The 71,157-nt window shown below is 49.0% G+C and overlaps 1 protein-coding gene and 1 long non-coding RNA gene across 11 annotated transcripts; both read left to right on the top strand.

Moving 5' to 3' along the window:
* The first annotated feature begins 21,397 nt into the window (after nt 1-21,397).
* On the top strand, nt 21,398-57,780 carry LOC123623416. 10 transcript variants are annotated; one of them, XR_006729850.1, is made up of 8 exons: nt 21,398-21,723; nt 23,761-23,827; nt 25,246-25,946; nt 37,138-37,587; nt 38,044-38,257; nt 39,019-39,199; nt 42,810-42,970; nt 57,761-57,780. XR_006729850.1 is itself a non-coding variant. In XM_045530484.1 (3 exons), the coding sequence occupies exons 1-3, from the start codon at nt 21,529-21,531 to the stop codon at nt 25,614-25,616; spliced, it is 633 nt and encodes a 210-aa protein (XP_045386440.1). In that variant the 5' UTR covers nt 21,398-21,528; the 3' UTR covers nt 25,617-26,534. The 10 variants fall into 10 exon arrangements, 1 of the variants encoding a protein (XP_045386440.1); XR_006729845.1 differs by lacking the exon at nt 57,761-57,780 and adding an exon at nt 43,176-45,848; XR_006729849.1 differs by lacking the exon at nt 57,761-57,780 and adding an exon at nt 44,389-45,848 and having other exon boundaries at nt 42,810-43,662.
* Nucleotides 57,781-60,525: 2,745 nt separating this feature from the next.
* On the top strand, nt 60,526-66,632 carry LOC123623339. Its single transcript, XR_006729835.1, has 3 exons — nt 60,526-60,716; nt 61,602-61,754; nt 66,194-66,632. It is a non-coding gene; the product is annotated as an uncharacterized LOC123623339 (long non-coding RNA).
* Nucleotides 66,633-71,157: the final 4,525 nt, after the last annotated feature.

The raw sequence follows: 71,157 nt of genomic DNA, 5'->3' as shown, positions 1-71,157 counted from the left end.
TCAGTCACGAACTGGGTGTTTTTAACTCCCGTTTTGGGCTTGCCAACCCTAATCATAGACTCTCAGAACTGGAGAAATTACTTATATTACCAGCTCCTATGTGAATGGGGATTTATATGTAGGACTTTTCTATTCAACCTGGCAACTGGAATGAAGTAAAAAAGAGAAAGGAAACGGAGTCGTTTTCTACTTTAATCAATTTTTTACCAGAATTTTGTCAAGATTAATTCCGGAATTTCTCAGCGGTGGCTCGCAGAGCCTTGAGAGAGGCTGTCACTATAGAGACGCGCTGTTGGTGCGTTCAGACCACACTGGTGTCTTTGATCATTATGCTGTCATTAGCTCCGGAGGCTGCCTCTCTGCATCCTCAGATATGTACTCACTTATCTCGCTGCCGTTTGCGTTGCAGAAGATCCTCTGCCCTGAGCACGTGCCATCCTCCCCACAGACCGGCCTGCGGATGGCCCGCTGCCTTCTCTGCGCCAGCCCTGCCCGTGCCCGCCCTGGCCCTGGCCCACGCGGGCTCCACACGGAGAGGATCACAGACGGACGTGCACCAGGACGGGCCCAGCCTCGCATCTCATTCTACGTCGCGTTTGACCCACCGTCATCTTTATTCTTGGTATTTTTTCCAGTTTTTACCATATCACAAGTCTATTGTGGCTAGAGATTTGGGATACAAAGATACAAAGAGAAGTACACGCAAGACGCGGAGGACAAAGGAAATGTATATGAATGATAAAGACCACGAGAGCAGACGCACCACGCGCTACGTGATCAGAACAGAATGTAGGTGCCAAGGGGGTTTGAGGAGACAGCGCCGTGGCTCCTCCCTTGCCAGTGGTCCCCGAGGTGCTGTGGGCTGCAGCCAGGCTTAAAGGAAGTGGGTAACCCCTGAACCTGCACAGATCCTGCCTCCAAGCCTTATCCTGAATACTTCTTTTTGAGGGGCCTTGGGGAGAGGCTACACAAAAATTACCTTGGAAATTTATTTTCAGTAGAGCTTCCTTGAGTCCACATTCCCGGAGGAACTTTAGGAGAAACAGCCCCTGCGGAGGTTGGGGTGCAGGCAGGTCTAGAGGTTCACACACCCAGAGGACGCCTGGCACTGGCTGTCTTCATGAAGTGGGCTTTAAATCCATCTTACGGACCTCGTGCTCATGGCAAAATGAAATAAATAAATGCAGAAAAGGACATGAAGTCTGCTTATGTTCCCGTGCCCCAGAGAAAGCCACTCTCACTGTTCATGTCTTGCAAACATTTCTTACAAGAAACATGATAGATGTGAGATATATATTTTTTCCACTCCAAGATGGACCACGCTCCACATACCAACATGTTTGTCACTGAACAGCCGTGACATTAGTGGGCCACGGAGGAGTCTCCTTTCAAAGATCCCGTCTCCCTCATGCGAGCACCAAACAAATAGGTCCTGAACAGCCCTTGGGGGACTCCTTGGGATGTGGCAGTGAAGGAAGCAGACGGACCCCCATGTCAGTGCAATAAGGAAACCTACGGCCTGTCAATGCCAATCGAGCTAAAGAAAAAAGAGAGAGTAGAGCAAGGGGAGAGGATGGGGGTGCAGGGCAGAGGGCAGGTGCCATCCACACAGGACTGCAGGGCATCCCTGCTGAGAACAGGACACCTGCCCAGACCAGGTGGGCACCTGGGGAAGAGCTTCCCATTGGCCAGCGTGAAGAGTGAGGAAGGGCAGTGAGGGAGACACAAGGGTCTGAGTGTGGGGGCGGATCCTGCAATGATTTAAGCCCCGTAATGTGAGGACTTGGGGTTCTACTGGCAGGAGGCAGGAAGACAGTGCAAGGTTCTGAGCAGAGCAGTGGTCTAGGTTTTATAGGATCACCTTAACTATGCCTCTCTCTGCGCAGGTTCCAAGGAGAGAATTAAGCCCTGAGGCTCCAAGACACCCATTGAATTAACTCTCTCCTTTGGATCAGAAATGGCGCCAGCTGCGTATCATGTTCCAGATGGTTGGAAACAGTGCTGTCGAATCATTTTCTGTGCCCGTAGCTCAGAGGCAGAATACTGGGCCGGGTGCTCTGCCCCCATCTTGGGGCCAGGGTGGAAGCAAGGAGGAGATTGGGATGGAGGGGCCAGAGATTTGTGTTGATAACTGACCGTGGAATCCAAGCCCAGGAGGGGAAGACAGCTCGGAGCGTGGCGGGAAGTGAACATGCCGTGGGCTCCATGGGCTGAAATGCCTCCCAGGGGAGGGGGCTGGCCCGGCAGATCTCAACAGAGTGAGCTGGACAGACAGGGGCCGCCTGTCACACAGGTCGTGTGATGGGACAGAAGGGGGCAGGCAGTGGAGGAGGAGTAGCGGACAAGCCCTTGGGAGGAGCCCAGGGACCCAGGGGTGACCGTGGGTTCCAGATCTCCTCCACGTCCCCTGAAACTGCGAGACTGAAAGAGCAGTGGTCACGGAAGGAGTCCAGTGAGCACCCAAGCTGTTGAGAAATGAGAGGATTGCAAAACTCAGGAGGGACAGTACAGACGATCAAAGTTGGAGGTCGAGAAAGGAAAGAGGAAGAAAGGCCTTCAAAGGTCAACTAAGGAACAAAAAGACAGCAGCCATTCCCCCACCCACGGGAGAAGAGTGACTGTCACGGTGGAAAACGCTAGAAAGAGTGTGTGCAGCGAAGAGCCAGAGTCCACAAAAGCCAGGTTAAGGCACCTTCCGAGGATGTCGCTGACTGAATGGCTGCTGGAGGACGTTTCGTCTCTGTCCCCGTCCCACTGCTTGGCCTATTCCTTGCCTTCCAGACACTGTGAATTGATTTTCTCCATAACAGATTTTCCTGAAGCAAAAACTACAATCCAACAGTCACTGTCACGTAAACAAGTTGTGATTTATTAGGGTTAATCAGGAGGATGCCTGTGACAAACGCCACAGGAATTAGCCCGAGATGCTCGGCCCTTCCTGCAAAGCCCCTTTTCCAAAAGCCCTGCTTAGCAACCGAGGACTCGGACCAGCCGGAGCTGGTGAGGAAGGGAATGGCCGATGGCCCCCCGGTGGTGTGGCATCTGCGACATATACCGCATGGTGCACATATACCACATTTTGTTAATCCACTCATGTATTGATGGGTACTTGGGTTATTTCCACATCTTTGCAATTGTGAATTGTGCTGCTATAAACATTTGAGTGCAGGTGTCTTTTTTTTATAGAATGTCTTTTTTTCCTTTGGGTAAATACCCAGTAGTGAGATCTCTGAATCAAATGGTAGGTCTACTTTTAGTTCTTTGAGGTATCTCTGTACTACTCTCCATAGAGCGTGTACTAGTTTGCAGTCCCACCAGCAGTGTATGAGTGTTCCTGTCTGTCTGCATCCACGCCAATATTTGTTGTTTTGGGACTTTTTGAGCAAAGCCATTCTCACTGGAGTTAACTGATATCTCATGTGGTTTGATTTGCATTTCCCTGATGATTAGAGATGTTGAGCATTTTTTTCATATGTTTGTTGGCCACTAGTCTATCTTCTTTTGAAAAGTTTCTGCTCATGTCCTTGGCCCATTTTTTAATGGGGGTGTTTGATTTTTTCTTGCCGATTTGCCTGAGTTCTTTATAGATTCTAGTTATCAGCCCTTCGTGACATGTATAGCATGCGAATATTTTCTCCTATCCTGTGGGTGGTCAGCTCGCTCTAATGATTGTTTCCTGGGCTGTGCGGAAGCTCTCACCTCTCACCTCTCACAAAAATCACCTCACAGTGGATAACGACTTAAACCTGAGGCATGAAACCATAATAATTCTAGAATAAAATGTTGGAAAAACTCTTACAGACATTGGCCTAGGCAAAGAATTTATGAATAAGACCCCAAAAGCAATCACAGCAACAACAAAACTAAACCAACGGGACCTGATCAAATCAGAAAGCTTCTACTCAGGATTTAAATGAGCTTGTGTTGGTCAGAGCTGCAGCTGCCGGTACTGTGGAGACCAAGCCCTTAGGTAGCTCCTTTAACCCAGGTGGCCTCTAGTCAACAAATGTCCATTGAGCGTCCTCCATGTGCCGGGCTCTGGGAATTCCCTGCTGAGCCCTGAGCTGAGCTTTTCCTCTTCCCCAGTGTTGCCGCAGCACTGGGAATGTTTCTGGGCACTCGGCCTCTTGCTAACAAACGGAATTGCCTTGCTAGGAACCCACCTCAACAAAGCTCTCTACTCCGTGTCGACACGGCATGAATCCCAGGGGTGAATTTCAGTCACTCTCCATGCAAGGGGCTGGCAGAGCTTTCAGAAACCTTCAGTGGATTCTTGGCTCCCTGATCTGGGCCCTGGAATCTTCTCCAACTTGCAGCATTGAGATCATACAGGCTTGTGTGAAAGGCCCAGCTGTATCCAGCGGGTGGAAAACCAGAGGGATTACCAGGAAGACTGAGCATGAACATGATCCCCTGGACTAGGCCCGTCCAGATTGCCCCCTCCATGTCAGATATCACCCAAGGCGAGGTGGGCTCCCTGTCCCTCCCTGAGCCCCACAGCCAGGCTGCTGCGCTGCACAGTCGCTGTGGCTCAGCCGTGTCTGGTGAGATTGGTCAGGAGCCGCAGCCTCCGCATGTGCAGAGGTGAGCGCTTCTTCCTGCCTTACTGCTCCCCCCGCAGCCCTGAGCGTGGAGGGGGTAGGTCCCAGGGTTCCTCCAGGAAACTCCACTTGTCACACATCTTGGTGGACCCTCCTCGCCCGGGTGGCCGTTCCTGGCCTTTCTCACCACCTGCTCTCACTTGTCTCATATTCTCCAGACACGTTTAAGGCATCTGGCTTTTTGATAACACTCTAGTTTCCAGGAATTTTGGAGATTTTTAAAAATATTTTTATATTTTAGAGTCATTTTTTTAAGATAGAGGGGGAAAAGAGCTCAAAATATCATCTTAAAACTTAGAATCTCTTCTTAGGCCTGACACTGTGCCCCTTTCCCCGAGAGCCCCAGCGAGTTCGGGATGGATGAGTAGATACCAGACTTTTCCCTGACGCACACACGTTAGTTCCCACAGATCGCTGCAGTCGGCCAGCCCGATGTTCTATTGATATTGTTTTAACCATCCCAAAGGATAGCTTTGAAAGGCACTGGTGAGTAGCCTCCAGGGCTTTCCACGTTTAGTGGACTTTTTCTTGCTAGTGAATATAGACACTGTGTAGTTACCTCACTTAACAATTTCTCTCTTGTAGTGAGGTCTTAGCGATGGAATGTCTAGTCCCTTCCCAACATGTACGAATGTTCTCAGTAAAATAGGAAGATTCATTGTCCTTTAATTTTCTCTCTCTCCCTCCCCCCACTTCTTCCCCTCATCAGCCTGTGCAATTAGCCGTAATTCTGGCCTTCCCACAGGCCCAGGAAATAGCAGAGGGTCTTGGTTTTCAGGGGAAGAGTTACGTTTTGAGGGAGCTGCTGATGAAATGCCATGTGAAGTGCTGAGCAGATGAGGTGACTGGTAATTCTGACCAAGCAGGGCATGAGATGAACATCCGAGGAAAAAAAGGGATTTAGCAAAATACTTGTTGAAGTCGTCAAAATAGAGTTGCCAGACCCGACACATCCGTGGAGTTAGGGGCAATGGGACTGACGGCTTATAAACCAAACCCAAGCTGATCACAGCACCAGGAAAGTGACAAGGAAGGGCCACTCAAGAGAAGGGACCAGAGGTCAAGACTCAAGGTGCCAAGGTGACGTGAGGAAGGCAGCATCGGGCCACGTCCCCTTCTTTGAAAAGTCCATGTTCCAACCTTTCCCGAGGCCGGTCCCTGTGCGTGTCACCTGACATTCCCGGTGCAGCCGCAGAGAGCTGGCTGCCTGCCCTCCCACGCAGGCCCCTTCATTAGGAAATCCGCAAGTCAACGACATTGTCACTTGTTCAAACAGCAGCCTGCACCCCTGGTCTCCCAGCAGGGCCAACTCGCATACAAGATGGCAGAAAAGCATTTGTTTGATGACTACATCTTTTATGTCCTATTAAATTCCCGTTTGCATTTTTTAGCAATTCCTCTTTGTAATTCAATGTATTGATCAAAAAAGTGGTTTCTGTCTGTTGAGAGAAATGGAACTACACGTCTGGCTTCTGTTTGTTTCTGTTTCTTAATGTTTTGTACTTTTGCATTATTCATGCACCCAGAGGCTCTGCATGACGGCCACATTTTTATAAATCCCCCAAATAAATAAGTAATAGCCTATTTAGAAAAGCTACTTTGGTTTACCTAGGACTTTGGCTGTTGGTGTCTGATAAGTCACATCTAGCAACTCGAGCCAAAGGACAGCAATTGCAGTATCTCTTGTCGCGCTTCAAACATTAAAAAAAAAAATTATAGGCACCCCGCTAGTGCGTGTGTTTGATGTGAAGACCACAGTGCGACATTTCTGCCAGGGCTGCCTCCTTTGCTTCCCTCGCAAATCTGGCTCTCACGCATTGATTCCAGACAACATGCAGAACGTTGAACGATACATGACTTTATGAAGGCTCTTTTAAGAACAACTAAATAATTTTGGTTAAAAAGCACTTTTTTTGCAAGCATTTTCCTGTGACGCCTGAGGTTAATAGATGCTCCAAGGAGATTTGGCAAGGGTTGCTTTATTCTGGTGAACTGAAGTAGAAAAGGAAGATAATGTTTCTTATTTTGCTTGTACCAAGTTTCTGGTATTGGAGAAAAGAAGAGAGAATCCGAATTTCCCACCGCTGCAATCTGCACTCATCTGATTGTTTGGACTCTTGCTCAACTCTCCACGAGCCACGACACGCCCAAGAGTGTCCTGGCAAACTCTGCCACGCCTAAGCCCTACACCGCGGCCTCTCCCCAGAGAGACACTGCGTGGACGCCGGCACTATTACATTATGTGATTTGCAAAGCAGTAAAACTCATTTAACATGATTCACACAACATTAAGATAGGTCCCTTCTTTGCAATCTATTTTATGTCCTTTAATTGCAAGGGCATGTCTCCATGACAACTTGCTGGGCAAGCAGAGGCACTGTAGACAGTTCTGCAGCGTCTCCTTAACAGGGCAATGTCAGAAAGTCTTCAGGCTTCTGGAATGTTCCCTTCCTCCCCTTCCAGGATGCTTCACTTTATAACGCATGTTTTATGCACAGACCTCTCATCCCTCTCTTTTGTGGTAAAAAACATTAAACTTTCTCTTAGTTTCACTTTGGCTTAAGATCAATATTTCGACTAAATTCATATCTTTGATATATAGCATTTCACCAGGAGAGTGCACGAAGTCATATATTATTTTGCTCTTAAGAAAAATGGGAATCTGATCTGGAGATTACCTGCTAAGCGGTGGTGAGGATTTATTTGAATTCCCCTAAGAACCTGTTAGTGTATAATTTGTTGCACAGGATTTATGAGCCTCCCAGGAGATTTCATTCACCACCTAAGAACATTTCCCTGACATGTCAAAGACGCGCCACCGTGCCGGGATTTTGCATATTCACAATGGGGCTGCCTCGAGCACCGAGTGGATGTTTGGCAAAGACCTGCCTGGGAGCTGTCCCAACATGAGAACAGTGGCACGTTCTTTGCCTCGGAGCCCACTCTCATATTTAAATTTGTCACGTTTCATAATAGTGCCCAGGCCAGCCCTCCACTCCTCATTCTCTCAAATCTCTAAAATGGGTATTTATTACAACAGAAAGTCCTCTGTTTTTTTTTAATTGATCTTAATATGTTGAGGCATATGCAATTTCATAAAATATTTGTCATTCTAAATATATTATTTAAAACAGAATGAGAATGTATATTTTTCAAATGTACGTGTTAGGTGTAAAAATAAGTAAAACTGTTTTGTTTTGCTTTTCCCCCACACATGTAGAGTGTGTCTTGCTTCCCAGCAGTTTGGATGCACCTACACAATGACAAAAGACACCACAGTAAAAAAAAATATATATATATATATATATAAAAAAAATTTAAAAGCACCAACTTTCATTATAATGAGTTCTATTTACACATCTAAGGAGACCTTCAGAAATTTATTTTGACCAATGTCACTAAAGCTCCCTTCCCTGTCGTGTTTTCAGTTATGGCCTTTAGCATTTCCATCCTGTGGCTTGGAGAAAAGAAATTGCAATTCTTTTGCAATTCTTCTGAGTACACTAAATTTAATTGTAGATTGAATATATTATTTTTTAAAATTAACCCTTTAACCTTCACTAGAGCTCGCTGGAACTGTTTTGTCCGTGCAGAGTTGGAAATCTCCAGTCTCCTCCCGTGTCTGTCCGGAGGCTCTTCGGTAGCGTGAACAGCTCTCTCTAGGTGGGCAGCAAAGTTGGCACTGGCGCTGGCCTCTGTCCTTGTTTCCCTGTGGAGGTGTCAGCAGGGCCCCCCAGACCTCTCTCCTCTCTTCCCCCTTCCTCTGAGAGGGGACGGAATTTGATGGGGAGGGAGAGGGTGGGTAAGGGAGGAGCTCAGCTTGTTCAGCTCCCGGACAGTGCCTCAGTTTCCTAACCTGCCAGTCATGCGGAACAAGCGTCCAGGTCTGTGTCTGGCCAAATCCCTACTGCCTGGGCACCAGCTCTGCCCCTGCAGGGGTTTGGGTTGAGGTGGTGCTGGGGGCTCTCAGAACAGAGATGATGTATCTAGGTGTCCCCTGTGCTGCACGTCTAAGCCAGGTTCCCCAGGACGGGCTCATAAAGCAATAACGCCGGCCTGTCAGCTTCCCCCTTTCAGACGTTGTCCTTAGCTCCAAATTCATTCCAAACTTGGGTGGAAGAGAGGTGTGTCGTGTGCTGGCCCCAGATGCCAGCGTCTTGGTGGATCCCTTGGGAACTCTGAGGCCACTAGACAACAGACTGCAGCAGTGGTTGTAGGGACACTCCCAGGGCCTGGGGACGTCTCGGCAGGTGCAGGCCTTTTCCAGGGCTCCTGCGGGAAGCTTGTCTGGCCTCTGCAGCTGCCCATGGCCTCGCTCAGGTGCAGCCAGTTTCCACTGTTCCGTCGCAGATGAAACACACGAGGTAGAGAATCACGCCAAAAACGGAAAGAAAAGGAAAGTATCAAATGTGGCCTCCTTTTGTACAGAGTTGAAATAAGGGTCCTTGCTGCCTCGATGATTAGATCAGTGGGATGAGAGCGAAGTGGTGAAAGTCAGAGTGTGAGGGAGCGAGGGCTCCTTCCTCCGTGGGGCTCGCGTCAGGCTGGGGACACAGGGAGGGGAGCAGCCGCGGTGACTGGAGACGCCTGCTGGGCCCCGACTGCCACTGCGGGAGCTTCGGTTGAAGCCCCAGCTGCTCTGGCCAGAGGGACTCTTGCTAACACCCCTGGCATTGCACGGGAAGTCGGAACTGTGCTGCTGAGCACAAGGGGAAATCCCGGGTCTCAGCTAACAATTTGCAAGTGACATTCCACCACAATAACCTGACTTCAAAACCCACTGAGACCAAGACCCGGGGCAGAGGGAGCTGCAGAAAACCCCCAGGCCGTGCAGGAAGAATTAACCTTCCTCGGAATTGGAATTGATGAGCCTCGTCATTTAAAATGTGACCTTTGAACGACTATAGCCAAAGAATTAAGCTGCAATTAACATTAAAATTGCTGATTTTGTAAGTTGAATTTCCTGGGAAAAGCTTGGAATACAAACAACATGAAACACACAGAGACATACACACAGACACATATGTGCACACGTACACACACAAACATATATACACACAGAGACACATGCAAACACATATGCACACACACATACACGCACAGAGACACAGTGACACACACACACACACACACACACACACGGCAGTGCTTGAGCCACAGCCACAGGCCGTGTAGATCCGTGAGGAAGGAGGACCACAGTGGGGCCGTGGGAAACACAGTGGAGCTGACTATTACAGGTTCCGTGTTTGTGAACCTCCGTGTGTCAGAGAGACTTAGTTGCTCATTTTATCTGATTAAGATGCCAGAAGCTGTTCACCTTTGTTCCCAGATAGGACGGCGGCTTTGTGCTTGAGTCCACCATGCGACCCCAAGAGACTGTCTGGGGGGTCTGTCTGGGGGGCCCCTCTAGGAGTCCTGTTACCTTTGAGGGTGCGGGTCTGTAGCTCACCCTGCTGGGGAGCCAAGAGCCACTCTGACCCCCCGGGGGGCAGCGTTAGGCCGCCCTCTGCTCCTCAGCAGCTGGTACTTGATACCCAGCCTGTGCGGGCGTCAGGGAGTCGGGAGCCGTCACCATGCGAAGCTCATGTAGACCAACACGTACTTAAGTACATGCAGGTTCAGATCCTCTCGCTGTCCTCTTCACAGTGGCGTTTGAGGACTTCCTCTGGGTGTTGCGACACTGTCCCGCCAGGGGGACAAATGCCCATGGAGCTTCCTGCACTCCAGTGGCCCCAAGTACGTGGCATCCTTCATGATATTTTGCGTTTCCCCGACTTTGCGTTAACCCCCATGCTAATGAGGCGTCAATCCAGTGTGGTTTGCGAAGTGACTGTGATTGGAATAAGGCTGGCACCGCCGAGCACAGCGGCCCAGGGAGCACAGTGGGAGGTGAGAGCCGGGGGCCTCACCCGGGAAAAGGCCTTGCGTGGCGGATCCACAGTGGGCACTGGCAGCCTGGAGGTCTAAGAGCCAGCAGCTTCCCAGGCCACCGACAGGCACTCTGCTGAAAGTGCTGGTGCCTTTGGGTTTCTCCTGCCCACTGTCTCCCAGCAGGGAGGACTGCCCGGGACTCGCCTCCCAGCCAGGTTGTTGTGCAGGAACGAGGGTCTCCTGCAGCAGCAGGGAGGGGCGCCGGGCTCCAGCCGGCCTCAGGGGCAGCAAGCCTCGCCTTCCACCTGGGAGCTGCGGCCCTGCGGTCTCAGTCCCAGAGCCTTCGGGGGCCACAGAGATGGTGCTCCCTCTGCCATGCAAGGATGTCCCCAGCAGGACTGAAGGCAGACAGGGACTGCAGCAGGAGCAGCAGGGCCCAGGATGCTGGGACGGGCAGGGGTGACCTGGGCAGAGCTCGTGGGCACTGCACCTGCCTCCCTCAGCCCCAGGGCAGCTGGCATCTCTCTGCTCCTGGGGCTTCCTGGGCTCTGGGCTGAGCACACGCTGGATTTCATTCCTTCTCCTAACAGTCACAGACACGGCGGCCTAAGGAACTCCTCTCCCAGCGACAGGGAGAAGAGGGAGCCAGGCCACAGCCCGCCACTCTGCTGGCGAGAAATGGATTGAAAAACTACTCTTCAAAGGCAAACTCGGTTTGCTTAAAAAAAGAAAAGAAAAGAAATGTGGCTTTAACTAAAGCAAAGCAGTTTTGTCTCTGGAACAGAGTTGTGTGGAACCCAGATCAGTTGCTTACAGCTGCCGGGTGACATGTCCCCGTGGGCCCTCCTGCCCAGGATCTCTGCCTAGGGGCTAACTTTTAATTTTATGGTTCTGTGATTGTGTCAGATGAGATAAGCCTTTCCGAGGAGAGTGCAGCCGGGAGGCAGCGGGTCCCTCTCCTCATCTCCAGGCCCAGGGAAGCCTGGGGAAAGATGTCAGCTCTACCTCCTGTGTGTGCATGTGTGTGTGCATGTGTGTGTGTTTCTGGGTATACATGTATGTGTGCACGTGCATGCGTGTGTTTGTGGGTGCACATGTGTGTTGGTGTGCAGCTGTGTTTACCAATTGTTCGTACACAGGAAGGAAATAAGCGCTTTTCCAGAACAGGGAAATCATCACAAATGTGCTTGCGTGTGTGTTAAACGCTGGCCATCTGACCTGGAAACGAGAGCGTGAAGTAAGATGTCTTTGTTTCATGAGGGAAGACAGTTGGGCCCCGGCTGCTCTGCAAGCAGGTGGCAGAGCGGGAGCCCCCAACCTGCGCTCGAAACCCAAGGGCTCTGCGTTCGGGGGAGCCCCGGGCGGCTTCGCTCGGGACCCGCTGGGCACTGAGAGGGGCGAAAGCCAGGTTTGGGCCCGGGACCAACTCACTGGAAACCTTGCGCCGCAGAGCCCTGTAGTGTGACGTGGCACAAAGCAAAATTCCAACAAGTAAATACATGAGTTTAAAAGCTAGACACCTCCTACAACCTTTAATTGGCATGCTCATTTGCATAGAGCCCACATCAAATTAAGTAACCTGTTAGTTGCAAAATATCTGGGTGATTTTAGTGAAATAGTAGAAAAACCAGCCAGATTTCCTGGACGTAATCATGAACACCCTCCAAGGCTGATATCCATTCCGCTTCTGAAACCACAGAAACCGGGGAGCGCTGGGCTGCTGACAGGTGACCCCACATGTTTCAGCGCATGCTCTGTCTGTATTTCACCCGAGAAACCTCTCCTGCACCGCTCTGAGCGGGATGGCCCGGCCCAGCCCTCTCAGCACTGCGGGAGCTCTCCCACGGGAGGAGTGTCCCGCAGTTCAGAGAAAAGCCACTCGGACCAAGAAGAACAGAAGGGTGAGGTGGAACGATGGTGACAGTAAAATGCCCAGCGGTGACCGCCTCACGTGCCGGGGCATGGCCGTGTAGAACACTCACCTCCACTTCCGCCCCTTGCCACCTTCAGCCCCAGAAGCAAACAGGACATGACAGAGGAAGTCACCACATGAGCATAAAATAGGGACATCTGGTGGCAATTAAGGTGTGGGACTGGGAAGGCCCGTGTCAACCTCTGAGAACACGACAGACCCAGGTCACAGCCAGACCATGGCGATAGGGCTGGCTGAACCCAGCAGGGGACAAAAGGGACCTGGTTTTCCTAAAAACATCTCGTGCTTTGAGAGAGCGACCCCCGTATAGTCACGACCATAAGAAGAGCACCCTGGCCCCAAAGGCCACCTACTCCCACGTGGACAGAGCGCCACCCCCAGCTGCCAGCTCTCCAAGCTGCATCAGCCACCAGGCCCCAGGACGAGCCGAGTCTGGACGTTTGGAACCGTCCTCCTCACACACCCCCGGCCGCCCGCCGAGACGCTGGGAAACCGAGGCACTTGCTCAAGAGAGCAGCGTGGGCTCTGTGTCCCTCCGTGACTACAGCGCGGGGCAGAGCCTGCTGCCGGCGGCTGAGGGACAGCTCCGTGGGCCAGCCGTGCCGAGTGCTATTTCCCGGCTGTCTGTCAGGGTGACTGATCACAGCTCCTGCTCTCTCTCCACCTCATTTTCAAATGACTTCTTTTTTTCTGTAATTCATAAATCCTCACTTTCATGGGAGGCTTCTATAGGATACTTTATCAAAAGCCTTTTGAAAGCCTCTGCAGAAAATATAACCTGTGTCCTGGACTTCTCTCTCTCTGCTCTTTCCTCAGTAATGGAATCAATTTTTTAAAGAGGGAGCCTCACAGTGGGGTAGGGGTAGCACCTGGATATGCTCAGCCTCCCCGGAGGATCTCAAAGCACTTGATGCAAACTGTGTAATTAACCGTCCTCGTGAGCTTTCTGCAAAAAGAGAGGATAAATTCTAGATTCTTCCTGCAGTGCAAACCTCTACTCTTTGGAAACCCTTTAATCATCTTTCCAGAATAATCCACTTTCCAGAATAATCCTGTATTGCAATGGGTGGGAAGCCTGCACTGTCTCCACGTAACGAAAACAGTGAGGCTTCAGGAAACACCCACGTGAGACGAGGCCACAGGCCCTCCCTCCACGCCAAGCTCCCAGATCTTCCACTGCCTGCCCCAAGGGACATGGGGCTTCTCTCTGGCAGCTGTGACCCGAAGACCACAGCCTGGACCTTCTCTGTCCCCCACCTTCTGGGCCTCAGTCATAGGCACAGGTGGGAATTTAAAATCCGGAGCTGCCTGAAGGCAGGAACAATGCTGCCGGGGAGTTTTAAAACAAACAGCCATAGAACCCTCTTGGTCTGGAGTAATAGGATCCTCCAGCCACAGGGCTGTAAGGCGTCGTTTTCTGAGCATGTCACCGTGTACCTGCACTGCCCACGGACAGGGGCACCCACGGAGCTCTGGGTGGGCACTGAGCATGCGCCGAGGAACAGGGACAACAGCTCCTGCTCTGGAGGTGCCAGAAAAGGGCAAGGAGGTGGTGCGTCCCACGGGGGTGGCAGGAGGGTCTCTCGGGAGTGCTGGGGGCAGGGCCACACCTGGAAAATGCATCCTGCTCTTGCCAGCAATCACGATGAGCAGAGGTCACCTGTCTGCATGAGGAAGCCCCTCTCGCTCCCATTTCCTCCCTTTTTCTCCCCATTTCAAAGTGCAGCCCAAGCCCTTCCCCGATGACATCCACGCTCGAGGGGATGTGCACGTCCAAGCCGGTCCCCACCTTTGTCCTGTGCTGTCCTCGAGCTGGGGGGACAAGCAGGATGACAGAACTCGCCTCTGCGTCCTAAGACAAAGGCCAAGTTCACATCTAACTCACCCACGTCATCTCCCACTGAAACACAAACAGCGATATTCCCCTCCCGATGGAGAAACTTAAGAAAGGAATTTTTTTTAATATCCTTTAAAAATAGCTTCTACTTTAGCCTTTAAATGAACTGAAGAAGAACATATGACAATAGCCCAGTGATTTGGGGGCCAATTTTCTCTAAATACCTCTTCCACGAGATACTGAACCCTTTTGATATTTGGAAGCTTCAGGACTCTCTCCTCTGAAAAAGCCGCATAAATTGAGGGATCCTTACAATTCGCCGCGGTCTAATGTCCCCTGATCAAGGCTCCTCGGCGGCACCTGGCTCTGATGATTGGGTCTTCGCAGCCAGACCTGCCATCGCACTTCCTTTATTAGGCTCCTTTGTCGGAGCTTTATTATTTAGCTGTAAAAATCAGTGTGAGCTAAAGCTCAAGCTACAAGCTGCAGAGAACTTAAAAAAAAAAAGTCATTTAGGCTGCATTTTCAGGCATTGGGGGATTTGGAGCGTCAGGGGTCCGGCAACAATAGAAAAATAATACTCCATCCCTTGTCTCAATTTTCTGCTTAACCCCAGCATCCAGGGGGAAAAGCTTATCTTTTTCCAAAGTATTTTCAGCCTATGAAAAATATTTTCCTTCTAAACCCTTGCCTGTGTCTCTAGATGATGAACTGGTTGTTTAGAATATTGAATATGCATATCTGGGAATAAATTAGTTTCTCTGGTGTATCGGTCCTGCGTTCAGCTGAGTGAAGTGGGCGTGAGCCCGGACAAAATTAAGATCCACACTGGTGTTCTCCACAGCGCGGACCGAGGTACGTGGCCCTCCGACACCTTCCAGGCCACCTTGCCTTCAGGACCACGGGCCCTGGGGCAGAGCGGAGTTTGCGGGCTGCCCAGAGGCCTGCGTGCACTCGGGCTGGAGCTTCCATCTGCCCGCCGGCCTCGGGCTTGTGGAGAAACTGGGTCAGGCCGGGTCTTGCCCAGAGTCCAGAAGAGGAAGGGGAAGGTGTGGTGTGAGCAAAGACTGAGGCTTGACACAACATTTGGGAAGTGTCCTTAGGACAAAGAATATTTGTCTAGAAGCTCTTCACCCCGCCTTTGCCTTCGAGCAGTGCCTAGTGTATTTACCGTAATTATATCCCATTTTAGCTATCAAGAAAAAAATCACTAAAGCCTGTGGAGATGATATGCAAATGTTTATTTTTAAGATGCAAACATTTAAGGAGACTTGATTGGCAAGTAGCTCAAGGTGGCAGAGGGGATGAGGGGAGTCCACAGGAGCGGGAGGTGGAGTCTGGGGGGCCAATCATCCCAAGGGCTGCAGAGCAGGCCGGTTATGCCGCATCCAGCCTGGAACTCGCCCAGGCCTGCAGGTACGCTTGTCCCTCGGTCAGACGGACCCCAGAAGGAAGCGCTTGAGAGGTGACGAGTGAGCTCAGATGGCACCAGACGGCACATGGGAGAACACGGTTCCCCCTGAGAACAGGGGGTTCATGCCCGACTCTAGATTCTGCAGAAATGGCCCTCGAGCAAGGCTGACCTGGGGGGCTCTGCAGAATGGACTGGGGGTGATCACAGAGGGCCCCAGCCCGTGGCAGTGGAGGGAAGTGAGGAGTGGGAGGCACGTGTGGACATGAACAGCTTCCTAAGGGGTCAGAGGTCGCAGGTTTGATGGGGAGAGGGCAGGAAAGACAGACGAGACATCATGAACGCCAGGGTTTTGCATCTGCGTGTTTGGATAAGAAGGTACCTTAAGAGAACTAGGATGTATAAATTTGTAATAGCTTGAGGTCTGTAAATTGTGAGGTCGTATCTAAATGAGTGGAATCTGAGGGGTTGGTGGACACCAGGGTGTAAATTAAAAGTAGGAAAAATAAAATAGGAAGTTCAACGTGTGCCCTCCAAGCTCTCTCAGTCAAACGCCCGACTCTTCCGGCCACGTTGTTCACCGCATACAAAGGTGGGCTCGGGGGTAGCCTGCGCGGCAAGGCAGCAGAGACCGTGGGCTCAGCAGCAGGTGAACACAGGAAAAGAAAACAAACAGACGCCAGAACGAGGCTGCGGCCAAGGGCCCAGTTACTTCCTGCCCTTACGGACACTCTTGCTTCAGGGACACCCACTGATGATCCCTCACGATTTGCTGATACCTGCACGTGAACAACACTCCCCAGGGCAGAGCGTGAGGAGGGAAGGAGAGTGAGGACACACCCCAGCTCTGAGACACTGTCCGTAGGCAGCGGGGCCAGACAGCAGAGCCACGTAGAGGGCTAACCCTTTCACAGGCACCCGGAGAGACCCGGAAGAACACAGGCAGTGCAAATTTAGTGCACAGCAGGGCCTCAGTACGTGGAGTTGACGCGGTAAAGCACGCTTCCTTCACATCAGCTGCTCTGCAGCCCGCTGGGCTCTGACTTCCCGGGTCACAGAACAAATCTCCCAAACGCCTCCTGTCTGCGTCTCCCTCTCCACCCTCCGTGCTGCTTCGGAATGAGGTTCCTGGAACTCACGTCTGGTCCAGCTTCCCCATGGCCTGAGGCCCTTCACCGCCCCCTGTGCTGGCGTCTGGCAGGCTGGGTGGACGCTGGGGGGCTGCTGTGCGTGAGCAAAACCTCAGCCCCGCCTGGTCCCAGCCAGCAGTCGGCACCAGGCCCGCGTGTCCCGGCCAAGGAGGAGGCAGCTGCTCCACCCCTGGGGACCATCATCCAGGGAGCGCCTGGACCTATGATGGCCACAGCTTTTGATGTCTCAAGAAACACCAGGATCTGAATTTCTTTAGTTAAAATAGCTCTAGTTTTTAAATGTTGAAAATCAATCCAATAAGCTTAAATTACTAGGAGTTGGCTTCACCCACACCAAACACGGCACACCTGTGGGCCAGGGGCCTGTTTGGTTACCTCTAGCCCATAAGATGGAGTTAAACCACCTTAGCGCAGAGCTCAAGTTCCTTAGGGCCTTTAATGGTTCTTCTTAATCTTATGCCAGCCTGACATGCACACACATGCACACACGTGCACACACGTGCACACACACACCACGAGGTGACCATGAGTCCACGCTGCTCCTGCCTCTCTACTTTTTGCTTCGAGGCCCACTGTTCCCTCCCACTAAGAAACAGGAAAGTGAGTGAACAGCAATCTAAGAGTCAAGACCATGATTTATAGCTCCAAGTCCTGTGTCCATTCGCGCATTTCTGCATCTGTAGTATTAAAAACTGTATCCAAACTCAATGTTCACCACCCAGTGCAAACTGCTCTGACTGAAACTAAAGATAATTGTTCATGGAATTTGTAACATGCCCAAGTGCACCAAGGATGTGTCACCATCTGCTACACTTAGATACAATGTCCTCCTCAAGATGCAAGTTCAAGAAAACCATACTCTCCAGTATAGAGTAACAAGTAAGAATAAAACAAAGACTGGTGTGCTGGTGCGTGGTTAACAACCAGCTCTCCAGGAAAAAATAAAAATAAAACACCTCTGATCTGAGGCATTTGCCCATTTCTGCAGTGTAAATATCCCCACGGTGACCAACATCAAGCTACTGATTTCTTCCAGCTGAGGAAGAGGTGGGAAAGAAAAAGGGGAACAAAGAGACAAAATAATCAGTACGTGTGAAATGGGAGGGGGAAAGAAATCACCAAAACTGTCAGATCTGTCAGAAAGAGCTTTCCAAGAGAGGGTAATTGGCATGATCATGTCTCAAATATCAGAGAGTTTTCCGATCTTTCTGCAGTTAGTATTTTTCAAAGAAACATTTGGCACAATTCTGACTTTTTAAATATATGTTTTTTTTTCATTATAGCATAAAATAGTGATTACAGACACGGGCCGTAGAAACCAACTGCCTGGGGCCAAAATCTCCCCGTGGAGACCTGGGCGCTGAAGCTCTCTGTGCCGCAGCTCCTCGTGTGGGGCCTGGTGGGGACCGAGGCGTCTGCCGTGCAGAGCGAAGGCTCCACGGCGATGCCCACACCCTCATCCCTGGAACCCGGGAACCCGTCACCCTCCGTGACACAAGGGATGCCGCAGACGGGATTAAGTTAAGGACCTTGAGAGGGGGAGGTCCCCTTGGCTTACCAGGGTGGCTGCAATCCGATTATTTGACTCCTTAATTTGGAAATATTGACAAATGCATCCATTAGACTCAAAGAAACCAAGCTAATGAAAGCCGAAAAACACCAGGAAGTATAAGCTTAGTAGAGAAAATGGTAACTTGAAGATATGTAAGTGATCCACTGCTAGGAAGGGTTTGCCCTGAAATGTGAATATTCAGTTTCACGAGGAGTAAAACCAGTGAGTAGATCAGCAGTGGGGAGGAGAGATTCTAATTTGTAGTATATTCTTCACTTGCTTTTTGCCCCAAATATCCTTCTGTTCAATAATATCAATAAAAGAAGCCTGTCAAAGCCTCAAAGATAGTACCTGTGTGCTCTGGGAGAGAAACTCCGTGTAAACTTAACGTGCTATTCTGGTGCCAGGGAAAGGTTGCCCAGTCAGCACAAAAAGGCTGAACAAGGGGAAACAGTGGGTTTGCAGAATCCATTACACCTGTCTGGGTAACGGCTGCATTGTTGCCAGAACTGGCCTGGGTGACAGCTCTGAAAACAGTGCCAGCAGGAGTGGACAACACGCTGGACACAGGTTCCCAGATGCCTGGGAACGTGTTTCTCTGTGAACATGAAACTGGATCTCCAGAAAGGCCGTAAGAACGTGCTTACTTGGGAACTTTTGCTCCCTGCCATGTTTTTATCTGTCTCCACGACTGTCCTTGGCGTCAGCCCAAATCGTCCCACACACTGCTAAGCACCAGCAGGGCTAGCAGTGCCACCGGGTCCCAACCAGCAGCCGCCCCGCGGGCGAACACTGGATAGGGGCCGGGGACGCGCTCACTGGTCTAGACAGTGTGGCTGTCACTCCTGCTTCACAGGACACACCGTCAGACTGTCTCCCTGGGTGCCGAGCCTAAGAGACGATCAGAATCTGCCAAGGAACGGTTTATCTGTCCTGCACAGACGGACAAAGGCTTTGTCAACCTCCCCGGGATGGTTTAATCAGATGCCTTTGAATGTGCGAGAGAGAATAAGTCTGCTTAATAAGCATGTCTTGCTTAAAAACTCTTTGTAATGGCTCTGTATTTGTTTCCTTTTCTTCCCTTCACTTTTCTAAATGCCTTTGAAAGTCTCCATTTGAAGCGTGGATGGCTGAACTTGCCCAGCCCAGTGTGCGCGGCAGCTGAGAAGGCTGCGACTCTGTGGGCCCACTCTTCCTCTCGGCCCGAGATAAGGCTGTGCAGAAAGCTGTGCCGTCCTCACATGCAGGAAGACGTGCAGCCCAGAAGCACCTGCTGGGAGGCTCCAAGGAAGCCTCTGACAGTATTGATAGGAAGGCACAGAGATGCTCTTACAGGGGACAAGCAGGGCGCGTCAACACCGAGAACAGACCGGTCAACTCCCAGGACCGAGTGAAGGACAGTGGACGTGAGCTCTTTCTAAGGGATAAAACTCTCTGGGCGCTGACTATTGTGACAGCCAGAAAATAACATTTGTGTGGTTCGCTTTGTTCTTATCTCAAGAACTTTCACTCCAAGTCCTTTAAGAGGAAGGTCACTGTTTTAGGTAAGCTTCTAGAAGGATGCAAGGGTCACAGGCAGCTAAGAGCCCCCCCTCGTGCACACCCCACAGTCACACGTGCTGTCCCTCCAAACAGGCAGTGTTCCGTTGTCCCCAGCGCCCTCGGGGAGTCAGTTGTGTGCGGCCACCACACACATACTTCCTGCACGGACACGGGTCACCGTGGCTGGTGCTCAGGCTGACTTGCAGATATTTCATTTCATCCTGCGACCTTGGTCCACTGACCTCCCTCCTCCGTGCCCTGAGCCCTTAATCTGTGAGTCAGAAGCACCTCCCAGAACGCTGGGGAGCAGTAACCGTGGGGACGAACACAAACTCCCTAGCAAGGGGCCTGGCCTGGCGTCCCCTCGTTCCCAACATGGAGTGTATGTGCTTGTGATATTTTTGCCCCTAACATCCTTCCATATAGGCAGAAAGGATTCCGATTCCAATTTCTCTAATATCTGGTCTGAAATAACTTCCAAACAAACTGTCTTAAACAATCTGAATAACTTCTTTTGCTGCTGTTTTTCTTTGATTTACAATGCCTTTTGATAACATTTTTTGCATCAATTCACAAATCAACATTCTAAAATAACATTCTCTGGGAAATGGCAAATTTATGAGAGATGCTATCCTAGGCCAAAATGACTCACGCCGACAACCTGAAATTAATCGGCCCCGTCCGTCTCTTTAACACCCCACTTCTGCTCGTGGAGAATCTTTGCTTGGAGCAGTTGAAGCCGACTGTCGTCAACATCTGGGGGCGGGGGGGGGAGCAGGGGTGGTACAAGGGGACTCCCCTTAACTTCTACCCGCTAATTTAAACACACGACTGCTTCTGCGTAACACGGCACAGAATCCTGCAGCAGCAACTCTGCACGAGATCTCAGCACCCCTGTCTCTCTCCCCAGCGGAGACTCTGAGAGTTGACGCTCCTTCCCCAGCCTCTGTCACAGGTGGAAGAGACCGTAGGACACAGAGCTGCCCAGCGGGGTGTAGGCAGAGGTCACGTGGGGTTTTGGGAAATTTGTCTTTCCTGATGAAAGTCAGTGATTGGCACGATCCCTCCCATTCCTGCCTTGAGCCTCAGCGGGCAGCTTGGACAGGGAGGGTCCTTCCTGGGGGTCCGCACAGCCCTGGCCCAGCCCTGCCAGCTCCACACTTCCTGCAGCCTGCGCTTCCTCCTGCAGCTTTCGCTGTCGGGCATTTTGCTACATGAGCCAAGCGCATCCCCAGTGAAACGATGGCGTCACGGACGCGAGTCCACGTGGTGTGGTCTGTTCTGACTGTCCTGTCCCATCTCCAGTGGACAGTCTCATTTCATCAGGCCGACTCACCGGAAAGCGTTTGTGTCAATAGACATTCACCCCCTTGCTCTTATTTCTCAAGCCATGGAGTCTGGTTACAGGGAAGTTTGGGTTTGGTTGCTAATGTTTGTGTAAACAGAGACTAACCAGGTGACTAACCGCACCTGGTCACTGTGACAACGAGGAAGTGGACACGATTATGTTGTTCATTCTCCTCTTCATTGTGTGGGGAAGGGGGAGCTCGCCCTTCTCCCCAGAGCGTTCACTGAAGGGTCAGCTCACGACAAGGCAGATCAATGAGAGAAAGAGATTGGCTCGCCATGCATGGGGGAACTGCAGAGTGATCACCCAGAACCCCGTGGGGTCCAGAGGTTCAGATGCCCCCTTTGCGGGAGGGAGATGAGGACACAGGTGATTCTGCTGCGGGGCAGTAAAGTGGCTGCCAGGGAGGTGGATGGACGGGGGACAGATCCACTTGTGAATGATTCTCTTTGGAAACTCAACTCACCTGAGACACAGGTATTATATTTAAAACGGGTTGGGCCAGGTCTGGCGTATTCCTGATCTTCTTTCTGCTCTGTTTCCAGATAACAGGGAGGGGAGGGGAGTCGATTGCTCTTTGTGGAGGGTCTGGTTTGTGCAGACAGAGGGAAAGCCCCTTCTAAGGCCTGTGGGTCTCTAAGGGCCAGTAATTCACAATACTCTTTGCACCAAGAGGTGACATTGGGGGTGGAGTTTCCTGAGCTCCTTCGGTCAGGTGGGATTAGAGCTGGCGGTCGTCACCCATGAATCATTCAGGTCTCTCCTCAAATATCCCCTCCCAGGAGAAGCCCTCCTGGGACACACTCCCAAAAGAGCCTCCACCACAAACCCTCCCAACCACTCCCCTCGCACCCTCTTTATTTTTCTTGTTAGAATTAATCTACTTAAAAAGGTTCGGTTTTATTTACTTGTCTGTAATCCTCTTATAAGTTCCAGAGAGAGGAGCTCTGTGCTGCTCACGGCTGTATCTCAGGGCCCAGAACAAAACCCAGCCCATAAATTCGTGCATTTGTTGACATAATGAAGAAAGGAGCTCCTTTATCCTGCAGTCTCGTTTATTCTGCTAAGATGTCCAAGGATAGGCTTCCCGTCCCCCTCCTGCTTGCACCGCCCCTTCCCCTCCAGGGTGGCCCACAGGCCTTGCCTGCCTGGTGCTGACGGAGGGAGAATCTCTCAGCCCTGCAGGTGAGTCACAGGTAGGGGGGGTCTTGCAGCCTCTCAGGTGAGTCACAGGTAGGGGGATCTTGCAGCCTCTCAGGTGAGTCACAGGCAGGACATCAGATCAAGGTCAGCAAGAGAGGGCTGTATCTCGGGGTCCATGCTGCAGAATCCAGGGTGCATGGGTCAGAAAGCACCATGCATTCTAGGAGCTTCAGGAGAGAATTTAACAGAGGGCCTTGGCCCCACCTGGCTGACCAACAAGCTGAGAAACCAACCGCAGTGAGGCGGCCCAGACGCCAGCAAGATCACAACACCTTCACCACCTGGAGGGCGGAGGGGGAGAAAGGTGTGTTTCCTGACTGCTGGAGCGAAACCTCAGCAGCCTTCCCATCACGGCTGGGGAAACGCTGCCTCTAGCAGAGAGAGGAGGGGAAGCTCCCCAAAAGCTCCGGAAACGCAGCTCCCTGTAACTATAGAGCGGGGTGGAGATGGCCTGGACCCACCTGGGAGCACACGCACGGACACCTGCACATGGGCGGGGACCCCAGCAGCACAGCAGTGCCACAGCCCAGACAGGGCCATGGACCCAGGGGTGGGTAGAAAGGGAGGAAAAAATGAAGACTGGGTGGAAGAAAACCTCCCACCACCACGTGAGGCAAAATCGGCAAAGATTAACAGGACCCGCCAAGAAAGGGCTGGATCTTCCTCCGGGGCTCCAGCAGCGTCCCACTGGCCCGGCGTTCCTCAGGGGGAAGAACTACTGAGCTTGGGAACGTTCTCAGCCTCGAGGGCTGCAGGGCTTCGCATGAGAAGCACAGCTCTTACGGGAATGGGGAGGAGAAAAGGGAGCTTTCTTAGAGCCCAAGCACCACAAAAATGCAGTTATCAATAATAATAATTTGCGATGAGAAATTTTAAAATGGGAGAATGAAAATTAAAGAGGGAAGCGCATGTCGGCAGCTCGTCTCCTGCTTTGTTTCTGCCTTTGAACAGATGAAAATATCCCAGGCTTTAGTCGAACCCATATGACCAAAAAAGAATAAAAAAGAAAAGAAAAGAAAACTAAAACTCCAGAGAAGAAATAAGTATTAGCCCTGAGTAGTTACTGTGCCTTCATGTTGTAATTCGTAGCAGAAAGACATTAGCAATTCATAAGGAGCAAAGAAAAATGCAATTCATTTTAAGAAAAAAGCAGTGATGATATTTCCAGAAGACCCAAGCTCCTGGTGTAAGTTGTGGTTGTAAACATCCCGAGAATCAAGTCTAGAGGGCCAAGTTTAAGAAATCGGATTTTCTAATGTATGTTTTTTTTAAGCAAAGAAACAGAATAGTAACAGGTCTGCTTTCTTCTAGGTGAGAAGGAGACAAAACTCCAAGAGGCCAGGAGGGTGGAAGTATTTCAGCCATTCTGCGGTGAACGGTAGGAGTGAGGGTGGCCCAAGGTTCAAATAATAGGTGCATATCATGTACTATCATTACTGTACATTGTCGTTGCTGTAATTATCCGAGACTTGTTTACAGGGATCGGCCAGGGTGCAGTAATTATTCCTATTTAAAAGTCAGGTTGGAGGGACAATAATCGGAATAGGAGTCTGTATTCTGTCTGCTGTCCCAGCTTGTACACAGTCACTCACACATATTAATCATCTGATTTCAGAAGTGGAGACAAACCTAATTCATCCAGAAGCCATGAATTTGCTTGTCTTAGGTCCACACTGAGTTTTGCTTTTCTTGGCAAGAACTTTGCTTCACATAGAGCCTACATGAAGGACGAAATTCATCAAAGATAAGGTTTAAATAATTTAAGGGCAAAAGTTTTCCAAGTATCTTCAAGTATTAATAGAGTTATTGATGGGTACAGGCACCTTTGATATCCTCATCAACATTAGCCGCATCGATTTGTCAAAGCACAGCCCTAAATTCCTCCTTACATCTTCCTTCAAGTTGTGATATGCACTTGAAAATAATAAGCCAGTTCAAAAAATAAACAAAGTAGAGTTTACTCACTCAGACTAGTCATCCCTCTCACTATTTCAGATTAATTAAACCTTTCCCTGTGAGTTATTTGAGAGGAAGGTCGTCGTTATGCACTCAATAGGAATAAGCGTTTATGGAGTAGTAGGTGCTAGATTATGCAAAGAACTCAGAGCTGGTGTCTCTCCAGAGGGAAATGAAACCCCTCTTTGTTGGATGAACAACTTAATTATTTCCTCATCAGTAAAATGAGAGTAACAATGACAATAACAGCTGACTTACCTACGCTAACTGGTTTTAAGGTTCCAGGGCAGTAGGAGAGAGGGCACATTTTAAGCCGTGACAGAGGACACCTGAGCCAGCCAGGTTGGTGGGAGCCCTGGACTGCAGACCCGCCTGCTCCTGCCGCAAGCAGGGGGTGACCCCGAGCCGCCAGGCCAGGGATGGCACCTCAGAAGACAGAAAACAATTCTCACCACCTCTCCCTTCTGTGCTCTCGTGCCAACCACCTGTTTTATCGCAAAAGCATAGGAAAGTTGGAATTCCTTGAGGGGGTGGAGGAGAAGCCACAGGCTCAGTGTGGGGACGCTGCCCGGAGAAGCAAGTGCTCCGTCCACCGCAGGAGTGTTGGGGTCCTGACCTCTCTGGTTAATGCCCTTGCTCGGGAGGCTGGCGGGGAACCAACCTGTGGGTTAAGATTGAAACCGTCTATGTTAAAATAATGTAGAGCCATGCAGTATAAATAGTAACCAAGGTCTGATTTTTATGAAAGTATAGATGTAGCCAGAAGTTGACCAGCCACTGTTCCCTAACGTCCCTGCTGCTGTCACTGGTGACTGCTAATGGCACTGTCCTCCCTGACAGGTGCAAGGTTTGTGACTCCTCCCACCACTTCTGCAGACAATCGCTGTCGTAAAGCCCAAGACTGGTCTTTGAAGGATTTTTCAGACTCTGCATTCTGGGGTAACCCACTGACGCCAACCAGACCGTGGATAGGCATGGGGACAGACCCAACAGCCTCGAGAGTCCCCCACCCTGGAAACCTCCCAACTGAGAAGATAACTCTGCTTCCCAACCCTGGGAGTTCACCCCCCAGTCAGCAGACCCAACTCCCCGGCCCTGTGCCCACCAAGCTCTCTTTAAAACCCTTTCTCCCAAATTCTCGAAGAGATGGATTTGGGGAATTCCTCCCATCAGGCACCTGGAGAAACCTGCTGCAGCCCCCGCAGCCCTAGGGCTGTATAAGAAGGAGCCACGTGACTTGGACACCCCAACGCAGGCTGTGGTCTCCAGGAGTCAGAGAGGCATTTTGGGCAGCTCCTCCCGATAGCCCCACAAGACAGACACCTGTCGCAGTAAAACATTCCTCGGCAACCCTCCTTGTCTCAATAATGGCATCATTACGTGACGAGCGACTGGACCTAGGCTGAAAACCCCTTGCGGTTTCAACAACACATTCCTCGTGGGAACTGACCCCCACCGGCCTCGCCAGCTAGACCCTCGCCTGCCCAGGACGCAAGAAGCAGGCGGGCGGGACCACACCGCAGCTTTGGCACCTAGAACAGGTAAGAGAGCTGCGGTGCGTGTTGGTGGCGTTAGTGAAACCCAGTACGTGTGGGTGCTGTTCTCCCCAGCTGCACATTCTGCCTCTGAGATGGAAACTCGCATCACTCTTTTCTATTAAGCAATTAGAGCATTTGTTTAACAAAAGTAAGTGTATATATGTTTGCATTTTACACAGTCTGCTTAATGTCACCATGAGTTTCTTGGTGCCCTGGAGAGAGACACTGGGGCCTGGCCATGGTGTTTGCTGTTCCTCGTTGTTATTTTGTTAACATTTGATTTTAGAGTATCAAATACAAAAACATTGCTTCTTAAGTTTGGGGATTTATGTTATTTTATTCCATGTATAAATGTGGTGAGTTTTAGCAGTTACTATGGGGGCTTTCAAAACTCAATTAATTATTAAGTACTCATGAATATTTCAAACTGTATTTATGCATTTAATTTATGATGGCTTCCTCACATTCACTGCCATGGTGTCATGTATAAACAAAAACTTTCCACGTATTTAGCAACTCAAGTAAATGTAATAAATTGAATTTATAAATACAGTGATTCTCCTAAATATTCCAGTCCTGTTTACAAGTGTTACTAAATTACCTCACAGTTTTCAGTTTAAAATAACAAGTCTAAAGTTAACTAGGCAATTACACATTTTAATTTGGAATCATGAGTCTAATTCCTTGGATACTCTATGTGTCAGATTCTCTTAAATATTACAATTACTTAAAATACAAAATACAAACAGATTGTTCCTAATGACCAAAAAGTGTTGCTACTACGGGTTTGATTTATTTCACTCTTTCTACTCTTAATTTCTTAATTCTAAGCCTTGCCAGGATTAAAGTCAAATGCGCATTGGTAAAGAACTTAGACCAGACCAAGCCAATCAGCCACCTGGGCAGACGGCAGAGGCCCCGCGGTCTGTTCCTTCCACACCACGTCCAACCCCGCATGGGTGGGCCCTTTCCCCACAGCGACCAGTTCTCCAAATCTCCGGACACTGACTGGGAGTTCCACCACTTAATCCAGTCCCGCAGTCAGGCCAGACCCACAGGGAAGGCTCCCAGCCCCACAGGCTGCCACAGACCTCCAAGCGCTGCCGCATCCAGCTGAAACGGGGGGTGCCTGAGGCCACAAATTTGAGGTCAGTAGTTTTCTCGAATGGCTCCTGGCGCTGGAGGAAACGCTTCACTTCCCCTACAGGTTACTCTGAAGGTGTCTTGGAGGGTAGAGATGAACTTGCAGATGGAGCGGCGTCCAGCGAGGGCGGGAAGGGTCCCGAGGGCAGGAGCTTCTGTCTCTGGGGAGCTGGGGTCCCTGCCCTCCCCACGTGCCAAGGTGTTCGCCAGCGTGGGGACAGCCTGAGCCCCACTGCTTAGGGGTTTTGTGGAGGCCTCACTGCATGGCGTGGCCGACGGGATCACTGGCTGTCGGTGATGAGCTGGGAGGCCAAGGTTGAGGCCGAGGGTGGGCGTCTCAGCCCTCTAGTCCTGCCTGGCCTTCTGCCCCGCCCCACCCTCCAGCTGTCAGGGGCCCCGTTCCCCGGTCCTCTCACTGGGGCATGAAAGACACTCGTCCCTCTGCACACTCCCAGGGTCTTGCCCAGAGCCTGAGACTGAGACCACACATGACGGCAGGAGCTGCTCCATCGCATCAGGCAGCAAACGGCCAGGTCAGTGCCGGGGCCAGGCGAAGACTGAACATGGCAGCCTCCAGGTCCGCGAGGGACTTGGGGCGGAATGCTGGCATCACTGCCACCACGACTGTCCTGGGAGCCTGTGTCTGACACCTGCCGGGCCGAAGGATCTCTCAGACCCTTGCCTCAGAGCGGGTGATTTTAGAGCCCTTTCCTTTTGATTCCGTCGCTTCTGGCCCAGTTCTTCCGGAACCTTTCAACACCACGGCCTCATCCTGTCTGCATCCTGCCGCACAGCCCAGCGGGAGACACCGCGCCCGGCTCCAGCTAACCTACTTCACAGTCTGATCCGGAAGAATCCGGCACAAGTCTTCCCTCCCTAGGCCTCGTTAACGACAGGAACGTGATGTTTCAGTTAGTTTTTTTAGTTTCTTTTAGGTCAGTACGAGTGACATAAAAATCTGAGCTGGGCAGTTAACCTGACCGCAGTTGCCTCTTCTCAGTAATTCCCAGAATGAAGAGGAAACAGAATGTCCCCTCGGCTGTTCCCAAACGGCTTCTTCACGTGGAGTTAATTAGTCTCAAAAAGGAAAACATTCCTTCTTCATCTACAAAGAAGTCCACTGGCAGAGGAGCCCAGAGTCACCTCTGCCACGATCCCCATGAACAGACAGTGACTTTCACAAGTTCCCGCTGTGGCTTTATTTTAAGTTTTGAGAATGAATAGATTGTTCTCAAAAAGCTCACGTGCAGTTCTGAAATTCAAATTCCTCACAGTGGTAGTTTGAAAACACACCTGGCTATGCACCTTATAGCTTTTCTCTTCCTTGATCTAAAAGGAGTAACTCTTGCTCTGAGTAGTTTTAAAAAAACTATTAATGTCTACGAAAACTATATACATGTACATACATGAGAACCACATATATATGACCACGGGGTTGAGGTCCCAGGTTGAAAGTTTGGTTCTGCTGTCAATTTAAGCAGTGCCACTTCACTTCATCTCTTTGGGCCTCAGTTTCCTCGTCCGTAAAAAGACAGGTTTGGGTTAAGTGAACCTTGGAAGTTCCTTCCCTCTACAAGGCCAGGAGCAACGGGCTGGCTGGGGAGAGCCACGGAACCCAATGCCAATTATTTGTTATCTTGACCCTTGTAAGTGGAAAACCACAGTGGTTAGAATTTTTCCTTCCAAATCATTTATTTGGCTGTAACAATATTTTCATAAACTGACCTGTACTTTCCGAGATAAGAAAAAAATGTGAACTTCCAGGTGACCAAAATGGAATATTGCAAGGGAAATACACCGTGAAAATTATGCTGAGATTGTTATCTTGATGGAAGTGTAGTAACCTTCTCCTTATCCCTGGGAAACCGTTTAAGGTCAGACAATAACAGAAAGATGAGGATATTTTTAAAACGATGCACTGCTACATTTCCTGTCCTTGCTTACACAGCCAGAGGTTCAGGGGGTTTGTGGGTAAAATCCCTGAGGTCACCGGGTGCCACAGGGCACAAATGTCCTTTTCTCAGTGAAGTGGTGACAGGAAAGAGACTGGGATTTGTCAAGAACAATGAACAGCACATGCCAAGTGTTCAGCTGAGCTCTGAGTATTGTTCTAAGCATGTCACAATTCCTGTGTCATTATCCCTACATCAAAGGTGAGGAAACTGAGCCCAGCGAGGCTCCTGCCCCGACACCAGGCTAGTAACTGGTGAACTCCAATCCTACACTGTCTACACTCTGAGTCCACTTCTCAATGACACACTCCGCTGCCCCTGTGGGAGCAGGCCTCAGAATGACCCTTTGAAATCAGATATGCTTCCCTTTTCACAAAACCCCAAGTGAATGCTGGAAGGTGGATGTTATTCAGTATCATGAGAGCACTTTCAAGTCTAGAAAGCTGTCTGCATTTCTGTAACAAGATTCTTTCTCATCCCGGCTTATTTGGAGAAAAATCTTAAAATTCTTTGACAGGCCACCTAGGACAAAAGAGTAGAGGGAAGTTCACAGATAAACAAAGAAATAGCTTCAAAGGTTTTTTCCTCACAGGCAATGCACTAGGAGAGAAAATTAAACAGAATTGACTATTTCAAACAAGATTAACGCACCGCGTCCTTCCGTGCGTGCTTGGTAGTGGAGAAGGCTTTGGGGAGACGCGTACTTGGCCCAATGCACCGCTCCCGCCTTCACGGCTGAGTATGGAGAGACTATATTTTGAGAAGAAATAGTTGTGTTCACATGTTAAGTGCGGGGGGAAAAAAGAGATGTCTATGTGACATCCCACCCCCACCCCCATGGCCACCCCTCCAGACTGATTTGGAGAAACAGGTCGGCGCGTGGTGGGTGGACACATGGCCTTCAGGTCAACACTCCAGAGTCCGTGAAGAGCAAAATCTCTTGCAGCTGCCACTGAATCAAGCTGTTTCTATTTTCATTTATAATACAAGACTGACCTCATGTTATTTTAAAAAGTATAAGAGCCAGAGAGCTTTGAAACATAAAAATCTCTGATGTAAAGTGATTGGACATCCACAACACTTCCCACCCAGAGTCTTTTTGCTCTTCCAAGGAAGGGACCGCTCATTTCTTAAGACTGGAAGAGAGTTTACGTAATGCAGACGGCCTCCACTCTGCAAATCTGGCTACCTGGACGTTTCTGTCACCACCTTACACCATCCGAGGGCCAGGGAGAGTCACAGGAGCGTCTTGGGTGCTGTTACCTTCGCTCTGTGCAGATGGCCTCTGTCCACGCCCTGCCCCGCCCACCCCCAAGTGACCGTGCGTACTTGTGAGCGTGCACAGCACTGGAAACGCGCATCCTGGCCTCGTCAGGACGTGAGGATTGTGTGGCTGAGATGGGCGTCCACCCTGAGCCACCTAGAGGCTGGCCCATGCCAGCCACATGGCACAGGTGCCGGTACAAACACACAGTAAGTGTGTCAACAACTTGTCTTTTCCAGTACATTTTAACCCTTATGCTGTTCTGGGTAGAAACCATATTTCCCAGAAGGAGCTCGATGAGGCATTCCTTGACAACTTTCAGGACATTTTTACTGGTTCTAGTTAGGCTGTCAATATCCAAAACATTACTGTGTGTTACAGAAAAAAAATAACCTGCCTAACAAGTGCCCCAGTAGAGCCAGAGAAGGGAGGAAAAGTATCTCTTGGGGGGACATTTTGTCTTGCTTGACAATAACATTACCCAGTACAGCTACGGGACTCCTCTGTGGAATGAGAGCTATAGGCTCAGCAGGGGGGGTGTTCTGGAGATGGCAGCTGCAGGGGCTCCCCCAGTGGGTGTGGAACTTGCACACCGCCAAAGAGCAGGGCTCCCCGCGCGAGGGGCAGGGTGTGGCGAGGCGACAGAGCCAGCACAGGAGCCGCAGCTGTGACTCTGAGGCAGGGAGTCCCACTCCAAAGACAAGACATGTCATGGGACTTCCCAAATACCGTAAGGATGTCTGAACTGCACCCAGATCCCTTCCAGCATCTGAGCAGATTCCACAAGCCTGCCCTGAGATGGCCCGGCCATAACTGGGTGGGCAGTGAGGACGACGGTCAGTGTCAAACCCGACCTTCTCCTGCAGCAGCGGGGAGCAGCAGTTTCCAAAGCTGGAAGCTCAGGTGTGTGAGCGTGTGTGTCCCAAACCCCACGACATGCCTGCGAATGTAGAGCTGCAGGGCGGCGCCGGCCATCTGGCCTCAGAAAGCTCCGAGACAATTCTGACACCCGGTGAGGATCGAAGACCAGCGCACAACACCTTGGTGGTCCAGGCCCGTCCGTGGTAGAGTTGAAAGATGCCAGTGGTCCAAGTGACGAGCACACAGTCACACAACGGACAGGAAGCTCACGGTGACACGAGGACACCAATGGCCACCTGCAGCACCACCCAGGAGAAGCGAGAGCAGGTGGCAGGTGCCAGCACTCGGGGCACGCTCGCCACACCTAGGGGCAGCCCCTCCGCCCTCCAGGTGAGCACCAGCTCCTGCGGGTCCCACCGGCCGAGGGAGAGCGACTCAGGACTGAGTCACCCTCCAAACAGGAAACGCCGCGGGAGTGGGCTTGTGCTGACTTTCGAGTGCCACGTTGCGTGAACAACCACAGACTCAGTGGCTGTCTCCCGAGGGCTGTTTCTCCCCTGACCTGCATCACGAGATGGAAGGGAATGTTTTTAAAGATGGGAAAAAAATAAAGGGTGAATTTCAGGTAAGAAGGAGTTTCGTCTGGCAACTGGAAGACAAACAGTTTAGAAGCCTGGGGCCGACCGTGGTTTCTGGCCACCGGCTCTGGCACGAGGCTGGTGAGCGTGTGCGGAGCACCCTCTCCTGGAAGGAGCCGGCAGCACCCACGTGCCTTTTCCGGCAGGACTCGGGGGAGGCTCCAGGTCTGCGGCAGCCTCCCCGACACCAGAGCTGGTGGAACAGGAAGTGAGCCGGGGGTGGCTGCAGGGTGAGCAAGCGAGCACAACACCACAAAGAACCATCTGCTCAGTTGTTCGCAATTAGGCAATTTTGCAGGAAAATTGAGCAAATTATCAATTTGACACTGCAATTACCAAAAATAACTAAATTCTGTCTTCTCTTCTCCCTACGTCAAATCGTTCTAATTTATGAGGCAAAGGAAAGGGGACATTAACAACTTTTAATTACCAAGTCTCTGTCGATGGGTTTGTTCCCTGAGAAGCTGGGCGGCAAGACCACAGCCTCTCTGACCGCGTCCCAACGTGGAAGTGTCTCAAATTCACTTCCGTCACCAACACTGTTGAGGTGGGAACACAGAGCTGCTCTGATCTTCCTTTTCTCCTCAGACCAGGTGACTCCGGAACTTGGATCTGGAGATCTGAGGTCCCCATAGCGGGTTTCCTGTCAGTGCGGCGCTGCAGCTGTGTCCTCTCAGTGCACTGCGGGGACCCTACTACCTGCCGGAAGCAACCTTGCCCTGAAAGCAACCCCGGGTGTGGGAGACACCACGGCTTGCAAACCTGTGTTTCAAAGAACACCCTCACAGAAGCTTGGTGTGTTCCTGGAAGATGCCAGACCAGCACCTGAATGACAAGGTATCGCTTAAAGCAATCGCCGTGCACTTAATGGCGACAAGTCGGCAGACTAAGCCCTTACTGAGCAGTGCCACATGCTCTCCCCGCACAATGTGAGGTCCCCACCTTTTCCCTGCCTCCTGGGTGGACACGTGGCTTCCAGTGACGGAGCATCTTTGGCACCGAAGGCAGGTCTGTCTTGCCCCAGCCTGAGGTCTTCCACATCCAAAATCTCCCTCTTCAGAGCACCTGCAAAGTCATGGCTGTAGCACGTGGAGGAGCCACACTGTGAACCTAGCTCTGCCTGACTCTGAAGCTACTGTGAGCCACGCACCGCCCTGGCACACCCTCCGGACTTGCTGCACGTTCGACCTGCCTGTTGGTTCCGTATTTACCCCTTGTTCCCCTAAAAGAACAATGGAAACGAGCAACTGTGATGTCCTGGAATTTGCTGATGAAAACACAAGCGTGAGGGAGCGCATGCCTACGCAGCTTCACAATTTGTTAAACGAAATAGTTCATTCAGTGGAGAAAAGTCCATCATGCCGATTTGTCCGTCCATCTGTCTGTCTGCTGTAGTTGAGGAAGTGCCACCGAGCCACGTGTGAGGCTGCGGTGGGGTCTCGGCCGTGGGCGGGCACAGGCACCGTTTCGCTGGGAAGTGAGATTGAACCCCTGAGCATCGCCACTCAGACGCCTCCTCCACTTCCCTCTTTTCAAACTGTGGTGTTCCTTGGCGTTCTGGCTCACAGCCTCCGTTAAAAGTAGGGCTTTCTCTAATGTCCCCTTGCGTGATTCTGCTTCTGCAGTAATTTGCACCGTTTGTGTTTAAAGTGTTTCCTAATGGACCAGGTGCAAGAAACAAAAGAAGGGGCAGCCATGTCTGTACTGACAGTCACAGCGCAGACGCCAGTGGAAGCAGGTGCTGAGCTGAATGTACCCCACCTGACACTGCCATGGGGGCAGCTGCGGTGACGACCGTTGCCACATCCTGGCTGTTGTGTCCAGCGGGAGACACGCGGCTCTGACCACTGTCCCGGTCGAAGTCCTCCTCGGCACCTGTTCCAGTTTGTGCTCCTGGAAAACTGGAAACCGATTTCTGGAAATGTCTGTGATTTCCCACCACATGCTAACGGGTGCCATTCTCCTCTTCAGACAGCAGCTGCTGCCCTGCCGCACACCGGGGAAAACACAAGTGAGGGTCTGGAGACCCTGTGAGCGGGAAGAATTGTGTTGAGACCATCACCTGAGGTCATCGGAGGCGCAGCCCTGCTCATCCCAAAGTGCGTAAGAAGGAGGGGCTGGTTTCTTCTCTTTGAATACTTTGTTCCCAGGAGGTTTACATTTTTGAAGCTGAAAAGGGCTCAAAAACTATCCTTAGTTTGAAAAGTTTCTGAGACTCAGCTGCAGGGCCACACAGAGGCAACAGAAAATCTACCCAGCTAACTTCTAGAGCCCTGCTGCCATGACAGGGTGTGGTCACCTGGAATTTACGGCTGGACCGTCCACCACGACATTGAACTTGTAAACTGCAGTGAGGAATCAGTTCTTGTGCAGCAAATCCTCAGAGGAAAGCATCCCAGGCTATGAAAATAAAAGAGAACCAGGCAGTGGCTTTGGGGGTGCAGCATAACACAGAGGATTTGCCCCATAGCGAGGAAAGCAAGAGTGCCTGAGTGTGTCAGACACCTCTGGACTTGCAAAGTCCTTGGGGAGGCCAAACAGAAATTTCACTCAATCACCAGCTCAGTATTTATCTCAGATTTGAATCAGCCCCCCCTAGAATTTGTGTCTAGAAACATGCAGTCAACGGAAAACATTTTCTCTCTGAACTATCTTCAATTCACGCACCCCAAATCTGACTCAGCCATGATTTCTGGGAAGACTGTAACTGAGAGGAAGACAGCTCTTAGATGCCCTTCCACATTTAAATAAAGAAAAAGATGCTCTAAGAAACCTCCTGGCACCTGGCTCTGCAAAAGGTGCTTTTTCAATTATCTGGTCACTGTCCTTGTTAGGATTAGAAAAATAAAGCATGCTCATTGCAAGGAAAAAAAAAGAAATATATGATTTTGAATGGCTTTTGTCTCCCCTCCTTTGACAAGGCTAGCTAGAGAAACCACCAATAGTTAAGTCTGGGCACCTCTTTAATCCAGTTTTGCTGAAAGAAATGATGTTCCAAATTAGTAATGTTCATCACACCTGAATTAACACTAAACTTCCATCAAATTAAAATCATTTTGCAAGATTGGAATTGTTTCTGCAATGCCTGAAGCCCCAAAATGGAGGCATGATCGTGAATAAAGATCAGGACATAAAATGGACCCCCGAACACCATCCCAGTCTCTGAGCTGGGGACCAGGGCTGAGGATTAAACAATCACATGCAAAGTTGGTTTCAAAGGTCTTTAGTCGGCGGCCATAGGCGGCTTGTTGTTCAGACAGGTCAGAGGAGTGTGTGCTGTGTGGCTCTAGGGCCGGCGAGAGAACAGCAGAGGGTGCTGGGGTGGGCGGGGAGGAGAAAGCCCCCCAACAAGCCCAGCACCCAAACCAGGTCCTCCCACCCCCTCCTGTTGGAAGCATGGAATCCAATTTAATTCCTAAACCCCAGCACTTTCCATGGTCTTTAAAATGGGATTAGCCTAAAGCAATTATGTTGGGGAGACTGACCAGGAACTGTTAAAGGTACTCCCAGCCGCCCACTGGATGGAACTGTTCGCCAGTTCCATCGGGATGCCTTTCCATGGCGCTGAACAATGGATTAATCACACAAGGAGATGGGCAAAGTCCACTTGGCAGGCCTGCCCGTGCTCCCGGAGAGGCAGTTGTCAGCAGTTTAGGGGTCTGAACTGGTTCTTACCAGCATAACCCCCAGCTGTGTCCGGCTGGGCTGGAGGCTGCCGCCTTTCTCAGCCCTGAGAGCTCTCTGACTGCAGAGTGTCCTCGTGCATTTGCATCCCTGAAACACAAAGTCTTTTGTGTGGCATCCGTTTGAAGGGAATCTGTGGAATGCACGTGAGTGTGTTGGTAAATTTTGAATGTATTTTGTATACACGTGAGTCTTTTATCTGTCCATAGAAATATATATAAACATACATACATATATATGCAAAAATGCAAAATCTCTTAGTAGAAATGCACATTTTTAAAATGGGCTAAAGGGATGCTAAATAAAGAATACACTACTCAAAGTTGGTATGCTGTTAAAAAGAATCTTGAATAGACAGGACACAATGCCTTCCTGTCAAGCATAAATGGAGATATCTCAAATTAGCCAGTGAAAGTCGTTCGTGCTCTGTGTGAGACCTCATTTGGAGCACGGGCTCCGTGGGCTGTCGGCTGCCTGATTATATCGAGGTGGGGGGGGCAGGAGAAAGAAACCAACTCCTCACAGCTCTGTAAAACAATGGAAAATTATGTTATCTTACGTAAAAAAATCTAGAAAGCAAAAGAAGAGTTCAACTTTATTAAATAAGACCACAAAAAAAAAAAGGTTAATGTGCTTTGGATATAGAAAATAGTAGCTGTCTGAAATATTGGAGATAAGAATATTGGATGATCCCTTGGGGGAATCTTATTTGCCTCTGATTTTTATTACATTCTTACCTCTTTTTAGGTCCTATTTTCCCCCTGTATCCACTAATTTCTAATGAACTGATGCTGACACTAATTGAAACATAAAGAAGAAGAAAACTCTGCTCATCGACTGCAAAACACTTTACGAGTGTCAAATGCCAGTGTATGTGTCTGAGTACACACTCGATATACAGAGTGCTTTTCTAAGAAAAATTGAAGGAAAGAATAAATCAAGGAAGAAGGAAGAGAGGGAGGGAGGGACTTTCTAAGTACTGAAGACTACGTAAGACACATCCTCATCAAAGCTATACCATTTTACCTATTTTATTTGATTATGTGGGTACATACAGACCCCAAAACTAACTCTCTGAAAGACCTAAGCAGAAAGAGCAGTAAAATGCACCCCCCTTTATTTCCCTTAACTAAATTTCCTTTTACTCAGGACATCTGCAAATATCGCAATTCAATGGATGGCATTCTCAAGAATATGTGTGTGTTCCCACCTTGTTTGTTATATTAACGTGCGTCGTTCCTGGTTTGTGTTCCTACACTTTCACACTGACACTGAAAACCGGGTAAGGGCATAGGCACCTTCCATGGCGGACGCTCCGTGGACAGCACCTGGAGAGAACATTTCCTCCTCTGCACTGGACCCGTGTCCAACGTCCCACGGGCTGCTTCCCCGAGCCCTTCAATTAGGGAAGCCCAAAGCTCACCGTGTCCCCATAAACCCGTCACTGCCCTGCCCAGGAGTTGTTTCAGCCATGGGCTTTTTCTTCTTCCTGACCACCTCCACTTGAAAACCTCTAGTTGAGGTGGGCAGGCTCCAAGAACTCCCACCCTTTGGTCGCCCTGCCCAGAGCATCCAGCAGAAGGGGTGGCATTGCCAGCACTGGGTTGGAAGGGTCATGCTCATTCTCCTCTCTCTCTGCCATCTCTCCTTAGGGGAAGCCATGCTTGGGGTGGCTCTCTGTAGAGCCCCACACACCAAGGAGCTGAGGTCCCCCAAACACAGCCCACAGAGAACTTGGAAGTGGATCCTTAGCCCTGGTCGAGCCTTCAGATGGCAGCCCTGGCCAGCCACTCACCTGCAACTTCACGGGGGACCCTGAGGTGGGACCACCCGCCAGCTCACTGGCAGCTCCCTGCCCCTCAGGAGCTGTGGGAGATGACAGACGTTGGCTGTGCTCTGGCACTTAGCCTGGGGCTGCTGTCACGCGGCTGGCACAGCTAGCAGAGGGAGTGTCCCCACCTGCGGGCCCTAAACGTTTCCTCTGGTGTCTCACGTGGTCCTGTTGTCACCACCACGTCACCACCTCCTGCTGGACCCAGCTCTGCATCGAGCCACCTCTCCAAGGTCCCTCGCCCCCAAGTCGTCCTGTGCACCTGGGCCAGGTGAGCACCTTTACACGGGCTTCACATTTCTATTTTTTCCCCCAAAATCTCACTTGTTCTTCACAAACTTTAATTTAAATCTATCTTCCCAGCCTTTTTACCAATGAATTTTCTCCTCTCCTTGTAAAACAAAGCTATGGCTTTTAACTTAGTAACAATTATCAATAACAGTGAAAGTAATAACAACTGTTAACATTTGTCATTTACAAAACTGATTTTATATAGGTAAATTCTGTTCACTCTTTAATTCAGCCCAGGATCAAAGATGTTATTTAAAATGTCGAAGCTCATTAAGTGGCGCCTGATGCATACACGGGGCTAGTTCAGATGTCGCAGCACAAACAGCTGCAGCTGCGTGAGGGGATCTCGGGTGTGCGCATGCGTCTGTTTGTGTTTTTTCTCTCTCCCTGCCCCCCTGCCCCGGTGCCCACGTGTGTGGGTCTAACGGCCAAGCAGACTTGCTCCCAGGGACGCAAGGACGTTGCTGGAAACCCCAGCCTTCTTCTCTGGCCAGAGGGAAGTGAGCGTCGCTGCCTCCAGCTCCGGGACAGCGAATCTCCTTAGAATTCCAGCCGCGCGGCTCACCGCAACTCCCCGCAGCCCAGGTGGTGGGGAACGCGGGCTTCCCACGCGCTGGGCCGGGAGCTCGGCCCCGCACCGAGCGTGACAGGTGACGATGCGGAGGGGCCCAGTGGGACCGAGGGAGACGGAAGGCACCCTTGGGAGGGCCGGGCCCGAGGCTGAGCCCGGCTGACCCCTGAGGACACCACCGCGGGGAGCGGGCGCGGGGCCCCCAGCCTGTGCCTCCCACGCACTATCTCGCCCATTCTGTCACTGTCAGTAGGGCAGTGTCCCCATTCGATTTGTTCCTCTCGCGTGGGATCGCCTCCCGTCACTCCGCACACTGGCGCTCCCTTCCCCTGCGAGCTCACCTCTGTGCTGGATGCCTCTCTCGCCCCCCAACTGCCCTGCCCGTGCCTTGTCAGCGCCTTCTCTGTAAGACGCAAAGGGACCCGCTATGGCACCCTGGGCAGAGCCACGCAGGCGCGCGGAGGCCGAGGACAGCGAGTGTATTTCCTTTCTCCAGCGCAGCCTGTGGGGGTCTGGGGCCTGAGCCAGACCACACCCGGACACCTGGCGACCTGGGAGGGGCGGGGGGGGCGGAGCCAGGTCAAAGCTGTCGTTCCGTGGGCGGAGCTAAAACCCTGCGTCCGTGTGCGGTGAAGCCGGGCAGGAACACCCTGGCGCACGCGGGCCGGGCCCTTCGCGCTTCTGAGCATGGTGGCCGCGCGGAGATCACGGTCCGCGAGGGCTCGGCCGGTGACTGACCGCAGCCCTGGTGACTCTGGCTGGTGGCAGATGTGCAGGGACAGCAGGACCCTCCCGAAAGGGGACCTGGGGCATAAGTGGAAGAATATTTCTTATTCCAAGGTGTCCTCGGGGCCGTCCACTACCAGGAACGGAGACAGGGAGGAGCGCTGTGCCCAAGGCGGCATGAGCGGGACCCCAGGAGCTGGCGCCCGTCCCCAGAGCCAGGCGGCCCGAGGCCGCTCCCCAGCGCCAGGACGGGCTCCGCTGCTCAGCGCTGGGCTTGATCAACCTACACCGTAAAGTGAGTTCAGACTATTTTCTCAGTTTTTATTCATTTTAATTTCATTTTCTGGTGAGACTTTACATAATTTAATAGCTCTTTAACTGCTCTATCATAGTTGTGCATATTTGGGGGCACGTGTGCTATTAATATTTGCTGCGTGTATATGATGTGTCCCGACCAACTCAGGGTGATCGGGATATCCATCGCCTCAGACATAAAGTGTTCTTTAAGTCATAATCCTGATGTCATTTTCCAACTTGAACTGTCCCCGAAAACACCTTCTAAGCATCAGACGAAAGACACCTCTCGGAGTGGCCCCAGGCCCTCTGCTAGGGACCCCACTGCGGTCAGTCCTTTGAAGGCAGAGGACACGAGAGGCTGCCTGGCGCCGGCGCTTCGGGACTCGCGCTGGACACTGGGAGCTCCCCTGAGGGCTGCGGGAGTCCTCATCCAACCACCCCGGCCACGGCCACCTGCTCCCCCAGACTCTGCCGCAGCAATAGCGCGTCACCCACCAGCAGGGAGAGCGCGCAGCAAAATGGGGCCGAAACGCAGAAAATCAGAGCTGTGGAATGCAAGGACCTTTGACTGCGCTTTCTGGGTCACACATCCTTGGGTGACAAAAGCAGGGCCCAACTTGGCCGAAACAGGGAGTTAAAACGAATGTCCCTCCGTGCTTGGGTTGTATAAACGTGTGTCCAACATCAGCAGGGTGTGCACTTCGGCTTGTGCTGTGATTAGCGAAGGTACCGCTTGGTTCCCGGGAGAAAGGAGCATGAACTCTGAGGCCAGACTGGCCCCGTGAAAACCCAGCTCCAGCTGCAGCTCCGTGACCTTACACACGTCACCTGAGCTCTCTGCCCTCGGTTTTCTCATCTGTGAAGTGGGGCCGAGAGCAGCTTCTATCTGCAAGGGCCATGTGGGGATTAAACGAGCTTACAGATGTGAGGGGCTGAGTGCCTGCTCCTCGCGAGCAGAAGGGTGACAGAGACAGGACCAAGAAGATGCCCCACTCAACGTCTGAATACTCTGCTGTCTTGTTGAGCACGGACGGACCTCCTTTAAGTATGGAGCCGTATTTATGAATATTCAGTGCTGGCAGCCAAAAATCACATTCCTTAGAATCAGAAATTTGAGCTCTGGCCAACGACTGCTGTGCTGGTTGAGAAGGTCTTAGGGATTTATTGTTAATGGAAAATTACTCTACAAAAATAGAAACAGTCCGAAGGCTTTCCAGAAGGTGCGGACCCAGCTGCAGTCTTTCCTCCCAAGGCCGTGGGTCAACAACGTCCCCAGCCCTGCGGAGAGACGGAATCAGAAGCGAAAATGTCAGACAAACACTCAGGGTATTTGTACATTTCTCCCAGAAATCCTGAGCGCTTGGCATGTTTTAGCTAATAGTTCATTACAGCGGATTCTGTTGAGCATTTCGTAACCTCCTTGCTGCTCTCCTGTCTACATACAGGCCTCAATGATAAAATTTTAGACTTGGATCATTTTATCCAATTGTGTTTGGTGTCTTACTTTCCCCACCTAAAGAACAAAAGTGCATATTAACAGATTTGATTAGCGAGGCTGACATGAAATCTGTCTCCATTCCTTTCACCACGCACATCAGCGCTCTCCCGACGCCCTTCGAGTTCCCTGAAGACGGACTTTGGTTTGGGCTCCTGTCTCCATTTCTGCAAATGCCGGCCTTCTCCTTCCTCCCTTCAATGGTTCCGAGCTCAGATTTCATTTTCATAACCACAATTAGTAAGATTCATATTCTAGAAGAAAGCGAAATTGTTCATTTGTGTTAACTCTGCACTTGGGACCAATAACCTCACTGAGAGAAAGCAAAGCTACGTTTCATCTTCCGGAAATGCGTCCACGGTCGCTGCCTGCAGAGTGATCTCGGCCCTTGGGACCCCAGCCTCAGTGTCTTATTTAAAAGCAGAATTTTTAGAAAAGTCATTTCTCCCAAGTAGGCATATGAAAGTACGCTGCCATTGTAACACAGAAATCTTGGGGGGGAAAACGGAGAAAAATTATTTATATACCTGAGCTTTCATTTGGTTCTAAGACTGAAATCTATTTTTACTCAGTACAGCATAGCTCACTGAGTCGAACCTAAAAACGTGAGACATTGGCCTTCTCTTCCCACCCAGCTGCTTCCATGAAGCCGATCACTCAGGTGCGCGGAAACTTCCACCAGCTGTTTACTTTTGATCAGATCCATTTTGAAGCCTTTGAAGCACTACCTATGCCGAAGTTCATAAAGTAAAAACGCCCAACATTAGCTGTCTTCTCTGCTCACACTGACTGTGATTCCAAAGGAAGTTGAACTAAAAACCTTTCATATTTTCCCAGGTTGCTTTCTCTTCATGCCTTTTCCACCTATGATCCTCCTTTCAGTCTGTGAAACTCAACACAGCCCCCTCTGGGATTGCAACTTTGCCTCTCCACGCACACCCCTTGTCACGCATGTGCACACGCACACGCACGCACACGCCCCTGTCAGATTGCCGCAGCGACACCTTGCAAGGGCGTTTGCCCAGCAGTGATTGCGACCACGGCCCTGCGAGGGAGGACTCGGCAATCACTGCCAGGCGGGACGCCTGTCACGTGGCGCCGACTGGCGTGATGGATCTTTTACATAATGTGAATCGCTGTCTAATTGGGGCTCTGATTGCACCGACCGTTGCCAGCGAGCTCCAAGCTCCCCCAGCCACTGGAGAACCAAGGAAATAAGAAGAATATTACAAAGAACTGGGCTTCTATATCATGAAAGGAAAAGAAAGCAAAGTGGCCGCGTGGGTGAAGGTGCAGAAAGCCCCCTGGCCTGGCGCAGGCGCAGCGCCGGAACAGCGCCTCACCCTCCGGTGCACGCGTGACCTTTCCGGGAGCTGCGGCCTGCGCTGGCCCCCGCGGAGACGCCCGGGACCACCACGCCCAGCAGACTGGGGTCGCCCTTCCCTTCCCGCAGAGCTGCGCGGACTCCGCTCATCTCACCCTCCGTGGGGATCAGAGGAGATCGTGAGGTAGCAGAACAAAACGCGAGTGGTTCATCCCCAGCCGACGTGCACTGGGATCCTTTGCCCCTGCGAAGGTTAAACCCACTGTGGACACCCTGGCGGGAGGAGGGACACCCTGGCGGGAGGAGGGACACCCTGGCGGGAGGATGGACACACGGGCGGGAGGATGGACACACGGGTGGGAGGAGGGACACACGGGCGGGAGGATGGACAGTGGCCTCCCAGCGTCTCTTCATCGAGTGAACTCCCGTCTCCTCTAAATAAAACAAGCCAAGTTCTTTCTTTTCTTATTTCCGGTTAAGAACCATTTGAGAGCCCTGTTGGGCTTTAACTCCTTAATACTGGAGAATGGGATCAATAGAAGATTTGCATGTTTTAAAAGTCTGCTAGGGCAAAAAGAGATTTTTTTTTTTTTTTAAATCTAAAAACTTCAATGAAAATAGCTGTCTTCATTCAGACCCAGAAAGAAGATTTGGGGGTTCTGCTGTTTTCTCCCTGCAGGTGCTGAGCCATGGCATCCTGGAGGTGGTGGCCCCTTCCTTTGTCACCAAGGAGGTGGTCCTGGTGATCTCTGGATCCCCATCAGGGTCACCTTTGCTTTGTCTCGACAGGTGACACGTGTTAACCGCACAGCTCTCCAGTCCCGCCCTGTAGCATCCCAGCCCTGACCGCCCTCCTTCACGCTGTCCCACGTCTTCTGTTTCCTGCAGTCCCAGCCAGCAGTGTCCCTGTGGGTGTAATCGCATCTCCACCCCTGTCTCCCGCTGACAAGGTGGGTACATGCGCGGTCCACACCCCACGAACCTCTGCGTCCAGTGGTCGCTCAGACACATCCTCAGTGTCCTCCTCAGAATAAATGAACGTCCTCATCTTTGCAATGCAGACAGGCTGAGAGTTTCCCAAATCTCTACCTGCCTGTTCCTTTTTGCTTAATCATTCTTACAATGTACTTCTCTCCTTTCACATTTTATTGTAAGCCGTAAGCCATAAGGAGAAACCAGGCTGCACTTCCCACACTTTGCTGAGAAATCTCCTCAGCTGAATATCCAGTTTCATCGCCGATGGTTCCACCTTCCACAAAACACCAGGACCCAGTTCAGCCCAGTGCTTTGCCTCTTTGTGACGAGGACAACCTTCCTCCAGTCCACAGCCGCCGGTCCTCACTTCCCCTGAGACCGCGGCGTGGCTTCCACATCTGCCTGTCCTCACGCCCCGGCTCACGGTGATATTTGTGTTCTCCATGACGATTGGGCTCTCTCCAGCCCTCCTCGCTCTTCCCCTGCCTTCGCCAGATCGTCTCTACCGCCCACATTTCTAACAATCCCTTCACAACCGTCGGGGCTTTTCCCAGCAGGTCCCTGAAAAGTCCTCCCATCTCTACCTGTCACCCAGTTCCAAAGCTGCTTCTACACATTTAGGTATTTGTTCCTGCTCTGGCTGCCATAGAAAAATACAAGAGACCAGGTATTTTGTTAATTCAACAGACATTCTTTCTCAGGGCCCTGGAGGCTAGAAGTCCGACGTGGTGCCTGCGTGGTTGGGTGCTGGTGGTGGGGGGGGGCTTGCAGATGGGGTTCAGGGCTTGCAGACGGGGTTCAGGGCTTGCAGACGGGGTTCAGGGCTTGCAGACAGGATTCAGGGCTTGCAGGACGGGGTTCAGGGCTTGCAGATGGGATTCAGGGCTTGCAGACAGGATTCAGGGCTTGCAGGACAGGGTTCAGGGCTTGCAGATGGGATTCAGGGCTTGCAGACAGGATTCAGGGCTTGCAGACGGGGTTCAGGGCTTGTAGACGGGGTTTAGGGCTTGCAGATGGGGTTCAGGGCTTGCAGACAGGGTTTAGGGCTTGCAGACGGGGTTCAGGGCTTGCAGACAGGATTCAGGGCTTGCAGACGGCTGCTTTCTCACTTGTCCTCATGTGGTGCAGAGAGAGCAGCAGAGCTCTCTGGTGCTGTTCTTGCAAGGGCGCTAATCGTCAGATTAGGACCAAGGTCTATGACCTCACTTAACCTTTATTACTTCCTTACTCCAAATACCGTCACATGGTGTGTGCAGGGTGGGGCTTCAACACATGATTGGGGGGCTCAAACGTCCAGTCACAACTGCATATGAGCTGCGTGACCTTGGGCACATCATTTAATACCTCTGAGCATTTGTCAGAAGTGCCACTACAGCCTTTGTCTGCCCCATAGGCCTCCTAAGAGGATCAATCAGATGAAATGCTTAGGAAGATGCTGTGCAAGCTATTAATATTAGAAACTGTGCAAACATCCACTAAATAAGAAGAAAGAAAAATGTCAGCTCGCTCTCCAGTGTAAGGAGTGTGAAACACTGCAAACCGGAATCATCTGGTCGTTGTGATTTTCCTGTACTTCTCCTTTAGAAGAAAAAAGCAAATGGCCATAAAAGAGAAATCATATTTTTTAAAAAATCTAGGGTAACAGCGTGAGTCCTCCTTGGTCAATTTCCCACATTCCCACCAGACAATGAGAAATGAGTTCAGACTCTCATTAAAATTATAACAATAACAACAAGGTCCGCTAGGTTAACCGTGGGCTGGATCGTTTCAGAAAGCGTTTCGCAGCCTCGCTGGGGCGAGGGCAGCTCTGTGTGATGAGCAGGCGCAGCTGACCCCGGCCTCGCGCCTTGAACGTGCTGATGCCACGCGGCTGCGCCCAGCACACTTGTGTTGCTGTGTCAGGCAGGTGTCACATGGATGGGAAAAACCACCAGAAAGCAATTTTTAAAACCTTCTGTGTGAACAAACATAACCTTCTATTTTTTGACAGCGACTGTTTCTCAGACTTCTCCCTATCCATCTAACAATTTCCCCCATCATCATCATCTTTATATTTGTGCAATTGGAATCTACAGGCCTGTCTTCTTATCGGTGGCAGTCCATGTTCAGAATTGTCCAGGTACAAAATGTACAGAAAATGGTTGATAGTTACCAGGGAGAAAGAAAACTATTATCCTAAACTAGATTCCAGGAACTCGAGAAAAGAGTGGCTTCCGGTGAGCAGAGCACAGCAGAAAAACGGTGCAAGGCTGGGCAGAAATCTCACGCTGTCTGGGCTTCTGCTCCCTCAAGGGGGCTGAGTCGCCCAGGCAGTGTTTGTGCCCCTGCAGACAGACGCAGAGCAATTGTGTCCTTGCTGTAGTTGTGTTGTCATTTTTTAACCAGCACTAGAACATGCGCTTTCTTAACAGAATGTTCCTGAACTGAGATCCTGAAACTAGTTATGTTTCTCACTCATCTTCATGTTTTTCACACTTAATGTTATTCCCTAGAAAGCTAAAGCATTCATGGCTGTCAGCGCAGGGCAAGGGTGGGACAACTTCACAGAGAGAAGTGGGTAAGACAGCCCCCCGGAACCAAGTGTCTCCTCGACGGGGCAAAGACAGGGCTCGGCACAGTGAGTTCATCCCCGGAATGGCTCACATCACAAATTGAGCGTGAAGAAAAAATCCAAGGAATGAGGAAATGTCTTCCACCCCGTACTGGGTTTAGCACTTGCTAGCCGGCAGCCACTGTGCAGACTTCGCCCTTGCCTTGCCCAACCCAGTTTATGATAAATCCACTAATCTCAAAGAACCAGGAACCAGACTGGATTACCGAGGGTGGCGTGGCCTCTTCTTGCCTTTGCCCCCCAGGCCACAAAGAAGAGCTCAGCCCTGCGCCCACCTCATGGTGCCCAGCTGCCTACAGAGCCAGCATCTTGTGGGTGTTGTTTCTGGTGCGTTCTTTCTCAGCACACGGGCTGGAATGCCTCCCCCACCCCCCCGCCCGACAGTTCTGAGACAGGGAGGGATTTGTGACACGGGGGCATCGCACTCCCTACAGCTTGACCAGTGGGACTTTCAACCTGGTTTTTCCCATCGAAAAAGCTGTCTAAAGAGAAGGATCTGTTAAACGGGGGAGAGAGGGACTTAACCCATGTGGACGTCATTCCAGCCGGACAATCTCCTAATTCCTCAAACACTTCGAAATTCCAAAATGTTTGAAATATTTCCAAATGGATCAAGTCAAATTTGTGCCCCTGCTGGAGGGCCGTTTCTGCGTCAGATTCAGCTGGAGCTCCAACTACAGTGCCACACGTTGGCACCTCGGAAAGCCCAGCTTCCCAGGAGAATGTGTTGGACACACAGCTGCACTAGAGAACATTCTGGGCACAGAGTGGCGGGAAATAGAGACCACAGAGCCTCTCACTGCGGCCCTCGGACAGCGGCTGTCCCCCGGGCTGGCTTTAGGGGACGGCAAGAAAGGCACTTTCCTGGAGGCTCCCGGGTACTCAGCTGTCACGATGAACAATATTTCCATGTAATATTTTAAAAAATCAAAACTAATGCAAAAAAAATCCACTATGAACAAAATATCAATATTTTCAATAAAGATAGGATCCAATAATGCTATCTTCAGCCAAATCGGAGCCTAGTGCAGGGAAGATGTGCCCCCCCCACCTCATACACATTTTATTCATTTTAATTCATAGGCATGTTTTCATTAATTTTTTTAATAGTTGATTTTTTCTGGAACATTAAGTTAATTGAAAAATATTGAAAATTTTAAAAGTGAGTGTATTAAAACTCACAGCATGATTAACATTATTTTACATTTAGATGTTTCAGTTACACCCAAGCCAAAATTTATTGCAATTTTACTTTCCTAACTTTGATGAATGCAAACTCGTCAATAATGTTTTCTAAATCTAATTCTTTGCACACCTCATTTTCCACGAGAGAATTGCCATGTTTGGCAATTTCTCTGGACCAGGTGACAATCTCAAATTTTTTAAATTAACTCCAATTTACTGGAACTTCTTCCCCAGGATACTGCTATGACTCATATAGTTTAAAAATTCCCAAGACCACTTCCAGATTGGAGTAAAATTTCACTAAGCAAAACTCACAAGTGACTTTTACAAGATGCAATCATGATGTTGAATTTATGTTACAAACTACTGACATTGTAGGTTGCTTAAAACTAACTACTTGGGAGGAAATCTGTCCAGAGCTTAAATCATCAGAATGTTTCAGAGTGAAAGCAGTGGCTGCTTTTTGAAAATCAGATATATTCATGCAGAATAACTTTTTTAAATTAAAAATTCAAAATCTGAAGACATTTTGTTTTATTTTACATTTCTTCATGTCAAATGTTAAATGAGGACATCAATAATCTCCTAAATTTCTATTTGAGATCCACTTTTCCCACAATAATTGATACTCCCATCTGGCGACTCATACATTTCCAATTTCCTCACCTTTCCTTTCCATTCACTTTTAAATTCAGAAAGAATATTCATACCTTTTGCTAACGTTTCAAATCCATCCAAAGCACTATCTCTCATTTGGCTTAATTCACAACGCTCCATTGAAAATGAGGTAAGGCAGGAAAGAAGTCAATTTCAGAAATATTTTTGATGGCTTTGCTACCTTGAAAGCCAAGAAGGTAAAATTATAATAAATTCTGATTTGGGTCTAAGTAAAATATTTCCATTTAAAATAAGGTTGTGAGCTTTAGTACTCTTTTCAATTTTCAATATTTGTTCACCTACTTTAATGTTCTGGAAAAGAGATTAACCAGTGAAACACGCATAACAATGACCAGGGGAGCCCACGTTCCTCCAGTCGCCCCGGGCTGCGGGACGGACGGCTGGCACAGGCCTGGGCTCTGGGGCTGGTACTTCTGCATGCTGGGGGCCCCTGGACTCAGGGCACACACCACACTGCTGTCCTGCTGCTGCCAGGCTCTGCTCGCCCTCCCTTCTCCCCCCTCCCGGCCTGTTTCTCCCACCATCCTTCAGTCTAACCATGGTCACGGCACAGGGTGGGGCGGGGCAGGGTGTGGAAACAACCTCATGTGTGTCAGGTCCCCTCTCGTGCCCTGAGAAGGGCACAGACTTGGGAGCCAGCGTCCTGGCCGCGTGTGCTGGTCTCGCCACGTTCCTGCTCTGTGGCCCTGGGAACTGTTAGCCCTTGTGCCCTACTTTCCACAGCATCAAAACGGTAAAACCCTCTCTGGAAGGGTAAATGAACACACACGCACACGCATACTTAGGACGGTTCTCGGCGCATAGCAAAGCCTGTGGGAACATGATCCGTTCCTGAAATTGCAGGTGAGGTGGAAGGCAGAGAATCCCCCGGCAGAACCAACCTGTCCACCCCGCACACCTGCCAGGCTGGGATTTGGTGCCTCCTCTCTCGCCAGCTGGTGGGGCCGCCTCTTGCTGCCTCGTGGATACTGCTAGAAGGCGGGAGATACCGAGATGGAGACAAAGGGCTTTGCAGCCCGGGGCGCGTGGAGCAGTGTGCGCCATGTCCCTGTAGGACCCCTTGCCCCTGGGTCCCATGGCGAGACACAGCGTGCCCTGTGGATGCTACGCCACGGCCTGGGACCTCGAGTTTGGGAATCCTCTGATTTTGTAGCAAGCAGCAAGCCACCTGCTGTCCTCTGTGGGGAAGGGTCACTGCCTCCTGTCTTGAGGTGACCAGTGGCATAAACGTCACTGAGAAATGGCCTGGATAGCAGAGCACTGGGGCCTCCAGTCTTGGCACAACCAGCGAGACATGTGGGAGCCCAGGAGGCCCGTGCAGGGCTGCCTGCTGCCATGGTAACTCCCCACCCCGTCCCACCCACTCGTCCCCAACGCCCCGCACACCGAGGGCTCTCACATAACGTACGACTCTCCTGTCCATAAGTGAAGTGTATCCTAGTCTAATTCTCCCTACAACGCTGGAGACTGGATGTGCTGTCCCTCGGAGGGACACGTCTCCCAAAATACTTGTTTAAGTCCTAGTGCCCAGTACCTATGAATGTGACCTTCCCTGGAGCAGAGCAAGCCCTTAATTCAAGGTATTAATTAGAGTTCTCCAGAGATGTAGAACAATAGGATACACACAAACATATACACACACACATGTACATACATATTACAGACATGCAGCATCCTTATCCAAAATGCTTGAGACCAGAAGTATTTCAGATTTTTTATTTTTTATTTTTTTGGGATTTTGAAATGTTTGCCTATATTCCAAATATCTGCAAATATATTTGGGGATAGGACCCATGTCTAAACATGAAATTCATTTATATTTCATAAATGTCTTATGCACACAGCCTGAAGGTAAATTTATGTGATATTTTTAATAATATATGAGACCCGTCACAGGAGGTCAGGTGTGGAATTTCCATTTGTGGTGCCACGTTGACACTCAGAAAGTTTTAGATTTGGATGCATGTTGGATTTTGGATTTTCAGATTAGGGCTGCTCAACTCGTGTGTATATGGAGAGGGTGGGGAGAGAGAGAGGGAGAGAGAGATTTATCACGGGACTTGGCCCACGAGCTTACAGAGGCTGAGGTGTCCCACAAGCTACAGGCCTGGGAAGGCCAGGGTGGTTCAGCCGGAGTCCAGAGGACCAAGAACCAGGGCAGCTGGTGCAGACAGGGCCAGAGGCCACAAGTCACGCGGGATGCGCCACAGGGAGAGGCCCCGGCCCACGAGGGTTGAGGGGGACTTCTCAGTGGGGCTGAGCTTGAGCAAGGCCCGTGTGAGAGGCAAGAGAGGGACAGAGAACACCGAGGGTCAGTCCACGCTCGGCTTACAGAATATTCTCCATGCAGAGGGGCCCTCTGTGGTGACGGACATGTCCCATCTCCATGTCTCTGGTTGAGCAGCACCTGGATGCCTGCAGCTACTGAGCACTTGCACGTGTACACGCGGCCAGGGCCACTGAGAACTAAATTCTTGGTTCTGTGTCGTTCTAGTTCCTTTGAATTTAAGCAGCTGCACGTGGACGGTGCCTACTGCAGTGGACAGTGGGGTTCTGGAGCTTGCGTGGACAGGAGCAGAGGAGCCGGGGGACTCACAAAGACCCCACAGAGAAGCAGAGGACACCCCGAGACTGCAGGGTAGATGAGGGTTCCCAGGACCAAGTGGACGTTTGTGTATATAGTGAATTGTCTCCAACAGTTGGCTCACACGGTACAGAGGTTGGTGAGTCCAAGTCCACAGGCGCCAGCAGGCTGGAGACGGGCACAGTCGCAAGGCCACCTGCTGAGGACCCTCCCTGGGGAGGGCGGCTCAGGCTTCTGTCCTCCTCGAGCCTGAGGATGACGGGACCAGGCCCAGCCCTTGGGGAGGGCAAGCTGCTTCACTCAGATCCACCAATTGAAACGATAATCTCATCCGAACACACCCTCACAGAAACACCCAGAACGATGTCTGCCCACGTATCTGAGCATGTGATGCAGCCACGGTGACACACAGAGTTCACCACCACACGTGGCAATCCTCAAGCTGGTGGTGGGAGAAAAGGGAGGGGTGAGGGGAAGAGACGCACAGAGCCTCCACGGCACGTGGACCTCGGCAGATCCTGTCGAAGGAATCAGCTGCGGAAAGCATCTCCAAGATGGTGGGGAAGTCCGAGTGTGACCTGCGCATTAAACGATAACGAAAATCGCACTCGCTGTGGTCAGTGTGACAGTGGCCTCAAGACGAACAATCACGCTGTCAAAGATGCCTAGTGAAGGACGTAGGGAGGAAGCGACACGTAATGAGAATTCCACTGACGTAATTCCACAAGGAAAGGGAAGGAGAGAAAATGCAGCAATGTAGCAAAACCTTGATATCTGCTGAAATTCAGTGATGGGTCTATGAGAGTGTTTCACTCTTCTCTCTGTTAGGATAATTCACAAGGGCGTTATTTGGAATTGTGCGGACACTGGGTGCATTGCGCCCACAGGATACTGAACCGAGGATAAACGTATTTGCTGAACTATCATTATTTTTACAATATCCTCATGGACCTCGCCACGTTTTTTTTCATCTTCTCAAATTCATGACGGCAAATGGCAAAACGGCTTTCTGTCCTCACCACATCAAAGCAGTCGGATTTGGTATTATGTTAATACAGTTTATCCAACTTCTAGGGAGAAAATTTGCAAATTCCCATGGTGATAGTATTTCTGAGTATCAGTAAAACATTAGGTGGCCACAAAAGCCATGCGGAGGGTCTGGGAAGCACGAGGATGGTGAAATGTGCACAGGGCGAGTGTGGTGGAAAGATGATCCAGGGCTATTTTTATCTTAATTTGTATTTTATTCAGAACTCAAAGAAAGACGGCAAAAGGATGTAAATCCCAGAACACTGCATACCTTTTCCGAATGCACCGTTATTCGGACAACCTTAAAAGGAAAGCAGCAGTTCTGCAGGTTCACGTGGAGCTCTGAGCAGAGCAAATGTTTAGTGGAAGAACATGCATGTAATTTATTTTAACGTTCCTAAATAGCAATGAGAGACACACGTATTTTCCACAAATCCCTAATTTATTTATGCAGGTTTTTAAGCATTTTCTAATGACTCTAAAAGAGAAATAAATAGATTTTTTAATTTAAAATTAGAAGTTTTTCTCAGTAACAAATTTTTACATTAGAACTCAGTAGGATTTCTCTTGAAAAGAAATGAAACAGTGGAAACAGGCTGTTTCTTTTATCTTATTGGAACGAAGATTTCCCATGTTGTCAGTAAGTAATAAAGCGATAAGAACTCCATAGCGCGGGGGATATGGAGAGAGAGAGACCTGTGTTTCCCAGAAAGCCAAGTCTCTCAGGTTAGGTGGTTTCTAGATGTAATTTCTGCGGCCAAATGTCTGGGCTCCATCTCAATTTGGAAGAAAATTGAAAACTCTAGTCCGAACCTATCTGAGCATTTCCATGAAAATGCCGGTGGAGCTGAATGTGTGGAACTGCAAGACCCTGGGAAATTAAGACTATTCCACCTGCTTCCATGAAGGCCATCCTCTCACCTGTAGCCACACCTGAGCGGCACCTTTCTTTGTCTGCATGGATAGTAATGGAAACAGATACATGCACTGTAAAATTGCGTATAAAGATAAATATCTCAGAGTTGAGTTTCTAAGTCCCCTTGCAAATTCACGTCAGCATTCACTTCACAATGTGGTTGGCTCTGCTAGTGCAGGAGTCGCTCCCAAGACTTAACATGTCACTTAGCAAGTCCTGGGGACCTGAGGATAGAACCACTTTTGCTTTGGGGGAATTAGGGGGGATGTTATTTATTAACAGAAAATTAATACAAACCCACTGAAAAGTAAGTCCTGAAGTACAGCTTCTAGTAAATTCCTAACTATCTAAACCAGTTGGAAGTCCATTCTCACAGCAGGTAAAGCACACACCCAAACCAAGTAGATTGTAACCTGACAAAGTCATTTGAAAAAGTTTAATAGCCAAAGTTAGAAAATGAAAGCGAAAATCTTGAATTCTTCTTTCTTTTTGTGAACCGATTCCCTCTGGCATTGTGCACCCTGACATTTTGATCGTTTTTCATTAGGCCAATTTTCATAGCAGGCAAAATATATTTAATGCCTAACTGGGAGTGTTGTTTGAATTATCAGAAAATATTTGTAAGTAATGTATAGCCTCTGGCAGTAAACAGAACACACCTCACTGGCTTCCTCACACCTATGAAAGGACAGATAAGGCAAATATGCCCGATTGTGATGGCTGTCCTTGTACTATGTAAGGCACCAGGGCTCATGGCAGGGCCAGAATCAGCTGTCTGAGAGAGGAGGCCATGGATTCAGTCCTGCAAGCAGCGTCAAGCCAAACAGCAAGGTGGAAAGGAACGCGGTTGTCGAAGCTGGTGGCTTTCCCAAACACACGCCTGTCCTCCAATGAGCTATCTTTTTAAAAACACCACAATGCCATACACAGGTCATTCAAACCTGCATGTGACACTGACATTAAACATGAATCATTGGGCATGTTAAATGAGTTGCATCTCATAATTATCTAACTAGCAATGAAGCCTTCCCTTAACTGACCTGGGTGGATCGTACAGAGAGTTGTTAACTCTAATGACAGCACACGTTAAAAATTAAAGCCATTAGAATGCATGCCGGTTGGCGGTCGTTGGAGACATGACAGGGTTCTCCCCAGGAGCACTAGATCTTCCCTGAGTGAGAGTCAGTCCCCACAGGATGTGAGAGTGTCAGGGCCGCGGGCAGGACGGGATGAATCACACCCTGTGCCTCAGCTCTTGTTCCATAAATTCCTAGTAAATAAAAATAAAATTTAAAGTCTTACTCATGCTTTTATGGACTCTTAAGAGCTTTCTTTTTTATGGTTTTGCTCTCAGCAGTGTGTGTGCGTGTGTGTGTGCGTGTGTGTGTGTGTGTGTGTGTGTGTGTGTGTGTGCGCGCGCACGAGAGGGGAACCAAGACGTATGAAAGACAATGATTCATAGCTCTCGGGAAGATCAAGGCCTTCTTATTAGCTCCCGTCTTGCAAGCATTCACTCATCACTCATCTAAAACACCTTATAATGGTCTGATTGAATGGGAGGGTGATTTTTATGATGTGAGTTAAATGGAAATTAGGATGATTTTTGAAACTCTAACATATGGCCCTACTGATTACTTTTACCAACAAATTTTTCATGTGGCCATAATCTAAATTTAAATAAGAGTCTACCAGGGGAAAATGCTAGGGTATTCATACCCTATGCCCTCAAGCCTCCTGAGAGGACAATAAAAATCAAATTTCCTAAAGTCAAAGGAAAATGTGATGCAAGTAGAAAATTAATGGTCATGAAAAAACACCTCAAGAAAAAAATTTCCTGCAAATGTCTTTCTTAACAATGGTTTTAGAGCAGATTTGAAAGAGAGAGCAGAGATTCTTGATAAGGCCAGAGCCGGCTATACAGCTCGATTTCCTTAGAGAAGGTTTACAAGGCAGTAAGTACGAATATCAACATTAAAAGGGCTTTAATTGAGGCCACAGTACCTACCAGAACATCCCTACTGATAAAATGTATGTGCTAGAACTTCACTTCATAATCTTTGTGACCTTTTTTAGTTTAAAAACATATTTCTGGCCGGGCGCGGTGGCTCACGCCTGTAATCCTAGCCCTCTGGGAGGCCGAGGCGGGTGGATCGCTCGAGGTCAGGAGTTCAAGACCAGCCTCAGCAAGAGCGAGACCCTGTCTCTACTAAAAATAGAAAGAAATTATCTGGCCAACTAAAATATATATAGAAAAAATTAACCGGGCATGGTGGCGCATGCCTGTAGTCCCAGCCACTCGGGAGGCTGAGGCAGTAGGATCGCTTAAGCCCAGGAGTTTGAGGTTGCTGTGAGCTAGGCTGACGCCACGGCACTCACTCTAGCTGGGCAACAAAGCAAGACTCTGTCTCAAAAAAAAATAAAAAAAAACATATTTCTTTAATTATAAAAGAAATACATGCTCACTGTAGAAAATTTTTAAAATGCAGAAAAACATAAAAGAGAAGATAATAATCACTTGAAATCCCAAGACCCAGAGATAATAGCTGTTAAATAGCTATTACCATTTTGGTATTTTCTAGTCCTTTTATAAAAAAAATGTATTCATATTCTAATGTATTTGACATTGTGCTGCTTATAAATTTCATATGCTCCACATTTTCCAGTGCCATCAAAGGCTCTTTGTAAAAATTGTTTTAAAATCCTAAAAACATACATATATCCACAATGCATTCCACCCACATTGATACCGTGTTTTAATAACTATATTTGAGATGCCCTTTCTTCTCCACCAAAATACTTAGGTCAAATTGTACACATTTGCTATATTAATGAAACATCAGAAAACATATTGATTAAAATATCTGTATGCTTCTTTCTTACTACAAAAGGAAATTTAGTTGTTGATTAGATGCCAAATATTAGAACCTACAGAAATTTTCAGTGGCTCGCAAAGCAAGCAGGGCAAGACACCAGAAGTTAGAGCTTCCCTAAATATTTGAGAATATCTGATCACGTTCACATAGCACATTTGCAGGGATGTTCACAAGTCACCTGTGACACTTGCCATCGCATCTGCAAAAAGAAACAGGCCTTCTGTGAAAAAGGCAAGAAAAATCAAAATGTGGAATTGAGGGTCGTCAAAGTTGCCCTGCAGAAAAAAAACAGACTCCCCGAACAACGAGGAGCACCTGCTGGTGAGGGCGCAGGTGCGAAAGGCACCAGGCACAGGCGCACCCCTCCCGTGTGAGGAGCGTGCACAGGTGCAGACCCTCACCTGGAAGGGTCCCTCTGCCGGGCTCACAGGGCCGCCCTGTAGCTGAGGGGATGGTGGTGGCTGTGGCGTGGCACCGTGCTGGGCACAGAAAAGTGCTCAGGAAATTACTGCTGCTGTGACTACAGGTATCAACAATACACTCTGTACTTACTACAATAATATAGTTATTAGTGATGTGGTTATTAATACTATAGTTATTAAAGGTGGTTGTAATATAGTCATAATAAAATAGTTATGTAGTATAATATAGTGTACTATATTATTAATATTAGTATTAGCAGTACTTTTTGTCAACGTTATTGTACAGGAAATGAAACATTTGCATTGCAAAGACTTGATAATACCTGTTTATTTTCTCGTATGTGTGTGCATGCATATGTGTATGTGTAGGTAGGTTTATAATGTATACGCATAAGTGTGTGTGTGCATAAAATGTATTCTTTGGGAGAAAACTAGTTTTGAAAGAACATGAGGGTATTTTTTTACCTCGAGAGATGATTTGGGAAAAGTAACCGTGGGTTTCATTTCAGTGTTGACTGAAAGTTGAGTCTAAGTCAACGTCAGGACAGCAAATGCAGGAAACATCTCCCAGAGCACGGTGAGACTGTTTTAGTCCTAAATGGTCTGGGAATAATCCCACTTTATAAGTGATGCTTTAGAGGAAAGTAAAAATCAGGAAGGGGAAGACTACTTGGAAGGGAATCAGAGGAAATTAATCTTATTGGCAGCAAGCAAGCAAGCTCAGAGGGAGAAAGAACAGGCGCCTGCACCTGCTTAGTCTGAACCACGGCCTCTGAAAGGAAAGTCGTGGCACCTTCCTACGGGTGTTCTCGGGAAGCCGATTTAAAAAGACGCAAAACGCAGTAATACCCATCACACTGGGACTCAACATATGTTCACTATCATTTGAAATCAATTTTGTACAATTGGAGGAATTTAAAGAAGTAAATAAAGTCAAAGTGAGAAATTTAAAAAGTGATTTTATTAGCAAAAAAAAAAAAAAACCTGAAAGTGAGGAGAGATGGGTAAGAAACACGCAGACGCCATGGCAACCGGAACACACGATCACACGCCTGGGCATGAGCTCGCTGGTCTTTGGGCATCCGGCAATCTCAGCCCATTATCTTTAAGTGAATTTTTAAAACTCCTGTAAAAGAAAAACAAAACACCGCTTTCACAAGTGCTTTATAATAAATCTAAATGCTTTGCTAATTGCCTGTCACCGCTACAAATAGTATTTGCTTTTCAGGGAGCTTTTTTTAATAAGGCCCTGGAAATAAATCAGAACTTTTAATTCATTTGAAGACAAGCTGAGGATTAAATTTAAAAAAAAAAAAAAGAAGCAGGGTGAGGGAAACCTCCAGGATAACAGAATCATCCTGGGCATTATTTTATCGTGTAATGTAAGGAGAACATAATCACAAGTCAGCCAGGAAGGGCAGCCCGCAGGGTAACCACGCGAACCATTTACGTGGAGTTTCCCTTCAACTCTGAGCCCCGGTGGTTGAATCGGTCCCTGGACGGCCAGTTCCCGGGGCTCTGTGGGGTCAGGCTCTGCCCCCAGGAGGGGCCGGGAGGTCCTCGGGGGTGAGTTCCCACAGCCCACTGCTTCAGGGACCCCAAATGCCACGTGTGGCTTGGCGACATTTGCTTTTATTTCTGGAAAGTAGAATTTAATATAATGTCAAATTATGCCACTCGTAGTACCGTACTCTTCAAAGTTGCTTCTTAAATCCCACCAACTGCCTGCCATAACGGAAAGCTTTTCTCCAGATACACTTGCTATGCAGTGCACGGCCAGCTTCTTCAAGGAATGGCTGTGTCCACATGAAATGTTTAAAAATTCAAATGCAGAACTTTATATTTTTGTATCAGCAGTTTATTTTTTATTTTGCTTTATTTATTTATTTAGTTTTTACTTCAGCATATTACGGGGGTACAAGAGCTTTGGTTCCGTATATTGCCTCTGCACCACCCAAGTTGGGCGGAACTTTGATCCATTGACTGATGATAATTATCAGAACAAAGTCACTGGGATGGAGTTACCTTCAGGTTTCAATGAGAAAAATGTAAACTGAGATGCAAGGTTGAGGATAACAAAATCCATAGCGCATTGTTGAAGGTGCGTCCGCAGAGCACAGAGGGTTTGGGGCGGCGAGACGGCTCCATGTGCTGTGGCAGTGCTGGGACAGGTCGCTGTGCACCTCTCCGAACCCACGGGACGTACAACGGCAAGAGTGAGCCCTCGTGTGCACTGCGGGCTCCGGGGGCTGATGACCTGTTGGCGCTCACTGATTGTGATGAATGCCCCAACCTGGAGGGGGCTGTTGACAGCGGCCGAGACTGTGCCTGTCGGGGGGACAGCAGGTATGTAGGAATCTCTGTACCTGCTGCTCCATTTTGCTGCGAACCTAAGACTGGTCTAAAAAATAAAGTCTATTAAAAAATCTATACCATTATTAATTGATGCTATTAACTTTCATTCCAGATCAAACTGCAACATCGTTTCTTCCAGCGTGTTGGTGACTTGCGTTAAGGTGGCAGGTCCTGCGTGTGTTTGCCGGAGACTCTACAGTCGCTAGAGTGGAGATGGTGCATCTGAGAAACCGAGAGGTCAGATGCAGGGAAGTCCATGTGACCCTTCAGATCTGCACCCCCACCTGGTGCGGAGCAGTGGCAGAACTCAGGCCCCTCACTCCCTGCAGCAGGGTCCCCAGGGCCACACAGACACTTGTCCCCATCCTCACCCAGGCCTCCTGGCTCTGCCTGGGACGGGTGCCCTGGGGAAGGGGCCGTAAGGCGAGTAGCAAAGCCACCACGCAAAGGAGCACCAGGCAATCTGCAAGTCAACCTTGTGTTGGTCTTGGTCCCAGAAAATTTGGATGTAGGTTTAAGATTTGTCAAAGCCAAACTGTTGCAGGAACCAGGGAGAGAGACATTCTGGTACACTGATCTCTCCGGGTACTTCACCGATTCCCTGTCTTTCGTTTCTTAATGCACAAAGCTGGAGACGTCCTGGCAAAGCCGTACGGAAGGATGACTGGGTTTCGGATGGTAACCATCTGCAAAGCAATGCGCATAATAAAAGTGAAATAACACTGCATACCGCTCTGCGTACTGCCAATATCATCGCACCGAAGCCTCACCCGTAAGTATCCGTCCCGTCCCATACGTGTTTTATTACCCTCGTTTTACATCTGAGCAGTGAGGCCTGGAAAAGCCCAAAGGGTCCAGGTCACCGTGGGAGGCCTCGGACTCGAATTCCAGGACCTTCCCATCACGGTGCCCAGCACCCCGGACAGTCCTCAGGCCTGGGAGCTCCGGTTGTTCGAAAGCAGGAATTACTGTGTTTTTATATCCAAACCGTGTCCCGTGACTAAAGAAGGTGGCAGATGAGTCCGCTAGCCTGGTCGTCTTCAACCTGCACCTCGTCACAGCGGGACGACCAGCCCATGCTGCAGCCCACGGCTAATCGACCACGTTGCAGCCGGCGTGACGTGCAGACACCCACGGCAAAAAATTATTTTATTGTTTATTATGAAAATATTGCAGTCATGTAAAAAAAAACCCAGTAGGAATAAAGAGGATGCAGTGACTTTATTTAAACAGAATTGAGGATTCACTGCCTGCAAAGAAATAAAAGCCTTCTGAGTAAAATGATTTATAAATAAAGGAGGAGTAACTACCACGTATTATGAATGATGCCTTTCCTGCCCCGTGTGTTGCAAAATGCTTTCTAGAATCTTACAAAATGCAGCATGGCAGGAACGCAGTGAATCAGGAATGGCAAGATTAGAGTCGCGTGGGGATGTGGACTCCTGGGGTCCTGGTGGTGGGTGATCTTTAATAAACTGAAAGCAACAGGGGAGTAAACCCCATTGCAATGCAGGAGAAAGAAAATTAGGGTAATATCATCTGTCACCACTGATTCCATCACCCCAAGAATGATGGGAAAAACTTCCTGGCATTAGAATGAATTTTTATAAACCACACACACTTTATGACATTTTAAGGGAAGAAAAGGCTACGTGGCGTGGTCTCCTCCAGCCTGCGACACAACGTGTTTACTTAAGAGGTAAACGCCGGACTCTGAGAGGATCTCAGTGAGCCCCAGCCGTTCCCGCACAGACCCCGCGGTCACATGCGGAGGACGCCTGCGACAGGATCAGGTCCCAGGTAGTCCTGCGACTAGAACGGGCACCTTCCTTTGTCCAAGTTTGATGGATTTTCTGATAATTCACATTAAGACTCGGCCTCTCCAGGAAAGCAGAGGGGGAGAGAAGAAAGAGTTCCTCGCCACAGCTCAGCAAAGACAAACGATTCAGAGGTCGCCACGCTGACAGGAGCCTCAAACGAGAAAGAATGTTCCAGGAGTTGCTGGGAGGACCTCTTTTAAAGACCTCTTCAGCGGTTAGATCCTCAGCATGTTTTTTCTCCATACGTTTGTTTTACTTTTAAAAATAATAGGATATAATGAACGATACTTTGAACTTTCTGATGGTACAAAGTTAGACGGGAGGGTGGCATCCGGTAGAAATAGGACGCAAGCCGCAGATGTCATTTTAAATTTTCTAGACCACATTAAACAGTTAAAAGGAATAGAGGAAAGCAATCTTAATAACATACTGTTTATCTATCTGAAATATTTTAATATTTGACACAATATACTAATGAGATGTTTACACTCTTGTTGTCATGTTAAGGCTCCAAATCCGGTGTGTGTTTTCCACTAACAGTTCATCTCGACCTGGGCAGGCCACACATGGCCAGAAACTGCCCGACGGGGCAGCGGAGGGTTAGAGGTGTCAGAAACCTGACGCGCTAAGTCAAAGTTTTATTATGAACTATATTCTGTGCTACAACATTACTTTCTGGCAATCAAGAAGGTGAAAGTGTGTCGATTTTGTAGAGTGGAGGATTCATTTTAAGCTGGATACACATAGATTTAAACAGACATTTCTTTTTCCTAAATGCCTCGGTCAGGTGATTCTGCTAAATGTCGAACAGGAACCCTCGTTCTCACCGTCTGCAACATTGTGTAACCTAGAAGGGAGAATGGAAGGATCATCAGTGCAATAATTCCAACCTGTTTTAACAAGAAATAGGATTTTAAAGTAACTGGAATTAATGATAACAATAAATAATAATAATAGCAAACACTGAGCACTGTTTCCCGTGGGGCCTCAGCTTCCCAAGGACGTCGGAGGGAAACATCTCACCTGCAAGAGAGAACAGGAGGCAAACGGAGAGGAAAGGCCCCGGAAACGACGTCCTGCTGACGTGACGCGCTTTGGGACTGTGCTCGGGCCCCGAACCAGGAACCGCGAGCGCAGACTGCGCGTGGCCCTCACGGCCAGGACGGGCTCCCGTCCCTGGTTCTCTAAGTGCCTGGGAAACAGTTTTCTTTTGAGCTGTTAAGAAGATCACCATTATAAGAAAAACAGGTGAAGTATGAGAGGAAGGTGAGGAGAGAGGGAGGGAAAGAAAGAAAGGAGAGAACAATGGGGAAAAACCACTAAAAAAGGGCGTTATCCCAGAGAAGCACTCGGGTTTTATGCTTCTCTTTCCCCCACCTTCTCCCTCCCTCCCTCTTCCACCCTCCTTCTGCCCCTCTCTCTTCCTCTCTCTCCCTCTCTCTTCCTCTCTCTTCCTTTCCTTGTCCCTCCCTCTCAGACCTGCGGAGGCTTAGCCCAGTCACCTGCTTCCCTCTAGTGTCTGAAACGCTGAATACACATTTCATTCTAAAAAAAAAAAAAAAAAAATTCATAAATTGTCTCATAGCAGCTGCAGAACCCAACCACCTTTAATTTTAAATATAATATTATCAAGAAAGAACACACAAAGGTAAAATAATTATCCAGTGTGGACTGCCTCTTTACAAATTGTGGATTATTCTTGTTTGTTCAAAGTTGTTAGGTAGATAGTTAGGATCTCGGCTCTTCTCGGGACCAGGGCGCCCTGCGTTGGTGCCGTCTCGAGCAGCCACTACACCTGGGGCAGGAGGGAACGCTGTGTCAATCCGGGAGTGCCCCACCCGGCCATGACGGGATTTAGAAAGTGACCTAGAGTAGCCTAAGGGTAACTAATATGTCCTTAGCTTGAATCTGCCTTGCAGGTCATCCTGCCCCGCAGGTGGGCTTCCTCAGAGCGAGCTTGTGTACAGGCGTGGAATTTGAGGACACCTGCTGATCATTTGCTAACACCCCGCACCTCGCGAGAGCCGGCCCCAGACTGGGCCAGTAAAAGGAAACAACCCGAGACTTCAGAGCGAGAGGGTGGGTGGGTCTGGCTCTCACCCCTCACACAGACAGGCCTGTTTTACTCTCCAGGAAAGGAGTCAGAAGACCAGGATAATAGTCTGGTCATTCCTTGGCCAAGAACACACCGGGAACGGAGGATGCCTCCCACCCTGACATCTTTGGTGTGGGGACTCGGATTTCCCTGACAGAGCGACTTGAGTCCCGGAGCTCTCGGACAGCCAGGTAAACTGCGTCTTCACAGGTCTGACCCACCCCGCTTGTGCTCGGTACAATGACATATTTCCACAAATATTTCTGAGAAATGTCAACATTAAGACCTGGCTCTGTTCTCTGTCTGGTTTGTTTTTTCAAAGTTGTTAGGTAGACACTTATGATCTCTGGCTCTTCTTGGGACGAGAGTTCCCTGCTTTGGTGCTGTCTCTGGCCATCTGGTCAGTTGGCTGTTCTCGTCTGGTTGCGTGTCTTACGAGTTTAGCTGGAATTCTCACTTCTCAGTGTGAGCCATAACTGATAGGCCTGACTTGTGACTGTCCCCGGGATAATTAAGAGTTCGGTTCGAAAGCAGAATAGCAGAGTGAGTGTTAAATCACTCCAGACGTTTCTGTATTTCAACATGGAAGTAGATTATGTTTCAGAACAGTCTGTGTTATTAAACAAGCCATCAGAATCCGTAGCTCTGGGATAATATGACATATGCCCAGGAAGAGAACAGGGACATGTTAGCGTTGCCCAGTGTCACCTGTGGGAGCTCAGAGGGTCGGAAGGAGGCCCCAGTAACTCCGCAGGGCATGAGGGAGCCCAGAGAGGAGCAGGAGTCTGGGGGGCTGGGTGTGTCCAAGCCCCCAGTGGTTCTCCACCCAGGTTCCTTCCATCTGAAGACTCTGAGCCACAATTTGCCCCACATATTTGCAGGACCCTTTAACAGGCTGCGGTAGAAATAGAGGACAGGTCTACATAGAATAAATGCATTTTCCAGACATTTCACGCAATTTTTTCCTAGCACTGAAAATGCTAGAAATGGCTCCCACATGTCCTCTGGTTTGTGTTTGGAGACAGGACCGTCATTCCAGAAAGTGACCACCGATGCATCATGTCCACTGGCTTCATCCCAGCGTCAAGGGGATTCGCAAAATACTGGACTTGAACCTGCTCACGCGGGAGATGTCAGCAAGTTTATTCTGAACTCCAGTAGGCAGACACAGTGTGAAACACGGCTCTTACCAACTTTCCACCCCAGCCATTCACAGGTACAGATGCCAGTTCCTGTTGCCGTGAAGCCAGGACTGACATCCAAGCAATGCATGTGGCTCAAAACAGACACCTGCGTCTACACGTTTGGATAATAGAGACCCGTTTCACTGAAAATTCAGTTAAAAAAATAAATCAAAGGCTCAGACATTTTGATGAACTTTAAGTTTTGCCCAATCATTATATAAATAATAACCCTCATTATTTTTAAAAATCAATTTGGGAATAAGGATGAGAGATTTTAATCTCAGCACTTTGTTATTTATTGCTGTGCAATTTCACAGCCTCCCCTAACGCCAGACGCAAGCCCTGAGATGCCGCCTGCGTCACGGCACTTCGGTATGGAATGGAGGGATTGATTTTAATTGATTGCTTCTTAATCAGAAAGTTGCATGTGGAACTTCTTAATCAGAAAGTTGCATGTTCCCAGCCCCAGCCTCGCGGGAGTGGTCCCGGCTGCCTTCCATTCAGCCTTGGCTTGGGAAGCCCCGGACCCCCGAGGGGGTGATTGTCTCGGCGACTCATCCTCATGCAAACTGGAATCCCTGTGGCGTTCCAGGTCAGCTGTCTCGGTGCCAGAGAGAGGCCTCGTGCACGTCCCCTCAAACTTCCACTTTCAGGTTTTCGGCTGAGCAACAGGTCAACGCGCGGCTCCGGGTTTCCCGTGCAGGTGCTCAGAGCAAACTGGGTGTGCCACGTATCCTCCAGCCATGGGACAAAGTGGACTCAGGAAAGGGATGGTTTGAGTGTTTCTAATAAGAAATAAGTTACGTGAAAACAGCGAGGCAACACTGAGGGCTGCCTCACTCAAGAAATCCCCCGGCACAGCCACGGAAAGGGCCACAGAACACGCTTCCTCTGGCAGGCGGCTTCCCCAGCCGCACGTGCAGCTCAGCCCACACTCGGCCACGATTCAAGCCAGACCGCCCACAGAATCCAGGACTCTCCGGCCCCCCTGTCTCCACTGGAATCATCCATCAGCTCGGGCAGTAGTGCGATAATCAAAACAGTGACAGCTGCACCAACAAAGATGCCGCTCCCAGTTGAGTCAAGTTCTGCCACCCACCTGCAGGCGGGGAAGACGGCGTGACCCCTCCAGCTCCTCTTGGCCTCTGCCCCTCCCTGGCCGGGATATGACACTTGGGATCTGGGGCTGGGACATCAAGGCACTCACGACATGCCCACCTTCTTATTTCTCCCACCTTCTTATTTCTCCCACCTTTTCTGTGTTTTCCTGGGTCCACGTCGAATATCTGACCTGCGCTGCGCCCCCCTCCCTGCAAAACCCAGTGGTGTTACTGTAATAAAAAGCGTAATGAGGAGTGGCCCTTAAAAATAAAAATACCATCATCATGACATCTCCAAGTTATCACTTATTATTATAGAGCCTTGAACTGGATTATACCTGAAGTCAGAAAACAGAAGGCATATTATTATAGAGGTTTTCAGAAACCTTTGCCAAGATGAAACTTGTTTTGTAAATATTGATGAAGAACTGGTTTTGTGTTTCTAAGTACTTTTCATGTTTGTTCAAAGGGAATTGAAACAGGCAGGGGGAGGCCGTGTGGCCAGAAACACAAGAATAAGACCCAGGCCCCCTCACGTTGGTCTTCACGTGTCTCCCTGTGCGTGGGGGACGTGAGCTGCTCCCGGGAGCCTGGTGTTCCGGCGACTTCCCTCCTGTGTTCTCTGCAGCTCTGCCCCCTCGTGCGGTTTTATTGCCTTAGTCGTGCGGCATTTTGCGTCCCCTCCTGCGAAGCTCATCTGCACTTTCCAGGGCAAACCCCTCTGAATCAGAAAGACAGATGGTTAGTTACATGGGAGTTTAGTTTTTCTATCTACAGGAAGATTCCCAGCACAATAAACACTGTAATTCTGTAGCTAACCCAGACCCGAAAAAGGGAAACTCCTCTGCAATCCTCCTAATTCCATGTCCCTTGGGCCCCGTACTCTTGAGTGTTTTCCTTCTGATTATATTCTCATCAAAATGACACTTCAAGTGTAAATATCTGAAGAATTGAAATTATTTTCAAATGTGTTTTCAAAGTTACTTTTAAAACAATTAAAACTATTCAAATTAAAAGGAAAATTCCACTTATAATCATGAATATAGAATTTTATTTACCTTTTTTCTTTTTTATTTCAGCATATTACGGGGGTACAAATGTTTAGGTTACATATATTGCCCTTGCCCCACCCGAGTCAGAGCTTCAAGCATGTCCATCCCTCAGACAGTATGACCCACACCCATTACGTGTGTATATACCCATCCTTTCCCCCCCTCCCATCTGCCCAACACCCAGTGAATGTTATTATTATATGTGCCCTTAAGTGTTGGTCAGTTAAAACCAATTTGATGGTCAGTACATGTGGTACTTGTTTTTCCATTCTTGGGATGCTTCACTTAGTAGAATGGGTTCCAGCTCTATCCAGGAAAATACAAGAGGTGCTGTATCACCATTGTGTTTTATGGCTGAGTAGAACTCCATGGTATACATATACCACATTTTATTAATCCACTCATGTGTTGATGGGCACTTGGGTTGTTTCCAGTCTTTGCAATTGTGAATTGTGCTGACATAAACATTTGAGTGCAGATGTCTTTTTTATAGGATATCTTTTGTTCTTTTGGGTAGATGCCCAGTAATAGGATTGCTGGATCAAATGGTAGTTCTACTTGTATCTCTTTGAGGTATCTCCATATTGCTTTCCACAGAGGTTGCACTAGTTTGCAGTCCCACCAGCAGTGTATGCATGTTCCTATCTCTCCACATCCACGCCAGCATTTATTGTTTTGGGACTTTTTGAGAAAGGCCATTCTCACTGGAGATAAGTGATATCTCATTGTTGTTTTGATTTGCATTTCCCTGATGATTAGAGATGTTGAGCATTTTTTCATACGTTTGTTAACCATTAGTCTATCTTCTTTTGAAAAGTTTCTGTTCATGGCCTTTGCCCACTTTTTGGTAGGGTTGTTTGATGTTTGCTTGCTGATTTTCCTGAGTTCTATATAGATTCTAGTTATCAGCCCTTTATCGGATTCGTAACATGTGAATATTTTCTCCCATTCTGTAGGTTGTCTGTTTGCTCTTGTGATAGTTTCCTTGGCTGTGCAGAAGCTTTTTAATTTGATCAGGTCCCATTTATTTATTTTTGTTGTTGCTGTGATTGCCTTGGGGGTCTTCTTCATAAATTCTTTGCCTAGGCCAATGTATACAAGAGTTTTTCCAACATTTTCTCCTAGAATTCTTATAGTTTCATGCCTTAGGTTTAAGTCTGCTATCCACTGTGAGTTGATTTTTGTGAGAGGTGAAAGGTGCAAAATTAGGCAATGCTGATTTTTTTTCTCTTTTTGCATTTTTAAAAAATCTTAGTAAATAATTTGATGAAAGTAAAACTATTCTCGGTTCTAGCATTCAGGTCTATCCAGCTGCCAACATAGAGAATTATCATCATTATCTCACACATCTCATGGGGAGGCCTCCATGTCTATGAATTTAGCAGTAAAACGGATCATCTGAAGTTGCAAATTGAAGATAGTCGCCAGGTGCAAAGGGAACAGGAAGAGAATCATGGAAATGGACACCTGGCACCGCTGGACACTGATAGTTTCCATCACAAGAATCCATGGAGGAAAGCTTGGCAAGTTATCAATTCACCCTTCCTCTTCTGTGTGTGTCTCTGCTGTTCCAAACTCTCCACGCTGTGCCACGCTGTCCCTCACTGATCTGGACAGCAGCGTAACTCCCAGCCATCCTGGCTGGCATCTGGGCACGGTTGCCTTTTGTTTAGAGGGCATAACCAGAGGTGTGCAACACAGTGGGCTCTCATTCATGGCAGTCGTGTTTTATAAAGTCACTGCAAACACAGAGTTAGTGACCACTGAGCCATTGCTCCTGGGGAAATACACAGCTGGGTTCATGTGAGACTCGGGTCACATGTTCATCCAACCACCAATATGTAGCCTTGCTTTGTGTGTGCTTCTGTTTAAAGACACCTTATTTAAAACACATTAACATTGGACTCACAGCATTAACTCGCAGCGAATAGCACTGTAACAGTGACTCACACCTTAATGAAGCTTTTCTAACACAATTATTTTCTCCATAAGGCACGTGACACCTTCTTGTGCTTGGGAACAATGGACAGCACCTCAGCACTATGTCCAGGGACCAGTTTAGACACCCAAATTACCAACAGAAAGCACAAAAATGCAAAAAACGTGGCAGTACATAGACCACATGCAGGACGCTTGTTCACAATATGAGAGTAGAAACAGGACAACGGGGCATCGCCTTGTTCAGCCTCAGCCAGGAATGTGTGTCAGGTGACACAAACGTGGCTGATCTGTTCATGTCTGAGAACATCTATTGAGACAAAAGTCCTACAGGTATGGAGTTGAAGATTGCAAATTAATTTTAATAAGTACACACATCTGCAAATACAGAGTCCACAAATAATGAATATTGACTCTACTTCCTTGAGACCTGAGCAGTGTTGGTCAAGAGAGCAAATGTTTAAGTTACAGGTTGTAACAATCACACCAGAGCTGAACAACAGTTGCTGAGTGAAAGAAGTTGTGGACCCAATGCATTTGTGTGCACATGTGAGTGTTGCATGTGCACATGAGTGTGTACATACATGTGATATTTGGGCTTTCTGAAACTCAGTGCTCAGAACGGGGCCCCTCTTGCCTCAGCTAAGAGCAGGATTGTTCAATGTCTCAAATTTCAAATTATAGCAAAAGATGCGATTGGTTCTTTCCCCATTTTTGACTGTCAGGGGCAACGTTCCAAATAAACATGGCTGTTGGGGCTCCTAGTTCTCTAAAATGAAGCAATACAATACAGACAGCCTCCCAGGAGGTGTTTTCTTTACTCTCTTAGATCTTAATTATGTTTTTTCAAACCTACTGGGAGAGGGAAGTGGGATGGGAGAAGCGAGATGTGTGCGGGAAAGGGTCAAATGTGCTCAAAAGTAAGAGGCTGGGATTAATGTCCCCAAAGGGCAGGAACCAGAGAAACGCCCCCAACCCCACCATGTGGGACACTGCTGCTACCATCTCATCTACATAACATGTTTCCGCCTTAAAAATGTGAAACACTTCCTGTCAATAATGATCTCAAGTAATTTGATATTGATTCTAGGTCTATGAACATGCTCCTAAATCTCTCCCGACCACACCTGAGGCTCAGAACGTTGACCAGATGTCTCTCAGCGAGAATCAGCACAAAAGAATTGTTGCACTGGACTTCTGAAATATCAAGCACTAGCAGGTATTATCCTTCGTATCAAAAATATGCATTATTTTGTGAAACTCTGATTCCAACTCAAACATGTGTCTCATGCTCCATGTTAGATTGGGGCCAACTTCCGGAAAGTCATTTCTGGTAGGCTTCCATGGTGTTGGGCTCTCAGATTCCCTTCGTCCATCTCCTGGTAAGGACACCCTCTCGCTCGTGGGCATCCCCTTCCAGGAGTGTGAGGTGGGCTGGTTCCTGAGGCCCATATCCAAACACCCAAGACATCCAGGTACACATGGCCCTGCCCCGGGCTGCTGGTTGGACCCTGTTGTCCAGTTCAGGATGGGGCAGGTGACCAAGCAGGACCAGTGAAAATCAACCCCAAAATCTGAGACTAAAATGCCAAGAAGGAATATCTCTCTTTTGGCTCAAAACCTTTAAGGATATGTACTTGGGGTGACATCCCTGTCTTTCTACACAAGAGAGACAGGACAGCACACAGCAGAGACCAGAGCCTGGAGGAGGGGACAGAGCTGTGACCACACACGGAGCCCAGGTCCAGCCGGGCTTCTTTGGGGACCTCCTGGACTACCCAGTTACATGCGCCAAGAAAACTAACAAACCACCACCACGAAGCTCTCATTGATTCCATTTACACTGGGTTTCTATGCTTTTTTAACAGGAAGAGCCCTTACTAATACCGGCAATGTGCTTCTCACCATCCCAACTTCCTTTCTCGGTGCATGTCTGATGGTGACAGGCTGCGCTGTGTGTTACATGATCAAGAAATCACTTACTGCTATACGTAAGTTAATACATAACGATAGCTCTTAAGATGCTTTAAAATGAAATACTTATAAAGATTTCAACATATATTACATAAAGAACAGCTATGTAAACTATTTTAAATATCTTTCCATGTGTGATTGGCTTGCTTACTCCAAAACCTGAGTGAGTGCACAACCTAAGGAACAGATGATGTGCGATGCTGTATCTCAGAAACTATGCAATTTCAAGTCATTAAGGAAACGCCTAAACATATAATTAGCACCTGTTTTTTGTTTTTGTTTTTTTTTTTAGTGGGATGTCATTTCTTTGAAATTCCACTACCAAACTGGCCAACTGTAAATACAGAGAACAGACATCATGGAGAAATGCATCTCTATGAAAAAGATATAAATTTGTTTTAATTAAAACAAAAATATATGGAAAATATTTATCACAAGGAAAGCATAAGATATGGCACAACAATAGCGAACATAAAAGTGAGTGGACTCTCAGTAGCTTAATCAGCATGTTCACAAGCGCATGAGCCAAAACAACTCTCTGTGCAAAAAAAAAAAAAAAAATCCTTCTTTACTTTCCTATGGTCCAAAAGAATGTGGTAGGCCTGCCTTTCCATGGGCTAGCTGATTTCCCAGAAGAAATCAGAAGCAATCTAAGGAGCGTAATCTCATTCTAGAAATTGCATTTAGGAAAATACTAAGGTTGACTTTGGATCCCCAGTTCTTCCACCCGGCAGACGGAGCCGTTCCTGTGTGAAGCACACTGGCTGGTGCGTGCTGAAGTAGATGCAGACTCGGGTTCGAAATAGCCGCCTCGTGGCATCATACGGATTATTTCCCATCACACAGGCTGCTTCAGAGGATAGAAGGGGCCATTCATAAATTCCCATCTGCACTGGGGCCCCTCGAGATCCCATTGTGCTCTGCCTTGCAGGGTGGGTAGACACCCCGTGTCGTTACCATTCTAGCAGCACAGAACGCATCTATTGCCGAACTGCAACAAGGTTTCCGTTCCTGAAGTGTGTTGTGAATCATCTGAAGCTCTTTAGTGTCTATTCTGATGCACTTGGTATTTTATCATTTGCCAAATAGATATTCCTTTTTATGTGGAGAATTTTATTTTTTAAATCTCTCGAGTGGTTTTACCCTGTCTTCTGCGCTCCCTTAAAGTAAAACAATGGTACGGAGGATTCTTGCACGAGCTTGCGGCTCACATGCTTGTAAGGTAAAGGTGGTCTTGTTTTCTGATTTGCCTCAGAGAGCTGTGAGCATTTCCCATTGCGTACAAAACATACTGGTTGATGACTTATTCTGTAAATCCGATTATTTAAATGGCCTAAATTATAAGTGTTATAAAAAATTTGAAAGATGAACAAAGTAAGAGCTGGAGAGACCACAGCACTGAACGAAAGTGAAAGCCTTTTATTCCACTTCTTTCTTGATACGTACTAATGACAGGCTGGATCACACGGTGTCTCTAACCCCCATGGATGAGAATAAAACGTTCTCAGCCGAAGAGTCTTCCCAACACAAAAGATTATTTTCTAGAAGTTCCTTCAACGGTGAGTTATTCATTCTGAAGTGACTGCACTGATGCATCGCCACTTAACAGAAATCTGAGGTGGCTAACTGGTTGTTCATTTCAATTTTGCTAACTTATTTTGTCAGATTTTTTTCCAAAAAAAGCTTAGAGTCACCTGTTTGAAACTCAGTTGAGTGCAGCAACACCTCCCTACTGCAGCCCTGTCTTGGGGGCACACAGACCAACACCCAGATGTCATCAGCAGAGCTCAGAGTCCAGTGGGTGTGGCAGGTACCCAAGGGCAGCACGGTGTGTCCAGGGGCTACTCAGCTCCGGGACTTGCTCAACAGAGCCACGATCCTCAAACAGACAGACCGGGGGGTGCTGTCCTTAAAGAATCCATGGGGTGTCACCATGCAGAGAAGGCAGAAGGTGCTCTGGGCACAGGGCTTTCAGGAGCAAGGGAGAAGAGGGACGCTCACGGATGCCCGTTGCATGTCTGGCCATGCCTGGTCCACAAGTCCTCTCCTTTAATCCCCAAAATATGTAAAGGCAATTTTTTTAAAATGAACAAACCTAATGTCAGACTGGATACATCGTAATTTGCAAAGATTGCACAGCCAGGAATGACGAAGCCAGGGTTTAAACCCACATCATCTCTTACCTAAGTTCTGTCACCTAGGTGCTGTGTGACACCAGACACCAGACGCACCTTCCCCATGCCTCAGTTTCCCCATCTGCAAAATAGATTCAGTACTTATACTTTTGTCCTGTGGTTTCCATGAGGTTGAGCGAGTTATTGCACATAAAGTTCTCTGAACACCTCC

Source organism: Lemur catta, chromosome 18 (genome assembly GCF_020740605.2).
Source record: "Lemur catta isolate mLemCat1 chromosome 18, mLemCat1.pri, whole genome shotgun sequence".
Classification (NCBI taxonomy): domain Eukaryota; kingdom Metazoa; phylum Chordata; class Mammalia; order Primates; family Lemuridae; genus Lemur; species Lemur catta.
Note: the sequence above shows the minus strand (reverse complement) of the source record. Positions and strands in the feature narration are given on the sequence as shown.

Excerpts from the sequence above, each read along its gene's own strand:
- LOC123623416 (XM_045530484.1), top strand. The coding sequence starts at position 21,529 with ATGGGGGAACTGCAGAGTGATCACCCAGAACCCCGTGGGGTCCAGAGG. Across the intron at positions 21,724-23,760 it reads TCAACTCACCTGAGACACAG|GTGAGAAGGAGACAAAACTC; the intron begins GTATTATATTTA and ends GCTTTCTTCTAG. Across the intron at positions 23,828-25,245 it reads CAGCCATTCTGCGGTGAACG|GTGCAAGGTTTGTGACTCCT; the intron begins GTAGGAGTGAGG and ends CCTCCCTGACAG.